Source organism: Mirounga leonina, unplaced genomic scaffold (assembly GCF_011800145.1).
Source record: "Mirounga leonina isolate KUSES-001 unplaced genomic scaffold, KU_Mleo_1.0 Mir_151, whole genome shotgun sequence".
Lineage (NCBI taxonomy): Eukaryota > Metazoa > Chordata > Mammalia > Carnivora > Phocidae > Mirounga > Mirounga leonina.
The window spans coordinates 46,384,556-46,456,644 of record NW_023270377.1 but is presented as its reverse complement, the minus strand read 5'-3'; the positions used below and the strand labels follow the sequence as shown (position 1 = coordinate 46,456,644).

General features: G+C 36.9%; 1 protein-coding gene and 1 pseudogene across 2 annotated transcripts; both read left to right on the top strand.

Annotated features, from left to right (window-relative positions):
- The window catches only part of LOC118012670, an 18,664-nt pseudogene extending 5,399 nt beyond the window's left edge, over window positions 1-13,265 (top strand).
- A 35,789-nt stretch (window positions 13,266-49,054) lies between these two features.
- Window positions 49,055-70,289, top strand: ZC3H15 (zinc finger CCCH-type containing 15). 2 transcript variants are annotated; one of them, XM_035007577.1, is made up of 10 exons: window positions 49,055-49,631; window positions 56,521-56,622; window positions 61,504-61,615; window positions 62,637-62,789; window positions 63,211-63,302; window positions 64,683-64,865; window positions 66,209-66,355; window positions 66,521-66,622; window positions 67,365-67,488; window positions 69,471-70,289. In XM_035007577.1, the coding sequence occupies exons 1-10, from the start codon at window positions 49,557-49,559 to the stop codon at window positions 69,659-69,661; spliced, it is 1,281 nt and encodes a 426-aa protein (XP_034863468.1). In that variant the 5' UTR covers window positions 49,055-49,556; the 3' UTR covers window positions 69,662-70,289. The 2 variants fall into 2 exon arrangements, with proteins under 2 accessions (XP_034863468.1, XP_034863467.1); XM_035007576.1 differs by lacking the exon at window positions 49,055-49,631 and adding an exon at window positions 49,976-50,164.
- Window positions 70,290-72,089: the final 1,800 nt, after the last annotated feature.

The following is a 72,089-nucleotide window of genomic DNA, read 5'->3' as shown; positions in this document are numbered from 1 at the left end:
CGATGCGGGGCTCAATCCCAGGACCCTGAGATCATGACCTGAGCAGAAGGCAGACACGTAATGACTGAGCCACCCAGGCGCCCCGCTCTGTTCCATTTAAAACCTATCCATTGACGTAGAACATAGACCGCGTCACTAGAGTCTAACTGATTGCTTCTACCTTCTCTTTTGTATTTTACGTATCATTATTAAGATAAAGGAATGATAGAAAAATGAAGGGGGTGGAGAACTGTTGGGTATATAACAAAGTCAAATTCTGAGAAAACAAAGGGGAATTAATGTTTCCTATTTGAGTTCAAACACCAGATTAATTATTAGAATAAGATAAAGAACAATTTGCCACATTGCTTGGAAATTTGTTTATGAGGGCATATCGAATACAACTCTAGGTGCAAGCCTAAAAATAATGGTTTCCTCATAGTTAAAAAGTTTTTTTTTTAAGATTTTATTTATTTATTTGACAGAGAGAGACACAACGAGAGAGAGAGAAAGCACAAGCAGGGGGAGAAGGAGAGGGAGAAGCAGCCTTCCCGCAGAGCAGGGAGCCCGGTGCGGGGCTCGATCCCAGGACCCTGGGATCATGACCTGAGCCGAAGGCAGATGCTTAACGACTGACTAATCCAGGTGCCCCAAAAAGTTTTCTAATAATCAAGAAACTATATCAGATCATTTTAACACAAAATGATTCATTCTTTTTTTCATATTTTTTATTTAAATTAAATTAACATATAACGTATTATTGGTTTCAGATGTCTCAGAGGTCAGTGATTCATCAGTCTTATATAATACCCAGTGCTCATTATATCACATGCTCTCCTTAATGTCCATCACCCAGCTACCCTATCCCCCCACCCCTCTCCCCTCCAGCAACCCTCATCATTCTTATCCAGGTGAATCTCATTTCATAAACAGCTCTTTCACTCATTTGATCAGCAGTCAACAAATATTTACTCAACTCCTTACTATGTGCTACACACAATACGAGATGCAAATAATGAAGCTGGGAACAATACAGACAAAATCCCTGCCCTCTTAGAGCTTTTTTTAGTAAGAAAGATGCCTGAAACGAATATTACACTATATGTTAACTGACTGGAATTTAAATTAAAAAACTTAAAAAAAAAAAAAGCGGTGCCTGGGTGGCTCAGTCGTTAAGCGTCTGCCTTCAGCTCAGGTCATGATCCCAGGGTCCTGGGATCGAGTCCCACATCGGGCTCCCTGCTCCGCAGGAAGCCTGCTTCTCCCTCTCCCACTCCCCCTGCTTCTGTTCCCTCTCTTGCTGTCTCTCTTTCTCTGTTGAAAAATAAATTAAAAAATCTTTAAAAAAAAAAAAGGAAGACAGGAGAAAAGTAAACAGATAAATAACATAATCTTAGGTAGTGATAAGTTTTTCAAAGAAAAATAAAACAGAAATAGAATGGAGAATTATGTTTAAAAGCTTTTAGTTTTAGGGTTAACAAGAAAGGTTTTCTAAAAAGATGACATTTGAGCAGAGACCTGAATGATGTAGGGGAGTAAGCCTCAAGAATATCTCAGGGAAACACATTTCGGGGAGGGGGAGCAGAAAGTGCAAAGGCCCTGAGGTGGGAGTGTGCCTGGCATTTTCAAAAACAGGAAGGAGATCAATATGGCTAGTATAATGAGTCAAGAGAAAGAGTAGCAAACGGTACAGATCAAAGAGGTAGCCAAGAGAAAATAACATAAATTCTATCAACTATAAGAATTATAATTGAAGTATTGAGGTAAGGGAACACTGGGGAAGAAACTGATGTAGATGAAGAATTTCTGTTTGAAGCATAAAATATCTATTTAAGATTCACATGGAGATTTTGAAAAAGACAGTTTGATAAATGAGTCTAGAACTCATGGGAAAGACTGGAGATAAAAATATGAGTCAGCACATTGATGGAAATCAAAGTCATTGGACTGGATAAGATGACCTGGCGAATGGGTGTAACTTGAGAAGGAATGAGGGGCAATAGAGAAGTTAAGAAAAGGAAATAAAAGCAAGGTAAGTGAGAAGATGTAGCCAGTGAGGTGTGGGTTAAAACCAGCCAAGAACAGTACCCTAAGTCAAAAGAAGAGAGGGTTCAAGCTTGATACGGGGACTAGTTGTTGCCAAATGATGCTAATAAAGTCAGGTAAAATGAGAATTAAGATTTGGCCATCAACTTGGGCAATTTGAAAGTTATTAATGACCTTTACAAGAGTGACTGTAGGGGAAGAGAGAAAATGAAAGTCCTACTGGAGTGTGTTCAGGAGAAAGTTGAGGTAAAGAAGTAGAAAGAGGCAATAGAGATGGCCCTTCTTGAAAGGACTAAGAAAAATGGAGATAATAAATGGGTTAAGATAAAGAAGATAAGAAAACTAAGACTGGTACCTGGAGGGGAATGTGAGGTCAGGGTTATTTTTAAAGACAGCAATGTGTTGGTAATTGGTGGTAAAGGTCCAGCAGGGAAAAGGAAATTGTTAATAAAGAGCCAAGGGGATAATTGTAGAGCCAAAATCTTTTAACAGGGTGGAATCCAGTATACTCATGGAAGTGTTGTCACAAATAAAAGCAGAGAGAGTGGGCCCTTTGTAACAAGTGGTGGGCAGGGTATGTGGTTACAGACACAGGTAGGCCCTAAATTTGCTGGTATAGCTATATACTTATTTTCTGAGTGCTAGTGTATTTATTAATACTCCTCTGTCAAGTCTGCCCATTTAGTTCCATGCAAATCAACCTGAGGGTATGGGCTCTATTTAACCCTCTACAGTCAATTGATTCTTTTTTTTTTTTTTAAGATTTTTTATTTATTTGAGAGAGAGAATGAGAGAGAGAGAGCACATGAGAGGGGGGAGGGTCAGAGGGAGAAGCAGACTCCCTGCTGACAGGGAGCCGGATGTGGGACTCGATCCTGGGACTCCAGGGTCATGACCTGAGCCGAAGGCAGTCGTTTAACCAACTGAGCCACCCAGGTGCCCTAGTCAATTGATTATTTCTGTTCTGTGGCTACAAACTACATCTAAGAGAGATGCCCTTCTGCAAAGGCAAACCAGAGCTCTCATGATGGAACCCTGTAAAAGAAGTAAATAGGTTTGTGAGAATCTGTCACTATCAATCTCCATATACCTCCATCTTTGGATAATGATAGCATGTTTTTTGTAGGCTCGAGCACAGCCACTCCCCAAATCAGAGAAAATTTTGTTTAGTCAACACTATGTTAAAAGTTTCTTCCCCAGGGGTGCTTGGGTGGCTCAGTCAGTTAAGCGTCTGCCTTCAGCTCAGGTCATGATCCCAGGGTTCTGGGATCGAGTCCCGCATTGGGATCCCTGCTCAGCGGGGAGTCTGCTTTTCCCTCTCCCTCTGCCTGTCTCTCCCCCTGCTTGTGTGCTCTCTCTCTCACGTTCTGTCTCAAATAAATAAATAAAATATTTATAAAAAAAGAAGTTTCTTCCCCAGTAATAAATGAGGTTTAGAAATAGGTCAGTGGTCCCTCTCCATACTCAGATGGACGTGCAGGAGATAGGAGGAGAAAGCAGAGTAAGGAGCAGCAGAGAGGTGTGGAAAGGAAAGATTTCAAACCCTGGTTATTAAAGTAAGCATCAAACAACAACCTCACTATCTGCTCCTCAGACCAGGTCTCTGATTCTCCACGCCTGAAATAGTTGAGTCCTGATCCCTCTGGCCAGGTAACAGAGGACATGGACCTCCTACCTAGTTCCTTCTACCCCCTTGGCCAGGCACTATCGTCCCGATCCACACTATGAAATTACACACGAGGAAACAGTTGTCTAGAAACATTAATCCTGTCTGATTTCCACATTGAATATAATCCTGGCCTACATTAATCAAAATTTTTTCTTCCTTCCTGCCTCAGGCAGCCCCTCTGCCTAAGTTATTTGAAGTACTAGCTCCTTCCAGAGGGTGCTACCCTATCCATCTTGGTTTATTCCTTTCTTCCTCATAGTCATCCACTCTTAGTGTCCTATCTTTATTCTTCTAAATCTTTAGATCTTTATTCCTTTCTAAACTCATTCCTTATTTCCTATGCCCAGTTTGTCTCAGACTATGACAATCATTTCTGTTGAAAATAAATAGGTCGATGTCTTTGATGATTAGTTCTCTACCTACCTTACTTAGAACAGTCCATTCACTGTTTTTCCTTCTGCCGTACTGAATAACTCATGAGTTGCCTAAACCTGTCGTGTTATTTCATAATCCTTTGCCTCTTCAGAAGACTCCCTCTCTCCCTAGTATGGCATCCCCTAATCTCTTCATACATCTGTTACAGGATTACAGGGTTCTTGTCTCACGGAGTCGAAGAATGAATCTTGTGTACACAAAAGGGTGAAATGAAGTGAAAGTTTATTAGGTGAAAGTGAGAGCAGAAAGGAAAGGAGAAGCTCTCTAGAGTGAGAGGGGTCCCAAGTGGGTTGCCACTGAGGGCTTTTAGTGGCAGTCTTTTATTGGGAACTGACTGGGAAGCTTGTGGCCATGAAATTCTTGTGCCAGCTTGGTTTGAGCATGGACTATTGATAACACCCTTAATGACTTAATTCCTTGAGGTTTAGCCATTTTCTATGATTATACTATAGCCACCAGAGAAAAATATTCCCAACCATTGGAGGCCAGGTGGTCTGCTTCCTTATCTCTTATTCACTTTGGCTTAGGCTTCTGCCTGCCAGGAATAGTTTCAGAGCCCAGCCAGCAGTCCCCTCTCTCTCCCTGCCTATGCCTTAACCCTTTCCTTACTCACTTCTAAATAAAACTCAAGTCTCACCTCTTCTAGGACCCCATCTCTGAATATCCAGACCTGTGGTTCTCAAACTTGGCTGCACATTAGAATCACTTGGAAGCTCTAAAAATAAAACTGGGGCCTGAGACCCACCCTCAGAGATTCTGATTTAATTGGTTGGGGATGTCACCTGGGCATAGGGATTTTTAGCACCTCCCTGGGTGATTCTAATGTGCAGCTGAAGTTGAGAATTCCCACCCCAGATGACATGAATGCCCTCCCACTGCAACTCCATGTCACGTTACACATCATTATCAGAACTTCTCCCCTTGTACATTTAGTTGTCTGTGGACCATATTTTATTAGACTTTGCATCCCCAGTGCCTGTCCCAAAAAACAGAAGAATTGGGGCACCTGGGTGGCTCAGTCGTTAAGCGTCTGCCTTTGGCCCAGGTCATGATCCCAGAGTCCTGGGATAGAGCCCCGCATCGGGCTCCCTGCTCCGTGGGAAGCTGCTTCTCCCTCTCCAGCTCCCCCTGCTTGTGTTCCCTCTCTCGCTGTTTCTCTTTATGTCAAATAAATAAATAAAATCGTTAACGAAAAAAAAAACCAGAAGAATGTTCAATACACAGGTTTTGAGCAAATGAAGGAATAACATTATTTCATGTTTATATATGGAAGTTATTACTTTTCAATGAGGTAAAAAAACCTGAAGTATCTTGGGGGGAAAAATCACATAAATGGAGAATAAAGGAAAAAGTACAGCTGGAAGTGGCTGCATGATGTGCGAGCCATGTTGGGAAAACTTAGAATGATTCCTGAGCTACACCAAAAAAAAAAAAAAATCAGCAGGTCTTTTAAAAAAATAACAAAATGAAATAACTGACAATCACACTTTTTCCCCAGTGTCCTAAAAGTGTCAACAGAAATGAATCTCTAGAACTGCTCTTGTACCTGCTGTTTCATAACTCTGATGATTAGATAACATGTCAGCACGTTTTTTTTCATTTTTTTTTTTTAAGTAAGCTCTGAGCCCAACGTGGGGCTTTAACTCACAACCCAAAATCAAGAGTTGTATGCTCTACCCACTGAGCCAGCCAGGCGCCCCAATATGTCAGTACTTATAAACTAACCTACCTATTTGATCCCAAATCATAAAGTTGTTTTTAAGTTGGAGGAATCTAGTGCCCTTTACATTACTGAGGCATCTGGATTCTCCTCACTTTATTATCCATACTCTATCTTCTTATTTGAAGGTTAGCATAAGAAGATAAAAGGCGGGGGGGGGGTGAACAAGTACAGTAAAATAAGCATGAAAATAAATCCTGGGAAGGCGCCTGGGTGGCTCAGTCGTTAAGCCTCTGCCTTCAGCTCAGGTCATGATCCCAGGGTCCTGGGATCGAGTCCCACATCGGGCTCCCTGCTCGGCAAGAAGCCTGCTTCTCCCTCCCCCATTGCCCCTGCTTGTGTTCCTGCTCTCACTATCTCTCTCTCTCTGTCAAATAAATAAATAAAATCTTAAAAAAAAAAAAAAAGAAAGAAAAGAAATCCTGGGAAGCACTAGGAGACTAGATGTAATGCCAAACATAGTTTTATTGGAACATGCTCCAATTATGATATGTCTAATCTTGAGTAAATATTAGCTATAAATTCAATGATCAGATTATTAGGTAATATAAGCCAATTTTGCAAAACAAGTGAACAAAACCTGAATTTTAGTTTCATGCTTAGGTATATGTTATGATAACATTTACTTTTTCTTAAATTTGTAATGATAATTGCAATAAAAATCAAAGTATTTGGAACACATTATTTTCAAATTAAAGGGAAAGAAAACATTTTTAAGAAAAGTTGTCCCTGTCGTTGAAGTTACAAGCTCCAAAGCTGATGGTAAGAATTCAACAGAATTCTATCAGTTTTCAGAGGATCTGGAATTGAAACCGTTGAATCCTAAGATGTCTATGATTCCTGACTTAGATATAGACATGTTACAAAATAGGCTATGCTGGACACAATACTATTTACAGAAGGGAAGTATGCTACCGTTCTGAAGCTAAAGAACAAAGTGGATCATTTTTATCTATTTAGGGGGAAGTTGATTTGTTTTGCCCTTTTCTGTTTTGATATAATCAGCTATTATTTTTGTTACTGCTGCTTTTTCTTTGGCCTCTGAAAGTAGTAGATGAGCACGAGTATCTGAGTTTGTATTATTGTAGCTGATGCTCTGGTAGGCAAATTCCACATTCCACTCATAACTCAGGAGAGGGAAATTGTCTTGCTTAATAATAAATCCTTAGGATGAATGCTTGAAATCACAGACAACAAACGAATATTTACAAGAACTATTCAGGTAGTATAAAGGAAGGAAGCCAGCCATTAAAACAGCAGGAAATGCTGGGAGCTAAAGAGAATTGCAAATGTCATGTTCCTTGTAAAGGCATTCAGATTATCATCATCATCATCATGCTGCCCACCATTTGGCCCCTACTTTAAATTCAATATTTTACATAATGGTTTCCCTAAAATAAGGAATTTTAACAATAAAATTTGTCAAGAAATCACACACAATAAACTTTTGTTTATAGATACTTCTTAGTCCTAAACCAACTACATCCATTAGCAAAATTGCATGGCTGAAATAACTTGGCACAAAATTACACAAAAGATTTTTCTTCTTGCAACATATTTTCTTAGATTTACCTGTTACATAATAGAGTTTGCAACTAGGAGGAAAGAATAAAGAAAATGTAAATATAGACATGAATATTTACTTAGTACCTAATATTTCTAGAATCTATACCAGGATTATTTCATATATTTGTTCATTTAATCCTCACAGTAGATTATAACCCAGGCACACTTGATGGAACTGAAAACAAAGATATTAAGGGACTTACTCAAGATTACAGTAATACACAACAGAGTTAGGACTGGAACTCTTATTTTTCTGTCTTAATTCAGTCTCTTTCCACAGTATCATTAAAAAAAAAACAAAACAAAACCTTATCCTTAATAAACCATTATCATGGGGGCGCCTGGGTGGCTCAGTCGTCTGCCTTTGGTTCAGGTCATGATCTCAGGGTCCTGGATTCGAGCCCCGCATCCAGCTCCCTGCTCTGCGGGGAATTTGCTTCTCCCTCTCCCACTCCCCCTGCTTGTGTTCCCTCTCTCACTGTGTCTCTCTCTGTCAAATAAATAAATAAAATCTTTAAAAATAAATAAAATAAAATAAACCATTATCATGATGACATTAATGTTTATTGAAAAAGGTATATAGGTGTATTTTGAGCTTCTTTGTCCAAAATAGTCTTCACTGAGATTGCTTTACTTGGTAATTTCTCTATGGAAACACTAAACAGTGAATTTTTTTACAATGTATCAGTGAAGTCTATCTTTCAACTACATTGACATAAAGCAAACCATCTTTTATTAAAAAATCTAAAATAATTTTGCTGATGGAAATATCATAATTATGCTCTCTTGTAGAAAATAGCTAAGAGTAACATTTGGCATCACAGAACACTCTGTCATGTGAAATTTGTCTTAAAATGTTATTCTGGACAAGAGGTATTTGTCATTCTCCTCCAAATATCAAACATAGAAATAATTCTCAAATCAATTAAATGCTGCTAACTTAAAAAAATAGTGCAATAAATTGCCAATTTAGAATCAGATCTCAACATCATCACAATTATGCCTGAAAGCATCTGGACAACACAAATTTCAATGTGGCCAAAAGCCTATTAATATTTTTGTGGTAGGATTGCCTGACCTCAATCATTCAGTTAGATTTGTGTGTAACTACTGAGAGGTGCCTCTAGAATATGAGATCTAGTTCACACTTGAAAATGAATGTTTTTTAAAATATGTTTCATCATTTCTCTCTTTGATTCAGTCTGAGAGGTATTTTGAAGTGGGAATTTATAAGCGTCTAGAGAGAGAATACATATATGTTTATATAATTGTTAAATGCAGGTGTGGAAAATGACCTCCACATATCCTCAAATAGATGATACATGCATGTTAGGAAAACAAGAGAAAAGAGTGAACACTTTAGCGCTTGTTTCCTAGGTTCTCACCACTATTGTCATCAGGGAGAAATGTATAAGTATTTAAAATACAGGCATTAAGGCAAACATACACATTTTAAAAACCTAGAATGACACCTTCACCCTACCCTTTGCTGAAGGAAGTTGGCTTTTGTACCAATCAAATTTTTAGCACAGAGATATAATGGAAAGAGCAGCATCGAAAAATCAGAGCAGCATGTACTTTCCCCCATAGACACTCCTGTTATTGGTATGGTACTTAAAATGAACCTCTTCCCCATGTCCTCTGTTCTCTGGGGTTAACCAGCTTTGTGCAATGCCAGCAGCCAATCCTCCTGCTGTCTGAAGTCCAGACAGTATCTAACTCTGCACCTTTCTCACTTGCTAGAAGTTACAGTGGCGATTACTAGGCATGTGCAAATAAGTCAGTGCAAAGAAGACTCACTGCTAATGTGAGCATCAATCCCTGTCTTTGTGCAAGAACTATAAAACCGACTCACACAAAGTAACACATTGGCATCTCCATGATAAATATGTGGGATCCAGGCTCCAGGATGGCCCCCAGGGAAGCTCATCCTTAGAATTCTCACCCCTGTGTATTCCCCTGTCACAATGGATAGGACTGGACCATGCTATCAATAGAATGCTGTAGAAATCACAAAGTGCAACTTCTGAGTCCTGGTCACAAAGCCTTCTTTCTCTTGGATCCCTCACTCTGGGAAAGGTGGTCACCGTGCACTGGGGAAACTCAAATAGTCCCATGGAGATGTCTTTAGGGTAAGGAACTAAATAAAGCCTCCTGCCAATTTCCAGCACCAATTTATCAGCCATGTGAGTGGACCATCTAGGGAGAGGATCCTCCAGCCCTAGTCAAGCCTTCAAATGACTGCTGGCATGTGACTGCAACCTCATAAAGAAAAACCCAAGCCAGAACCAACCAGCTAGACTGCTTTAGAATTCCTGCCCCATAGAAAGTGTGTGAGATAATAAATGTTTGTTGTCATTTTAAGCCACCATATTTAGAGCCAATTGTTTGTGCAGCAATAGGTAACTAATAACAAAGTGTTATAGATTCTTAGGTCACAGCCAAAACAGCAGAACTTTAACCTCTGATTTTTCTCTATTGGCCGCACTGTGGGAATTAACCATCATTTGACAGTGAGTAGACAGAACAGAAAGGTATGTTTATGAAGTCTCTATTAGATATGGTATCGTTGTTTACAAAATATTTTATCTATTTTTTTAAGCAATAAATCCCTTTGCAATTAGGGACAAGTAGTTTGCATTGTTACTTTGACTCTGAGGAGCTGAGGGCAGGCCACCCCAAGATGGGCCTCTTTGGCATGAAGATTATTCTGAGCTGAAGGCAGTGGAGACCCTACCACTTCAAGAGAAATTTTGCCCCTTCCTTAAATACATAGAAGAATCTAAATTAGGGGTCTTTCCCAGAATGAGAGCTATTAGCCTAAATAAATTTTATTTGAGTGACCCATCTGTATGGCAGGGCAAGCATCTAATTACCAAACATCTGCTTTTCTGCTTATTGTCCTGTGAATTGCATTCCTTTTTTCTGAAGTCTCAGACCCCTACCCCCCCCCTTAGTTCAGGGTGACACATATACTTCATTTTGCCTAACTATCTTTAGAATTTCCATGTCTGCGTTGATTCCCCACATAGATTATTAAATTTTATTTTCTCCTGATAATCTGTCTCATGTCGATTTGATTCTCAGTCCAGCTAGAAGGACCCTTGAAGGAGACAGAAATTCTTGCCCCCTTTCAACTTTTTGTACACCGATGACTAAAATCTATTCCACATGGATTGGGAATGGAGTAGTGCGCAGGAGAAGAAAAATTTCAGTTTAAAGATTTTACTTACCAAATGTTCTGCACTTATAAATAATCTTTTTCGTACAGATAAGCCCTACCTATGCTAGGTTGAAGGCTTTAAAAATAGTTTTTAACATTTTAGTTACCAAGTTTATCTCAGATAAATACATGAATTGGCATAGATAATCCTGATGTTGAAAAGTAACTTAAATATTTTCAGAACTACTGAAACTGATAGGTTAAGGTAGCAAATGTTTGATCATGCTACCCTTAAGAAACTCTAGCTAACTTGATTTATGAGCCTGTTTTGCAGAAGTGGTACTGACCACCGATGAGACTAGCTAAAACTGGAGTAAACCAGGAGGAATTCTTGCAGTTGTGCAGAAGGGATAAGGGTGAAGGAAAGTAGCCTCTATGAGGACACACCCTGAGATCCTCCTGTGCATTTCTCAAGTTGGCAGGCCATTCATTTTTTATACATAGGAGGGATGTACAAGCGTGTCACTAGGTGGCGCCTGCGAGAAGCAGTGATACCTTCCCTTCCCCTTACCTCACCTTTTTCCAACCACCAGTCACCTACATCCACGCTCAAGACACCCCCCACCCCGTAAATTCCTATAAATTCTCAGCTTTCCCTTTCCTTGGGGATGCGGATTTGAAAATTTTTTTTCCCATCTCTGTGCTTGGTGCCCTGCATTAAAACCCTTTTTCTCTGCCACAAAAACTGGTGACAGTGTTCAGGCTTTGCTGCACATCCGACAACAGGATGTTTGGTCAGTTACACTATCATGGGTGGGTCACTTTTGAGCATCCAGGAGCCCCAGCTTGCATAAATCTGTGTAAACCCTTATTTCACTAGTTTATTTTTTCAATAAAATAATTAAGAATGTAACTTAGAGGGACACCTGGGTGGCTGAGTAAGTTAAGCAGCTGGCTCTTGATTTCGGCTTGGGTCATGGTCTCAGAGTCCTGGTATCCAGCCCAGGGTGCGCTCCCTGCTCAGCAGAGGTCTGCTTGAGGATTCTCTCTCCCTCGCCTGCTTGCCCATGTGCGTGCTCTCTCTCTCTCAAATGAATAAATAAATCTTAAAAAAAAAAAAAAAAAGAGGGGCACCTGGGGGGCCCAGTTGGTTAAGTGTGGGACTCTTCGTTTTGGCCTCAGGTCATGATCTCAGGGTCCTGGGATCCAGGCCTGCACTGGGCTTCCCGCCGAGCTTGGAGTCTGCTTGAGATTCTCTCTCCCTCTCCCTCTGCCCCTTCTGCTCTTGCTCTCTCTCTCTCTCTCAAATAAATAAATAAATCTTTAAAAAAAAATGTAGTTTAGAACTTCTACAGTATATTTTTACAAAAGTCTGAAATAGTTTTCTTTTTCCTGCCTCTCCCCTAAATGTCCCTTAAGCTATTGTCTGATTTCTCTCCTGCCATCCTCCTTTTTCTCATTCCTCAACCTACTGTAGTATGGTTTGTACCAATCATGCTATAGATACTATTCTAAAAAGTCACCAAAATCTTCTAACTCCCAGGTACAACAATCTCTCTTTGTATGCCCTTCTGTAAGCAGAAAGAGTTAGGGGTCCCCAGAAAAAGAAAGATGAGACATATCTTTCTTGACAGAAGTCATTTTAGGCTCCCGGACATCTTGTGATCTATGCTATTTTCCCAAAGCACATTTCTTGCAGAACTTCCTGGGATTTGTTGAAATTGCAGAACTGACCTTGGTAGATAATGATTTTAAGGAAACAAACAAAAACAACAACAGCAAAAATGTAAGAACAAACAGCCACTGTCAGGTCAGGAGATAGCCTAATCCTATCAGTGACAATAAATCAGGGGTAAAACTCCCATTGCTAGTTCAAAAGTAAAGATTGGACTAACATTCTTGAGTTATCTTTGCCAGCTCTAAACACCTTTGGGCACTCACATACTGGACCAACTAAGCCAAAGAATTAAAGATGCTGGCTCTTGCCAGCCCTGGTGACTTTGACCTGGACTCGGTCACTTTAAGGCGACTTTTGCCCCTCTTCACCCGTGTGTTTCATGGGGAGCAGGAGGCGCCTGGCTGTCCTGTGAAGATGCCTCAGCACCCCTGTCCTGTTTGCCCCGCCAGCGGGCGTTTTCAGCCTTCACTCAGGGGGACAGTTGGTGTGAGCGTGAAGTGGACGACGAGGACGGATGCAACCAAGTGTCCCCCAGCCTATGGGAGGAATTCTCAGCCAGGGTGTCATCAGAGCCTAGGAAGGGCTCATTACTCCAGTGGGACAGGGACGGGTCTCCAGTTCTGCTCAATCAGCACAACGGCATTTTCTGGGCAGTTGCAGGTGGCCAAGTCCAGGAGGTGGCCTGTCCATGGCCTCTCAATTCCCTGTTCGCTGCTGTTCGCCATCCTCCTCGCCTTCCTCCTCGCCATCGCTTACCTGATCATAAAAGAGTTCACATGCTGAGAATTTGAAGAATAAAGACAACATAGATACTGGGCTACTAGGATTCTGGACTCTACTTGCAATATCTCTATCTGCAGGATTCTCTTGCTGTCGATTTTCTTGGAAAGTGACTTATTTTGACTCTTTTGAGCCAGGAATATTTCCTCCTACTTCTCTTTCATCTGTCAGATTCAAGAAACTGACCAGACATTCTTTCCACATGGGCTATATAGCATGGCAATTTTGAATGACATTTTAGTTGCTCTTAACTGGAGCATGGTGCCTCATGTAAACCCACACCGAAGCAAAAATTTTGGCAAAACTTAGTCATGATTGCTCTGTAATAAGAGGGAAGAACATCATTTGCCTATTCAGAAGACCAAGAAACCTGCTATTCTTTGTGTGGTTCAGATATGTGTCATATCATTGTCATTATGGAGGACTTTCTGTTTATTTTTGTTTTGTTTTGTTTCAGAGGATCTTTTTAAGCATCATTCTAGAGCTTAAGCATGGAAAATATCTGAATATTAAGTTTCAAATAATTCCCTAAAACTGTAAGATATTTACCTCATCTTTTTACTTTTGTGTGTGTTGTCCTTATAAGTTATAGAAAGCATTTTAATGGAAATCAAACACAAAAATTTGAATACAGGGCAATGCCTACCTTTCCATGTGTAATACTACACTTCTGCTAAGAAATATTAGTAGTACTATTCAACTGTAATAGAAATACTTATTTATTCATGATATTAGGAAAACAAACAATGCATATTACTTTGACATTTTATAGAAGCTACTTTTAAATCAGAATAGTTTTCAATAATTATTAAAATCAATAGAAGGTACATCATATATTTTTATTTTATTTTATTTTTTTAAGTAGGATCCATGCCCAGCATGGAACCCAATGTGGGGCCTGAACCCACAACCCTGAGATCAAGACCTGAGCTGAGATCAAGAGTCAGACTGCTTAACTGACTGAGCCACCCAGTCACCCCAATGTGCATTTATATTTTTTAATGGGGTATAACTCTTTATGTGGTTTCTTTTTACATATTTTCCTACTATATATTAAATTCGTATGTTTTTAAAATGGCTACATCTAGACAATGTAAATGTTATTTTTCAGCTTGTGCAAACTTAATGCCTACCATTTTAAGTAAGTATGTTGTCTTTTACAAAAAGCAAAAAAAAAAAAAAACCCAAAGACAAAAACAAAAAAACATACACTGACTTGAGTTTTAAAATTAAGTAAACCTATTTTAGTAAAAGAAGATTTAAAAGAAAGTAGATTATTTAAGCAGTTAAAATATTGAGAAGTTTGAATTGTTCATTATTTGTGTTTCCAAAGTTGCAAATATTTGTCTTGGTGTATATATGGTTACTCCAACAGAACTGATGTTATTTTGTTTTTAATAAATATAGATCTGAAATTTTTATATTTAGAAATGCTTGAACTACTCTGTTTTTAATCTCAAAAATTTAGTTACCAAAATAGAAAAGATATTTTGATATAGTGTATATATGTATACTTTTTTAACATATAGTTTCATAATTTTCCTATTTAAACGTTCTTCTAGAATTGTGGTGTTAATTTTCTTTTTCATAGTAACTAAGCTTAATTGTTCCCACTTCCTTTCTATATACCTGTTTAGAAAGTCGCTTCAATTTTAAGAAGATGGACCATTTAAAATGCTGTTTTCCCTGGCCATGGAAAAACTTATATTAAGAAAGCATTGTGTAGCTAAACTCCTAATTCAGGCTAAATGGGAAATGAGTATGTACAGCCTCATTACTGTTACCTGCTAAGTATTGTTACTGAGTAAATGATTTAATGATATTTCTAAAAAAAAAAAAAAAAAGACTTTTGCCCCAGTGCTATGCTGAATTCCCCACTCTGCAAACTCCTTCTTGAATATCATGCACCATTAGCTTTAAACTTCCCCAGTTTTATTGTTCAAGGAGACACTGCTTTAGGAAATATCCCTGGTGTTCTCCTTTACTTATTGCAGGTAAAACCTTTCCTTTTCCTCTTCTTTGGCTTGCCTATGTCTTTTGGCTTGCCATCCACCAAGTGGTGAACCCAGTTTCAGGTAACACTTGATTTAACTCTCTGAAGTACGTTGTGATATTGTTGGGTGCTCCTCTACTAAATTTCATGACATCAGTCTTTCTTTATTCACTACTTCTCTTGGATGACTTTCCATCTCTTTTGCTGACACCTTGTGCTAACCTCTCAAATACCTGTTTTCTTTTTTTTTTTTTTTTTAAGATTTTATTTATTTATTTGAGAGAGAGAGCACGAGCAGAGGGAAGAGACAGAGGGAGAGGGAGAAACAGACTCCCTGGTGAGCAGGGAGCCGGATGTGGGACTCGATCCCAAGACCCTGAGATCATGGCCTGAGCCGAAGGCAGATGCTTAATCAACTGAGCCACCCAGGCGTCCCTCAAAAACCTGTTTTCTTAAGATGTCAATTCTCAGCCTTCTTTTTTTTATATTACAACTTCTCCCAGGGCAACACGATTTTCTTCCTGATTTTGATTAAGACCAATATCAATACGATTTTCAAACCTCTATCATCAGCCCAAACTTTTAAGCCTCAGAACTGTTTCCTCTAGGCCACTAAAATTCCCACCCAAATGCCTTGCAAACAAAATCTATTTCAGTATGATCATGACTTTCCCCCCAACCTGCTCCTCTTCCACATGTCCTCTTCAGTTGGTAGTACCACTCTCCATTCTGTCTCATTCTGTCATCTCCCCACCCACACTGAGTTGAGCAGTTAGTCTCAAGGTCCAGTTCACTCTATTTTCAAACTGTCTCTTAAGCTTCCCTCATTTCCCTGTCATTTCTTGTCCCACCATCTTCCCTATATTATTGAAATCTTCTCGGGGTGCCTGGGTGGCTGTCATTAAGCGTCTGCCTTCTGCTCAGGTCATGATCCCAGGGTCCTGGGATCGAGCCCCGCATTGGGCTCCCTGCTCAGCGGGAAGCCTGCTTCTCCCTCTTCCACTCCCCCTGCTTGTGTTCCCTCTCTCACTGTGTCTCTCTCTGTCAAATAAATAAATAAAATCTTAAAAAAAAAAAAAGAAATCTTCTCTGATCTATCCTACTTTCAGAGTTACCTAAGAAAAATATAAATTGTTCCTGTTACTCTCCTTTTAAAAATCTCTACTAATTGTTGGGACACCTGGGTGGCTTATGCGGTTAAGCATCTGACTCTTAATTTCAGCTCAGGTCAAGATCTCACAGTCTTGAGACCCAGCCCTGCCTTACGCTTCATGCTCAGCAGAGAGTCTGCCTGAGGTTCTCTCCTTCTTCCTCTGCCCCTCCCCCTGCTCTCTCTTTCTCTCTCTCTCTCTCTCAAATAAATAAATAAATAAATCTTTTAAAAAAAAAAACTCTAATGATTGTCAATAGCCTATAAGATATAATTTAAAAATCTTCACTTACAAAACTCATTGCCACTTACTCATAGCTTAGCTTTTCAGGGCCATCCCCCAACACTCCCCAAAACATTCCTGAAAATCACTCATGTCAAACTATTTCCTCTTTTCCAAACACACCTTGCATTCCACACCTTTTACCTTTGTTTACTTTTTTCTCTGTCCCAAACCTTCTGTGCCACATATCTCTCCCTGGAAAGATCACTTTTTTTTTTTTTAATATTTAAGATAAACATTGTCTCTTTTCTGGAGTCTTCACACATGCTTTCCCTAGTAATTACTTGTTCACTCATCTGTCTTCCCTCAGTACATTAAGTTTACAGTAGTAGAGTATTAAAATATAACGTATTACATTGTGTTGTAGTTCATTGGGTGTGTTTTTACTTCGTAGGGAAAAGAATCTTGTCCTAGTCATCTTTTATTCCCAGCACTGCAGCATGCTAAATCAGGAATTTAATCTAGATTTATTAAATAAATGGACTAACGAATTAATGGAAGTTTGAATATACTATCTTTCCTCTCTCATTTTTTTCCCTCAACATTGTATTGGTCATAAGCTCCTATTTATTTTACTTTCACGTTGTCTCCTCAACCCATTCTTCCTTCTTTCCTCCATTTTCATTGCTTTGGTGGAACACCTAGATGCAAAGAGACATAAAACTGTTTAATCAAATGATGTAAAAAGAGGCTTCCAAATTTTTTAATTCTATATGGGACTTAAGGCAGGGAAGAAAAGGGTTAATGCCTTAACACTGACACTTGGGTTGGATTCCATATGTGACTGTCAAAACTAAATGAACAATAAAATGATCATTGGAATTGCAAGATAATATTTTTGTGGCCCATAGAATGTTCTGGATTATCTAATTACTGAATATGCAATTATAATTCATGTTGAGTTATTCTAATATATTTAAGTCTCATCATTTCCCTTAGTTGACTTCACTACCATCTCTTTAGGAACCATCAAATGACGTCTTTTTGACCATACTTCAAGTCAAATCACTGCTACTTTAGCCAACTTCTTAATGTTTAATAGCTCATCGTAACTCTTTGCGTTGTGTCTATATGTTGTAAGCATATATACTTTGTGTATGTGCTTAACACTATTAAGTACATTCATGTGATGATAAAAATAATACCATAAAAACTTAAGTAGGGGCAAATCTTAGAGAACTCTACCCACTTATTTTTGAAAATATAGAATTTTATTTTTTAAGATTTTATTTATTTGACACAGAAAGAGAGAGTATAAGTAGGGGGAGTGGCAGGTAGAGAGAGAGGGAGAAGCAGACTCCCTGCTGAGCAAGGAGCCCAATGTGGCTCTCCATTCCAGGACCCTGGGATCATGACCTGATCTGAAAGCAGACGCTTAACCAACTGAGCCACCCAGGCATCCCAAAATTACAGAATTTTAAATGATGTATAGGAAGCATCTGATTTCATGGCTTCAAATGATGGAATTAAATTTCTGTACCAAGTAGGAGACTTTCTGCCATGTTTACGCAAGTGCAAACTGTAATCCAGCTGGTCTATCTGCTACAACCAAATTAGTGGATTCATTAAATAAGTGCCTGCTGTCATTGGTATTAAACACAACACAAGAAAAAAAAACAGCAATTATGTAAAGCAGACTCAAAAGAGACTTTTAGCCAAAATACCCACACTCATTTCCAAAGTTTTGGAAAGGAGAAAATTGTTTACTTTTATTAATTACCAAATTAAAGAGAAATTATTTAACTTATTCAAATGGTCAGCAAACAAAAAATAAAATATTAATCACCCAGAACCATATCAGTTTGTTCAACCTAAAAGTTCATTTGATTTTTTAAACTTCTATGTATATAGTATTTATCTGTTTATATACTATTATATTGTACATTCTAATCTACAGTTCTGCACTGTAGTAATTAGAAGGTAAGAATGGTCACATTTCCATATAATATACTCCTATTTTTGTGTGGAATTCTAGGTTAAAATTCTATCTAAGATTTCTGTTTCCAACCATGACTGAGTTACCAGTACTAGATTAACTATCCTGGTTTAAACAACTATAAAGTTGGATAAAATAGATGAAGCATCAGATGATACATTTTTGGTGACAGGTAGCAAAGAACAGTAATCTATGAGACAAAAGGAACCCACTGTGATGAGTAGTTCAATTCCCCAGACTTCGGTCTGGAGGCACTTTCCAAACCACTGCACAAAGACATGGAGCCCAGGCATAGCACAGCAGTCTCCTTTTTGTAGAAATTAACAAAACTATAAAAATTGTATGAAAGTGAAAAGGATGCACAAGAGCCAAAATGATCTTGAAAAATAAGAACAAAGTTGAAAGATTCACATTATCTGATTTCAGAACTTACTACAAAAGTTACAGTAATCAGGGCACTGTAGTGGTGGCTCAAGGGTAGACAAACAGACCAATGGAATAGAATAGAGTCTAGAAATAGACACTCGGTTATATGGTCAATTGATTTTTACACACATCAAAGTAGTTCAATGGAGAAAGAGAAGTACTTTCAACAAAAGGTATTGGAACAATCGGATATTCATATGGAAAAAAACCTAACTTCAAATGTGTCTCTCACAGTTCTCAAAAAGTATTTCAAGAAGGATGATAGATCTAAACACAAAAGCTATTATAGGGTTTTAGGAATTCTTCATAAATTCTAATAAAAATCCGTTTTTTAAATATAAGTACTGCAAATATTTTCTCAAATCTATGAATGCCTATTCACTTCACTTTTACATCACTTTCTCTTTTTTTTTAAGATTTTATTTATTTATTTGTCAGAGAGAGAGAGAGAGAGAGCACACAAGCAGGGGGAGCAGCAGACAGAGGGAGAAGCAGGCTCCCAAGGAGCAGGGAGCCCAATGTGGGACTCGATCCCAGGACCCTGGGATCATGACCTGAGCTGAAGGCAGACGCTTAACCAACTGAGCCACCCAGGCGTCCCTTACATCACTTTCTTAATGGTATCTTTGATAAGCAGAAGTTTTCAATTTTTATGAAGTCTAATTTATTATCTTATCTTTTTATGATTTGTGCTTTCCATGTCTTATCTAAGAAATATTTGACTCCAAGTTTGCAAATATATTCTCTATGTTTTCTTTACTATGTAGAGGTTCAAATGCAAAAGGTTGTGTGTCATGACTACTCAGGTGTCTTCCTCGGTGGGTATTTTTTAAAATAAAGGATTTAGCACAAGTTCCTGAAAACATTAACTCACACTTCTAGACCAGATCATTGTTGGCAGTGCACAAAGGAGAGTTACAAATGTCAATTTTCTCTTTATTTTTTTTAAAGATTTTAAAAAATCTGGAGGGGAGAAAGAGGCAAAGGGAGAGGGAATGAATCCCAAGCAGACTCAGTGCTGAGAGCAGAACCCAACACAGGGCTCAATCCCAGGACCCTGAGATCATGACCTAAGCTGAAATCAAGTCGGACACTTAACTGACTGAGCCACCTTCTCTTACTTTAAATATGATGTCTTAGGGGCACCCAGATGGCTCATGGGTTAAGTGTATGACTTGATTTCAGTTCAGGTCATGATCTCAGGATCATGAGATCGAGCCCTGCATGCTCAGCGTGGAGCCTGCTTAGGATTTTCTCTCTCCCTCCTTCTCTGCCCCTCCCCACCTACTTGCTCTCTCTCTCTAAAAAATAAAATTAATCAAATCTTTTAAAAGTTTTAAATATGATGTCTTAAAATTTGATCCTGAAAGAAAAATAAACTACATGGTATCTTGCTAAATTTTCTTGTATATCATAACAACAAACACTATAGAGCATTAAAATAAAACTAAACTGGTTCAGTTGGTAGAGCATGTGACTCTTGATTTTGGGTTCATGAGTTCAAGCCCCATGCTGGGTGGAGAACTTGCTTAAAAAAATTTTTAAAAAACTAAAAAAAAAAATTTTTTTTTGACCCACATGACACTCTTGAAAAAGAAAATTTGTGTCAAGACTCAATAAAACTGCCCCACCTTGTGTTAAGGCTCAATAGAACTTTTCTACCAATACATATGGTATTTTCAATTGGGCACCATGCCGAAATTATGATAGATCCATGTCATCTGTTTCTGAAGTGCCCTTTATCTAATTACTGAAATTACACACACACAAAAAAATGCCCAAATCTATTCAGTTACACAAACTAAACCTTGTATGAATTTCAAGGGAAGTATGATATGCTATAGGTGGGACTGACACAACAAGAAAGAGAACTTGAGTATACAGCAAGATATTGCCTTACAAAGCAATAGGTAGAACACTGAGTGCTGGCCTGGCCACCTCCCCAGATGTAACCCCTCCTTCACAGTTTCTTATCTACATTCTTACACTTTAGGTATTACATTGATCATTAAACTAAGGGCACATCTCCATGAAGAACTGGAAATTTGAAGGAACAATATCAATTCATATATATCCATCTGGTGATATATAACCCTTGTATTCTTGATTGCTGATTCAGCAGAAAATCAAAGAGTAAGCCAAAGTAGATTCACCATGTGTACCAATAGATGAACTTGGACCAGCCTTTGAAATCTGACATAGTAAATGCCCAGACTTGTGCTAGGTTTTAGGAATACAAAGATGAATGAGACACAACTTAAGCCCTCAAATAGCTTAAGCTATTGAAATAGCTCTCAAATATTATGAATGAAGCCAATTTTACTGAGACATGACCCACAGCCAATCTTCCTGACTCTTGATTTACAAACAAATTTGGGAAGCATTATGTATTAACTTTCTTCAGTAAGAGAGCTATAAATGAATTATTTTAAATTAGAATCTATCTGTGCTGCATACTCTTGGACTATACGAGCAGTTCACAGTTGATAAATCATTGATAAAATGGCATCAAAAATAGTGGTTTTTTTTAACCTAAAATTGAGAATAGCAGCAAATTAGGAATCACAATACCACAAGGAGTAAAAACCTAAAAACTACATTTCCCAGACATCTTGGCAAGCAATTTTCTGTTTTAAATTCTATCAAAGAGAGACACTCAAAATGTGGAAGATTGAAGAGAAAGAGAAGCATTGTTCTCCTCCAGAAGCAATGCGTACAACATGTGTTTCTCAGACCATGACTGCAAATAGCTTGTGCTGGAGGTGATCCAGAAGCAGGAGTGGGAAAATCAAACAGGGAAGGGGAAAAGCCAATAAAAGGACACTGACATGTGGATTACAACATAGTCAACTAGGGCTCAGTCCTGCTGGAGACCCTCTGAGAGACTACGTAGAACAGATTTCAGGGAGAAAATTGAGGAGCAACCAATAAAAAGTAGAAAGAAAACTGGAAAAGAATGGTGTCAAAGAAGCCAAGGAAGAAAACAATTTCAAAACTGACCATAGGATCAAATCGAGCAGATTTGGCAAGAAAGATAAGTTCCTAAAGTGTCTTTGAAATGGGCATTGTTGGGGTCATTGATAATTGAAGCAAAGGCATTTTCAGTGGTATGACTGGGACAAAGCTTGACTGAAGCAGGTTGAAATTTAGAAATTTAGCTGTGAAAGTGAGCAGAGAGTAAGGGAGGCTGCTAGAAAAAAATATATAAATGTAAATGTCTGTATTATGAATTCTATAATAAATTCTTATATTATTCATTTATGTATACTCAAGTTCACAAAAACACTATAAATATAAATACAAATATTAAGATTTTTATATTCAACATTTCATATAGGTTTTTAGGACTTTGTTATTCATAGTGAAATGGGATAATTTTCTCTTGATTTATTAGTTTATCTGAGTAGTCATTTTAAATGTACCACTTTTCCTCATATTTAATAACATTAAATAAAAAATTGATCTCCTTTATATACTCCAATCATTTGGTTTCTATGTTTTTTCCATGCTGAAAGTGACAAAGCTTTTAATACTTTAGAGTTGCCTACTAAAAGCTCAGAAATGCTTGTACTAATTGAGAATTTGTCAGTATGTTACCCTTGGATGCATGTGGATAAGTCACACTGGTATTAGGAGAATCACAAAAATGCAATGCAATAAGGCTTTACAGTCTTTTATTTTTTAACACAATTCATGGCTTCATGGCATACCCTACCTCTTAAAATGTGAATTTAGTAAATCCTATTCTAAAGCAGCTTCTTTTTTCCTATATTAGAATTTACATCTGTGGTACTATCAAAATAATTCTATAGGTCTGTATTCAACCAACAGTGCAACCAACAGTTTAGCCTATGCTAAACATTAGAGATAGGAGCATCAAGAAGACATGCCTTGGAGTAAGTTTTTTCAAATCACAGCTTGAGATCAATTAGAATTTCATTAAATAAATATATTGGATTGCACCAATAGTTGCTAAAGAAATGGAATGGAATGGAAAATATCAGAGTACATTTCCCTTAGCAAATATACTGTTTCATGAAATTTAATTTCAGTATTATAGATTAACTCTAACAAAAGGTATTTCTTACGATAGTTGAAAGCAAAAAGATTTGAAAGCTATTGTTATAGACTATTTCATAATCCAGGGTGATGGCTGAGGGAAGAGGGGGCTGTTTGATGATAAACATGTAAAGAGAGCATTTCAATGTAATAATATAAGTGCTACAGTAAAATGATATTCAGGGTTGTATGGAAACTGGAGAAAGGCATTTATTTAACCCAACCTGTAAGGTAACAGATCTTTTTAAGAAGAAAATAAATGCAAGTGTCTACCAATTATACTATTCAACATAAGGTTATTTGTTAAATAAAGTTTGAAATGTGTTACATAAAAATAATTTGAAGTACTACTCTTAGAAATATTCTTATGCCTTATAAAATGCTGTACAATACTGCTTAGGTATTAAGACCTCACAAGCTACAATAACATGTCTTTTAATGGAATTAAGAAAAAAAGTTATATAACTTTTATCCACAAATTTTTGAAGTTTATTTTGAAGTTATAAAATATGTATTAAAACAAATATGCTGTTATTCACATTTGGATACATTTCAAATCGATTTTTAGCTTTATATTAAAGAAAAAGAAGCACAGATCAAGAATGCAACATACATATTTAAAACAGCCTCTAAGGAGTAGAGTGTTTCAGGTTTCAATAACCACTTACACAGTAATGGTTCCAGACCTGTATCTTCCAGTATTGAGCATCTCCTTCTGAATTCCCACAAATACCTCAAATTCAACATTATCAAAATGAATTTTTTATTTCAAAAATAAGATTCTCTTTGGGGTGCCTGGCTGGCTCAGTTGGTGGAGCATGGCGCTCTTGATCTTGGAGCCATGAGTTTGAGCCCCACATCATGTGTAGAGCTTACTTTAAAAAAAAGAAAATACTAATTAAATTCTCTATATACCTGACCTGGTTAATGGCATTGCCATCTAAGTAGTTACTTGAGCCAGGAACCAGGTAGTTATCTTAGATTCCTTCCTTTCCATCATATATCATTTCCAATTAGTTAATGAAACCAGTGGGTTTTCCATACTTAATTTACCCCTCCCTTTTCTTTCACCTTCCACTGCTTTAATTAATTCATCTCTTACAAAAAGTTTAATAGCCTTCATACCTCCCATCCTGGCCTCCTCAAATCCAACCTCTTTTTTGATGTCAGAGTGATGTTTCAATAAAAGAAATCAAATGATGTTTTTCCTCTACTTAAAATTCTACAATTTATAGTTAAAATAACCTCTTAAAACAAATACATAAACAAAATCTTCACTGTATTGATCCTTTTCTTGCTTTATAAAAAATACTTCTTATCTGCCATAAAAATGGGTTAATTCTAATTATGAATTTAACAAAAAAGGTATATGTTATTCAAAAGAACCTCAACTATTGGTTCTGACATACTTTCTAAATAACATATTAGTATTTCATGTGCTTAGTTTTTAATACTGCTGAAACAATCATAATTTATTCTTTTAAGATTTTATTTATTTATTTATTTGAGAGAGAGAGAGCACGAGAGGGCGGAGAGTCAGAGGGAGAAGCAGACTCCTCGCTGAGCAGGGAACCCGATGTGAGGCTTGATCCCGGGACTCTGGGATCATGACCTGAGCCAAAGGCAGACGCCTAACCGACTGAGTTCCACCCCTATAATTTATTCTTTAATCCTACTTCTCTCTAGGTAATTTTAGGTAAATATTCTGACAGAAACCACTGCTCTGTAGGCAGGAGTTATAAAAAGGAAAGAGACTGTTAAATCTCAGATCTGTACCTCTGAAACAAATAATGCAATATATGTTAAGAAAAAAAAAAAGAAGAAGAAGGTAGCAGGAGGGGAAGAATGAAGCGGGGGAAATCGGAGGGGTAGACGAACCATGAGAGACGATGGACTCTGAAAAACAGAGGGTTCTAGAGGAGAGGGGGGTGGGAGGATGGGTTAGCCTGGTGGTGGGTATTGAGGAGGGCACATTCTGCATGGAGCACTGGGTGTTATGCACAAACAGTGAATCATGGAACACTACATCTAAAACTAATGATGTAATATATGGGGATTAACATAAGAATAAAAAAAAAAGGAAAGAGAAATCTATTCAGTTTGCCTTGTTAAATATTCTGAGGACTCTCTTTAAAGCCCACTTAAACAACGAGATATCCACATTTAGAATTTCAGCAGTTTTTATTCTTTTAATGATTGCTTCAGTGTTGATGTTATTAAAATAAAGAAAAAAACATTAAAATTACCATGACAAAGTAGCAACATAATTTATTTCATAAAAGAAGTTGGCTGCCATCTCTTGGACTATCTGAGCATTGTGCTTTCAAAAAGAACAAACAAATTAGGCCTTCAGCCTTCACATTGCTAAAATTTCTTCAAGAAAGAAATCAGACAAGTTATAATATTGTTTTTTATGTACTTGATTATTTTACTAAAAAACTGGCTTATAAAACATTTATGTATGTGGTTAAATTTTCCTGGATGTGTTCAAAGAGGCTTATCCAAACAGAAGGAAAAAAAGTATACATTATCCTAACCTTAAACTTTATGTTTTTATTTAAAATATTACTTGAGGGGCACCTGAGGCGGGGGGAGCAGTGGATTAAGTGTCAGATTCTTGATTTCGGCTGAGGTCCTGATCTCAGTGTGGTGAGATCAAGCCTTGCATCAGGCTCTGTGCTCAGTGTGGAGTCTGCTTGAGATTCTCTCTCCTTCTCCCTCTGCCCCTCCCACTCGTGCTTTTTCTCTCTAAAATAAATAAATAAATAAATAAAAATATTACTTGAACAACTCCACTTAGTGACTCTTCTATCTTGTCATATAGTCATGGCTACAACACTGGTCACTTTTATCCTTAATATGTTGGTTAGTAAGATGCCAAGGCTGATTTAATTCTTTTGAAGCTAGTTGATAATGTGAATCAAGAGATGAATAATTATTGCTTCTCTCGATATATGTATAATTAAATCAGTTTTTTTTTATTTTATGGACATCGTACAGCTAAGACTAATAGGACAAAGAGAAAGCTTAATTATTAGTATAAAACTACAGTACAAGTAAATAAATTCATTTTATGGAAGTTAATGATAAAAACTCACAGTTTAATCTTCTTAACACTCGTGATTGCTTATCATCTTCATGATTGTGCATTCATGATTGCATCCATTTATATTTTTAATTTTTTAATATTAATAACATTAATATTAATTATGGTTTTCTAAAAGTTAAAGAGAAAGTATTTGTGATGCCTCAATCTCTAAATACATAGTTTTACTTCAAAAATGTTGAAAGAACAAGACTCAAAAAATTAAAACAACAGAATATAAAAACAAAGCCATTTATCTCTCATTCAAAAAGGAATCTTATAACAACCTACAAATAACTAAATTAAAATTCTTAAGTGATTCTGCTTTTCAAAGTAATAAGTGTTAATAAACTCAAACGTCATAATCCTTTTGGGCTCACTCTGTGTGTGAAAAGTAGAAATCTTTGTTGGCAATTAGTAAATTGCAGTAATGGTATGAAAATAAAAGAGCATTTTGTGACTCTTTAAAACCTTGGTTTTCTATTTTAATGTGTTCTATTAACTTGAGAAAGTAAAAAGAACATCATTTAATTGCTTCTGAGGTTGTGAAAATTGCTAGGGCATTTGAAATGAATTAACTTTAAAGTAATTGTTATTATCTTGTTAAGGATTGCAGGTGCATGTAATTCATAATTATTAACTCTTTCACCAGTCAGATCATCTAGGATGAGATTATAGAAAAAGTAAGGAATGGTGGGTCTGATGTACAAATAATTTGAATTTGGACTAATTGCACAAGTAGTAAAATCCATATTGCTTGATTTCTTAACTATCTAGGCAAAAACCTCAAGTGAATTACAAATATAAAGGAAGCAAAAACATGTTAATATAAATAGAATTCCAACAATTGTCACCAAGACAGAAGAAATTTGTTGGTACCTCTGGCTTAGAGTTGTAAACTCCTTATGACACCTGGTGGATATTGTTGAAAAGGCAAGTAACAGCCTAATGCTTCCAAGAGGGCAACCACTAGTCAGTCTCCTGTGGCTGTTAAGCACTTGAAATGTGTCTAGCCCAAATTGAGATGTGATGTTCAAAGACTTAATATGAAAAAAATATATAATATCTCACTAATAATGTTCTAAGTTGATTACATGTTGATAATATTCTGGATATATTGTTTAAATAATATTATTAAATTAATTCTCTTGTTTCTATTTACTTTTTCTTTATGTGGCTATTAAAAGTTTTAAAGTTACATATGTGGTTCACATTTATGGCTTGGATTATAATTGTTAGTACTATGATAGCATCTAAGCCTTAGATATTACTATAAGGGTATTACAAAATTTCTTAGCTCATTTGTGAAAATAGAAAAAGATTTGTAATTTAATATTGATAGGTGTGAGGCAGAATTATTTTTATTTTTATTATTTTTTTATTTAAATTCAATTAGCCAACATATAGTACATCATTAGTTTTTGATATAGTGTTCAATGATTCATTAGTTGCGTATAACACCCACTGCTCACCACATCAGAATTTTAAGATGACTGCCAATCATCCACATCCTTGTATAATCCCCTCCCCCTTGAGTGTAGGGCCTGCGAAAATGATGAGATAGCATGCTTTTGATTAAGGCACAGTATATGGCAAAAATGAAAGGATTTTGCAGATGTAATTAAGGTCCTTAATTAGTTGACCTTGAGTCACTCAAAAGGGCTATTATTCTGGGTGGGCCTGCCCTTATCAGAAGAACCCTTAAAAGAGACTCAAAGTAGCAGCAGACACTATCCTATTGGCTTAGAAGCAAACTGGCATGTTTGGAGAGAGCCACGTGGCAGGGGATGGCGGGAGTCCCTAGGGGCCGGGGGTCTCAGATCTTCAGCTGTAAGAAAGAGTTCTGCCAACAACCAGTGAGCCTAGAAGAGGACCCAAACCTCAGATGAGTTGAAGCTCCATCTGACAGCTTCATTGCAGCCTTCTGAGACTCTGAGACAGAGAACCCCAACTAAGCTGTTCCTGGACTCCTGACCCACAGACACTGCAAGATCGTAAATATTGTTTTAACTACAAAGTTTGTGATAATTTATTATGCAACACTAGAAAACTAATATACTATACCTCGAGCCACTTTTTTACTTTACTTTTTGTGTTATGATCATATGAATAACAGCAATATTAGTAATAATAGCTTTTTTCTTTTTTCACTGAAGACGTATTCATCATAAGAGGTCAAAACCCGCAAGAAAAACCATAACTTTACTATAGCACACACTAAACTGTAACTTTATTGTCGCGTGCATTTTATCATAGCATATAAGTGGAAATAGAAATAAATACAAGAAAATTACATAAAGTCTAATATAAACCTCTCAACAGAGCTGTGCTACTGTGTAAATTATAGTAGCCCCAACATAGAGGTGTTTTAAATTTCAAGCAGGGACACATTCTTTTTTCTTTTCTCTTTTGGCACTTAAGGTCACTAGACTGCTAATGTTAAAGAGACAAGTGTGTGCTGGTAAAGAGAAATCCAGGGTATGCGGAGAGGTAAAACCAATCCTAAGGAGCTCATACCTAAACTGGGACCTCTAAACAGAGATTTTTTTAACGATCTGGAAGTTCATCTAGTATCAGAGACCTTTCACTCTGCTGCTTTGAATTCCTCAAATTTATAGCATCATCTTGACCCCATTTTCTCAAGCTGCAGATTAGCTCAAAGAAGAGTGGTGCACAAAGACCTCTGCCCTGTAGCCTTGCGAATGATTCTGTCACTCCAGCTTCTCCAATCAGCTTACTATTCATCAAACTCACCATAAGTTTTCTATGTTCTCAAGCCTTTGCGCACACATTTTGCTTTTCCTGGAATGAATTTACCATTGCTTCCATGACTGGAAAAGCTCAGCTCTCCTGAGAACCTTTCCCATCATCTTGAGTTGACTTCCTGAATAGCTTCTGTTTTTTTCCAGTTAGTTTGTTTTATTCCTGGAGGCCAACTAGCAGAACAAGTATGTCAACATTGGGTGGCAATTTTGTGATTTATTAGCTACACTGATTTCATCAGAGTCAGTGAGTGAAGATACAAGTTTGCAAAAAACTTCTCGAGTACATAGGTTTAGATACATATACTTATACAAAAAATAAAAACTCCTCTCTTTGTTTCCTTCCTTTACCACTTCCCCTGAGATTGCATTGGACCCACTCCCACACCTTTCTTCCATTTGCATGTTACTAAAATACAGGGAGTTCTCTCTCCCTTTCTTGTTATATCTCCCTCATGTCTGCTGGTATCAGGCCAATGGGTCTGTTTTCTCACTATCCTTGTATTTTGGCTTCTGATTTTTATAAGAGATTTTCTTTCTTAAATTACTTTTTACTATGTCAACACATTTCCAAATACAGTAACACCTACTTTTATATCATATTACATTTCTTGTCACCCTAAGATAGAGTTAATTGTTCTTGGCACTATAGTTTCAGAATACTTTGTAGACTTCTGTTACAGAATTACCATATGGTATAGTAACCGCCTCAGGTCTATATCGTAGGGGCCAATGGCAGGCTGCCCCAAGTTGCGCCACTTTGGCACAAAGACTATTTTGATTTAAAAAACAATCACAACCCAGCATATCCAGGAAAAGCTCTTTATCTCCCCTTCAACAGCCTTAATCTCTAAAAAGCAACAAAACAAAATAAAATACACTATGTAACTTAGCTTAATTAAAGCATTTAAGACAAACATCTCTAATAGTAAACTTCTTATCCCTCTGCAATAAGCAGATGTTTTAGATGGCTGACCCAATGGGGACGGGGGAAGGAGAGGACTGGGCATGAGGAGGTTACAACAGTTTGTGTCTACTGCCTCTCCAGCACCCACAGTGACTTAACATTTGTCATTAGCTAAGATTTCAGAGCCAGGACTTCTTCAATGAGTATTCAAAAAATCGAATGAGTATTCAAAAAAAAAAAAATTCCTGTGGTGAAGCTGATGTTGTAGATTTGTAGAAAAAGAAGAAAGTGAGAGGAGGTAAAAAGAATATAGTTCATGAGGGAAAAAAAAAGACTAGAAAATACGCTCCTTTCCATACTGAAGGTCATGAGTACCCTTGAAGTGTTTTGGTTAGCTTCACTTCTCATTATTGGCGATATTTACTTTGATAATTATGGTGTAGAAAGGTTTTTAAAACTGAACATTTTTTGACTCCTGTATTTATCTGAGTTATTATCTCTGTATGAGCTTAGCTATTGTTTGAGCCTGTCTCAACCAAGTTTATTGGCAATTGAAGTCTATTTGCCAACAACTTAAGGAGCACTCATTTTAAACTGAAGTACACCCCAATCCTTATATGCAATCCTGCCTCATGGTTCATAAAGCCTAATCAATAGAATCATTCAAATCCAAGGTTAACTCTTAACTTGGAACCAAGCTCATTCCTATTGATTAAACTTTTTTTGCCTTATTATAAAAAACAAAAGGACCTTGGGAGGACTGTAGGAAGAAAGGCACCATAAACAATCTATGACCCTTCGAAATACCAGTTAATTCATATAATTTTTACTTCCATCTTCATTCTAATATACTAAGGTATCTTCTTATATATTAAGAATTATTTTTCCTGATTGATGAAAGGCTTTTCAAATCCCAACTGCTATTAGTATTTTCTAAAAATATTGTGGGAATGAGAAGAATGGGACTAAAGCAGATTTACCACACGTGAAACAGTCACAGAGTTCTCTTTAAAATTGGAGAAGAAAAAAGTGTGTTTGTTGGTTCTTGTTTCTAAGAACTAATCTGTTTTTAAGGACTTCTAATTTACACTAGACTTGTAATTGGCTCTAGAAAAGTACTTGATGTTTTTATTTTCTCTGTTTTTTCTTTAAGGTCATTTCAATAACCTTTTTATTTTGTCTATGATGACAAAAGCAAATATACAGGTAATTTTAAGGATAAAAGATTTATGGAGCAAAACTAAAGTTTCCCAGAGGAGAAGGAATTTTGGCTCAAGATGGTGACAGGACTGCAACTATTGCTTGAGTTTACGGCCTGCCCATCTGCCCTACAAATTTCAGGAATGCTAGCTCCCAGACTCACATGAGCCAATTCCTTATGATAAATAAATACACACACACACAAACTCACACACACATTCTTTGGAGAACACTCACTGATATAATAGGTATATACTGTATTTCCAACTCTAGACACATTCGCAAGAAATGTCAAATTCCATTAATTCTTATAAATCAAATTAATTTCATCTCCAACTTCTCATCCCATGGACCAGCAGGAAATTCTTCGTAGGTCCTTAAGAGTTCACAAGCATGCTCTGATCTTTCTTTGGTGTGTTCCCCTGTGATGTCTTCCAAGGCCACTTGTTCCTGAAGGCAGACAACTCTGCTCATTCCATGTCAAACCTGAGCCCTAGAATCTTTGTCAAAGCTGGGAGTCCCATTGTTGTGGACCAGGTCTCTCTAGGAGCACCACACAGTGAATCTATTCAGATGTATTGCCAGTTCCTGAGGGTACTGTCATGTACTAGACTGTGGATCATCACTATTCTTGAGGTTCATGAACCTCCATTCCTAGTGTTGGGGAATTTCTCTTCCTTTATTCACTTCCCTCAAAGGGATTCAACTTCTTCTCTGTGCTAACTGTTCTGTTCTTTGGAAGCTCAGCTCTCTCCATAAAACAAAGAAAACAAGCTTTTTGCAAGTAATATCTGCTTTCTATCAAGTAATACAAATTCTTCTCAAGATGAAGAAGAACAAAGACCAAACTATCTGCTCCTAATGGAGGAGAGATACAAATATAAGAGGAGAAAACTCAAATTAATGTAATAAAAAATCATCATATTCATTGATATGTTGGTAAATACCTACCAGTCAGTTCTCTGGGGGGGGGGGGGGGGAATGAGGGGAAAAGGGGGGAAAAAATCCTGATTTGTAGGAATTGCCTATTTCCATATTGTAAATATTCCCATTGTGGTTGATTTCAAGCTAATCATGTGACATGACTGAATACAGTGAGAAAGAGATGCACACTAGCACATAATCATGTAGTGTTGCCACCATACAGATATAATAGACATCATCTCAAGAATGTGGAGAATGCTGAATATTTATCACTTATTTATTGCTTTAAAAATATTTATTATTCATTTGTAATGCAATTGATTTACTTATAAGCTTGTATAATTTAATTTCTTAAAAATTGCTGTGTTGAACAACTGTCATGCATAATTCTTAAAAATTTACCAATTTACTTTTATGAATTAATAATAGCTGTAAAAAATGGCAAAGGTCAAAGAGCTGGCTGTAGCTCACCACTGATCCTACTGCATGGTAAAAACCCCAAGCCTGACATTGATGGGAACTCTATGTAATGAAAATTGACTCAGCCTCTACAAACAAGGGCAACAGACCCAAAGTTCCTTTTCTCTCTTCAGGATAGAGAGAAACATTATCTGTTCAACTTAGGACTCCAAGTTTTCTATCATCTGTCTTATTGCTTACCACGTACAACAGCAATTTTCAAATTTGTTGGTCTCATGACCACTTTGTGCTCTTAAAAATGATTGAATCATGGAACACTACATCAAAAACTAATGATGTAATGTATGGTGATTAACATAACATAATAAAAAAAATGATTGAGAAACCAAAGAGCTTTTGTTTATGAAGGCCAATCTCTGAATATTTACCGTACTAGAAATTAATACTAAGAAGTTTCTTTAATACATATTCATTCATTTTAAAGATTTTATTTATTTATTTATTTATTTGAGAGAGAGAGATTGAGAGCAGGGAGGGGCCAAGGGAGAAGGAGAGACAGTATCAAGCAGACTCCGCACTGAGGGTGGAGTCTGACACAGGGCTCAGTCTCACAACCCTGAGATCACAGCCTGACCTGAAATCAAGAGTAGGTCGATCAACCTACTGAGCCACCCGCAGGCCCCATATTCATTCATTTTAAAGTAACAATAGGAGCGCCTAGGTGGCTCAGTAGGTTTAGCAGCTGACTCTTGGTTTCAGCTCAGGTCATGATCTCAGGGTCCTGGGATTGAGCTCCTCCCACCCCCCCGTCGGGCACCACACTCAGCGGGGAATCTGCTTGTGGATTCTCTCTCTTCCTATTCCTCTGCCCCTCCCCCCATGCTTGCTCTCTCTCTCTCTCTCTCTCTCTCCTCAAATAAATAAATCTTTTTAAATAAATAAAATAAGGTAACAATAAACCTCTTACATGTTAACAAAAATAACATTTTTATGAAAAATAACAATATTTTCCAGAATAAAAAACTTAATGAAAGAGTACTATTTTTGCAAATTCCTTTAATATCTATTAATAGAAGATGCTTGGATATTCATACTTGCTTCTTGATTAAAACGTATGATGAAAATCTAGTCTCACACAGATATGCTGTTAGAAAAGAGAAGAAACTTCAATATTTTTAAAAATCATTGTGAAAAACATTATTTGATAATATACCATGACTCAACAAATGGTAGTTTTTGTTTGTTTGTTTGTTTTTTTAAATAAAAAGATCTTTACTGAAATAGAATTGACATATAATACCCTATTAGTTTCAGATGTTCATCATAGCAATTTGGTATTTTTGTACATTACAAAATGATCCCCACGGTAAGTCTAGTTACCATCTGTCATTATACAAAGTTATTACAATGTTATGGGCTATATTCCCTATGCTGATCTCACTGATATGAGGAATTCTTAAACTCAGGAAACAGACTGAGGGTTGCTGGAGTGGTATGGGGTGGGAGGGATGGGGTGGCTGGGTGATAGACACTAGAACAAATGGTAGTTTTTTAAAAAGGTTAGTTGCAATGTGGAATCTAAAACTATGTCAATTTTCCTACTTTGTTACATTAAAATGACACATCTTGCACTTTTAATGGGTATTTTACCCACATGTAATTTGTTAATTCATGTACTGGTCTTTTGAAATATATCAGTTTAATTAGTTATGTAGATTTTCCAAATCTTTATTTTTTTTCAAGTTTGTATTTAAATTCCAGTTAGTTAATATACAGTGTAATATTAGTTTCAGGTGTAGAATTTAGTGATTCATCACTACATACAACAGCCAGTGCTTATCACAAGTGCCCTCCTTAATGCCCATCACATATTTAGCCCATCCCCCACTCACCTCCCCTATAGCAACCCTCCATTTATTCCCTATAGTAAGAATTTCTTATGCTTTGCTTCCCTCTCTGTTTTTATCTTATATTATTTTTTCTTCCCTTCCTCTATGTTCATCTGTTTTGTTTCTTAAATTCCGAATAGGAGTGGAATCATATGGTATTCTGTCTTTCTCTGACTGACTTATTTTGCTTAGCATAATACATTCTAGATCCATCCACATCATGCACATGGCAAGACTTCATTCTTTTTATGGCTGAGTAATATTCCATTGTGTGTGTGTGTATATATGTATATATATATATACACACATACACAATGTATATATATATTGTGTATATGTGTATATATATATATATATATAATGGAATATTCATTCTTTTTACAGCTGAGTAATATTCCATCGTGTGTGTGTGTATATGTGTGTATATATGCATACACATATACCACCTCTTCTTTATCCATTCAGCAGTTGATGGACATTTGGGCTCTTTCCATAATTTGGCTATTGATAATGCTGCAATAAACATCAAATTAGTATTTTTGTATCCTTTGGATAAATACCTAGTAGTGCAATTGCTAGGTCAGAGGGTAGTTCTGTTTTTAACTTTTTGAGGAACCTCCACACTGTTTTCTAGAATGGATGTACCAGTTTGCATTCCCACCAATAATGTAAGAGGGTTCCCCTTTCTCTGAATCTTCACCAACATCTGTTGTTTCCTATGTTGTTCATTTTAGCCATTCTGACAAGTGTGAGGTGATATCTCATTTAGTTTTGATTTGTATTTCCCTGTTGATGAGTGATGTTGAGCATCTTTTCATGTGTCTGTTAGCCATCTCAGTGTCTTTGGAAAAATGGCTATGCATGTCTTCTGCCCATTTTTTAACTGGGTTATTTGGGTTTTGGGTGTTGAGTTTGACAAGTTCTTTATAGATTTTGGATACTGACCCTTTATAAGATACATCATTTGCAAATATCTTCTCCCATTCCAAAGGTTACCTTTTAGTTTTGTTGATTGTTTCCTTCACCATGTTTTTTATCTTGGTGAAGTCCCAATAATTTATTTTTGCTTTTTGTTTCCCTTGCCTCAGAAGACATATCTAGAAAGAAGCTGCTACAGCCCATAACAAAGAGGTGAATGTCTAGGGTTTTGATGGTTTCCTATCTTACAGTCAGGTTTTTCACCCATTTTGAATTTATTTTTGTGTATGGTGTAAGAAAGGGCCCAATTTCATTCTTTTGCATTTTGTTGTCTGGTTTTCCCAACACCATTTATTGAAGAGACTGTTTTTTTTCCGTTGGATATTCTTTCCTGTTTTGTCAAAGATAAGTTGACCATATAGTTGTGGATCATTTCTGGGCTCTCTATTCTGTTCCATTGATCTATGTGTCTGTTTTTATGCCAGTGCCATACTGTCTTGATGATGACACCTTTGTAATAAAACTTGACGTCTGGAATTGTGATCACTTCAGCTTTGCTTTTCAAGATTGTTTTGGCTATTCCAGGTCTCGTGTTGTTCCATACAAATTTAGGATTGCTTGTTCTAGCTCTGTGAAACATGCTGGTAGTATTTTGATAGGGATTGTATTAAGTGTGTAGATTGCTTTAGGTAGTATAGACATTTTAACAATATTTGTTCTTCCAATCCAAGAGCATGGTATGTTTTTCCAATTCTTTGTGTCATCTTCAGTTTTTTTATCAGTGTTTTATAGTTTTCAGAGTGCAAATCTTTTACTTCTTTGTTAGGTTTATTCCTAGGTATCTTGTGGGTTTTAGTGAATTGTAAATGGTATCCATTTCTTGATTTCTCTTTCTGCTGCTTCATTATTGGTGTATAGAAATCGAACATATTTCTGTATGTTGATTTTGTACCCTCTGACTTTACTAAATTCGTGTATCAGTTCTAACAATTTTTTTGGTGGAGTCTTCCAGGTTTTCTACATAGACTATTATGTCTTCTGCAAATAGTGAAAGTTTGACTTCTTTCTTGCTGATTTGGATGTATTTTATATCTTTTTGTTGTCTGATTGCTGAGGCTAGGACTTCCAGGACTATGTTAAATAATGATGGTGAGAAAGGACATCCCTGTCTTGTTCATGACCTTAGAGGAAAAACTCTCAGGTTTTCCCCAATGAGGATGATATTAGCTGTGGGCCTTTTCTATATGGCCTTTATGGAGGTATATTCCCTCTAACCCCTACTTTGCTGAGGGTTTTTATCAAGAATGTATGCTGTATCTTGTCAAATGCTTTTTCTGCATCTTTTGAGAGGGTTATATGGTTCTTACCTTTCTTTTATTGATGTGGTGTATCATGTTGATTAATTTGCAAATATTGAACCACCTTGCAACCCAGGAATAGATCCCGTGTGATCGTGGTGAATGATTATTTTAATGTACTGTTGGATTTGATTTGCTGGTATTTTGTTGAGAATTTTTGCATCCATATTCATCAGGGATCTTGGCCTGTAGTTCTCATTTTTAGTGGGGTCTTGTCCAGTTTTGGAATCAAGGAAATGTTGGCCTTATAGAATGACTTTGGAAGTTTTCCTTCCTTTCCTATTTTTTGGAGCAGTTTGAGAAGAATAGGTACAAACCCTCCTTAAAAGTTTGGTAGAATTCCCCTGTGAAGCCATCTAGCCCTGGACATCTGTTTGTTGGGAGATTTTTGATTACTGATTCTCTTTGTTGATTATGGGTCTGTTCAAGTTTTCTATTTCTTCCTGTTTCAGTTTTGGTAATTTATGTTTCTAGGAATTTATCTATTTCTCCCCGATTGCCCAATTTGTTGGCATATAATTTTTCATAATATTCTCTTATAATTGTATTTCTGTGATGTTGGTTGTGATCTCTCCTCTCTCATTCATGATTTTATTTATTTGGGTCCATTCTCTTTTCTTTTTAATGAGTCTGGCTAAGGGTTTGTAAATTTTTTAATTTTTTCAAAGAACCAGCTCCTGGTTTCATTGATCTGTTTTTGTTTGTTTGTGTATTTCCATATCATCTGTTTCTGCTCTAATCTTTATTTTTTCCCTTCTTCTGCTGGCTTTAGGTTTCATTTGTTGCTCTCTTACTACTCCTTTAGGTGGAAGGTTAGGTTGTATATTTGAGATTTTTCTTATTCATTATTTCTTTCAATATTAAGGGATTTACTATCTGAAATCAGAAAAATTGACTATCAAGCTAATGCAGTACACAAAACAAGTATTTTGTAAAAAAACCTAAACTTTATTAACAGGAAATTATGTAATTTCCTAAGTTAATGTAAAACCACAAAATGAAAATTTGACTTATAATTTAATCATTTTTAAAAACCAATTTCACCAAGATAAATAAAGCACAGTGGTTCTCAATAAATACTGGCTGAACTGAAAACTGAACACCAGTAAAATCCGTGCTGCCTAATTACTTAAAAGCCTAGACTTTGAAGAAGAAAGTTCCTGGCTCTTTGACTTAAATAAGTGACTCTAGACAACTGATGTGTTTTACATAAGCCTAAATTTTCTTGAAAACTGGAGGTTATTATAACTCTATCTTTAAAAACAGATTTTTTTTATTAGCTCATATCAGGTAACATAAGTGAAAGCATTCTGCAAATGGTTAAGCCACTACACAATACTTATGCCTATTCAAGCAAAGCTATCAGACCACAAGCACTAAGACTAATTTTCAGATTACAGCAACTTAAAAACCTATTTTCTATTTAACTGACAAAAAAAGTGCATTTTGATTTTTAGCCTTGACATATGGCAATGAAACATGAATTACACATTGGATTCACATGTAAATGTCAGAAAATTTCTGTATTTTTTATATGAAAGTTATTCCATTTGGAGGATCCGTTGCATTTTCATAGGAAATTAATAACTTGATCAAAGCCATGAAATAAAGTTTGCTGCATTTATTGTGCCTTCTTTCACATATGGCTTTTTCAGATCTGTGCGCAATGCCTACCTTTGCCTCACAATGCAGAAAGGAGACCATTTACTGAAGGAGAGTGCTTGCTCTGTATATCTTTGAGTTTTGTTTGCACTTGACATTTGAATTAATATGTCCCAATTCTCCCTCCAATTTACTTGAGAGCTTATTGTAGTTGGTTAAAAAAAAAACAAAAACGCAGATAAGTCAGACAATACATGTGATCTACTAAGCCATTAATCCTCAGTAACAGGTAGGAGTCAGAAAGCTGCACAGACAACTGGGCTGTAGCCTTCAATAAGACAACCGATAGTGAATCAGCATGTCACTTCCTATATCCTACTCTGTAGGCCACAATGAAGTAGCCAGTATTTTCTTCTTCTTCTTTTTTTTTTTTTTTTTAAGATTTTATTTATTTGACAGAGAGACACAGCGAGAGAGGGAACACAAGCAGGGGGAGTGGGAGAGGGAGAAGCAGGCTTCCCGCTGAGCAGGGAGCCCGATGTGGGGCTCGATCCCAGGACCCTGGGATCATGACCTGAGCTGAAGGCAGATACTTAACGACGGAGCCACCCAGGTGACCCTGGTATTTTCTTCTTCTAATGGAAGTTACATAACGCACTCCATTTAAAGAAAAATCCTTACCTCACAAGAACATACAGGAAAGAATATATTTTAAACACATTAAAAATACCAATTTGCATGATTTTCTCCAGCAGTATTCAATAGTATGCGCTGGAGGGAAAAGGTCCATTGTGGAAAGAGATCAAAGAAGGAGAGACTGATCTGGAATGGGTGAAGAATGCTTCCCAGTGAGGTCATAAGTTACCTGCCTATCCACTCTGCTCTCCTTACTTTTAGTCAATGGTTTTTCTTTTAAGTGGACTACTGGAAAAAAACCTCACTTGTTTTTACCTTTACCTCCAAATACCTTTATTTGTACCCACTCATACTCCTTTTCCTCTTATTTCATAGAGACTGGTATTTTCCCAACCTTTTCCAAAGAAAGCATTTCTTCCTATGTTTTCCATGCATTCTTATTCAGCCTCCTTGATTTTGACTAATTCACTCATAATTGCTATATCTAGTGGCACCTGGGTGGCTTAGTGGGTTAAGCATCTCACTTCATCTCAGGTCATGAGTTCAGGGTCATAGGATCAAGCCCCATGTCGGGCTCCCTGCTCAGTTGAGAGTCTGCTAGTCCCTCTCCTTCAGTCCTTCCCTGTGCTTGTGCTCGCTCGCTCTCTCTCAAATAAAGTCTTTAAAAAATAAACTTAAAATAATTGCTACATCTAGCCTGTCTTCGATCTCTCAATCTATAAACACATTCAAGCTTCCCCACTACTTTGGACAGATCTTTCCTTATTTTTGTCATTCCCTTAATCAACTTTTTTCCCTTTTATTTCCAGTATCCTTAAGATTTCATTTATATTTATTATTCCCACTTTCTACTAGATTTTTCTATGTGGCTTTCATTACCATAAACTCTAACAAAATGAATCTCATTTAGATCACCAATGCCCTCCTAACCAGAACCAAAGTTTTTTTCCAAGTGTGGTACTTCACCTATTGCATTCGACACAACTCCTCCTCCTAAAAACTCTCCTGTCCTGGTTTTTTCAACACTTCCTTTCCTTGTTTTCCTCCTACCTCTCTGACACTCCTTGTCTTTTTTTCTTCAATGTCTTTGTATAGATAACTATCTATTCCTGTGTAACAAATCACCTTAAAACTTAGAGGTTCAAAACAACAAATATTAACTCAAAGCGTCTGTTGGTCAGGAATTCAGGAGCAACTTGGGGTGGGGGGACAGGGGCATTCTGGCTCAGGGTCTCTGATGAGGTGCAGTTAAGACATTGACTGGAGCTATAGTCATCTAAAGGCTTGAATGGGGCTTGAGGATCCTCTTTCATGATGCTTCATCCATGTGGCTGTTGGCAGAAGTCCTCAGTTCCTCTCCAGCTTTTTATAGATGTCTCAGTTCCTCACTGGCTGTTTGCTAGAAGCCTCAATTCCTCACTATATGGGTCTTTCTGTAGGTTGCCTGAGTGTCTTCATGACGTGGCAGATGACTTCCCCCAGATCACGCAAAGAGATAGACAGACAGACAGACAGACAGAAAAGCTGCAATACCTTTTATACCTTAGTATTTAAAGTTGTATACTAACACTTTTACTTTAATTCTATTTGTTGGAAGTAAGCCACTAAGCTCAGCCCAACACTCAAGAAGAGAGGAATTAGATTCTACCTCTTGAAAAGTATCCATTTATGGACATATTTTTATATTACCACAGACTTCTACATTGCATTCCTTGAATGTTACTGGTCCTTAGAGGTCTTACCTCAGTCCTCTTACCTTCTCACTTTATTCGCTCTTCCTCGGTGATCTCAGCTACTCCCATGGTTCCAAATGCCATCTCTATTGTTGGATATATTCTTCTATATTGAATCTCAAATCATTATTTGAGATTCTCTATTCTAGTTCTGACGTCTCTTCCAAAACTCATATTTGCATTGTCAATTGCCCCTCATATGTCACCAGAAAGCCAACTTGTCTTAACCAAAACCAAATTGTTTTGCTCTCTCTTTGCTCTCAATTCAGCTCTTTCTTCTAAATCTTCAACCCCATTATCCAAGATAGAAAACATGAAATTATCCTCAATTCCTACCTCTCCTCACCTCTCATCACCTTTGATATAGGTTTATCCTCATTGTTTATACCTCCTAAATCACTCTCAATTTATTTCCTCTCTTCATCATCACTATCTCTGTAAAGCTGCCATCATTTCTAAGACTACTACAGCAGCCTAATAATTGATCTCTATGTCTAGTCTCTCTAATTTATCTTTTGTCAGATTTATCTTGGCTAAAATATATATCTGAGATCATATATCTCTATAAAAACCTTGAACGGCTCACTAACAACTTCAGTTTAAAGTCAAAGTCCTTTAAAATGATATATAAGGCTCTTTAAAATCTGATCCTAAAATGTTTTTAACTTCATCTCTTGTCACTGTCCTGACACATCTTCATCAAATCACTGGCATTCCCCAAAAATGCCACGTACTTTCACATAGTCATATGTTTGCACATGCTCTCTTCAGTCTGAAATACCCACTACTCTCCACTCTGCTTGTAAACTCCTATATTCGGAGTTCAAACAGCACCTCCTTTAAGCTCCTCTCTCTGACTTCCGTAGGTGAGAAGTCATTTTTATCACACCATCACATCTTGCATATACTGTTGACATATCTTTGTCACCCATATGTCGTGGATGTTTTTAGGACTGCTTCTATTTCAGATGTTCTGTCTTTATTTCCTCCTAAGAACATGAATAAATTTGTCAGACTATGTTTCCCAATTTTTAATTCAGAAAATGTGATTGCTAGTGACACTACTTGTCCCCTCCAGGAATTCCAAAGTAACCTATTTCAGGAAGACACTTTCTCTTGCAGAATTTTTGGAACATAGTTAAATTTTATGTTGTTAACACTCATCATTAGAGAAGACAAAGAGTCATTTCAAGACCAGAGCACAAGTAAATATTTTAGTAACGTTTACACCCTTCTCCACATTGCCCATTCCCCGTCCCCCACCACCCCCAACACACCATTACAAATCCACATTTCATAATAAGCAGCTGTTTCATCAGGAGAACTGGAAGAAAGGAAGCCTACAAATGTGTCTCTACACCTAATTAAAGATGTTTATCCTCAGAAATCTCACCTATTAATTTTGTCCTTTCTTGTGGAATCTTGGCATTTAGTGACATACAGTACGTCCCCATAATTACTGGAAAATTCCCCAGATGGAAGTGGATGCTCAAAACATCTTGGCCCAGAGGTTTTTATTAAATTCATTTTCCATAGATAAGATAAATACAAAAACTAAATATACTTTTGCAGAGCAAATGGGAAGGAACTCTTAGCTCTCACCTTAGTTCTTAGCCATCATTTACTTTAAAAAAAAAAACAAAACCATTCATTGAGTTACTTCTAAGACACAGATTGTGTTAGGTTTTATTAATGCAGTGGTAAACAAGAGACTTAGGATCCCTACTCGCATGAAGTCTACATTCTGGGGCAAGAGACACCCAGTTAAGAAATAAAGAAACAGGGGCACCTGGGTGGCTTAGTCGTTAAGCGTCTGCCTTCAGCTCAGGTCATGATCCCAGGGTCCTGGGATCGAGCCCCGCATCAGGCTCCCTGCTCGGCAGGAAGCCTGCTTCTTCCTCTCCCACTCCCCCTGCTTGTGTTCCCTCTCTCGCTGTCTCTCTCTCTCTCTCTCTGTCAAATAAATAAATAAAATCTTTAATAAAAAAAAGAAATAAAGAAACAAAAGCACAAAGTAATTACAGATTGTGGTAAATGCTATTAAAGAAATGATGAGTGATTAGATGGAGATTAAATGGGAGTGGGGGATGGAAGCCCTTTAGATATAATGGTCACAGGTAGGTATTTGGAGGAATTGGCATTTGAGCTGAGACCTCTGAGATGAAAATGGGCCAGTCTTGTGGAGATCTGGCAGAAGAATATACCCCAAAGAGGGAACAAGGGCAACCATACCCTAAATACGGTACCCTAATCACAAAATGCAGGTTACCAGCAGATGGCAGTATCCATATATACAAGGAAAGAAATAGAGGCAACACAGTTTGAAATATCTACAAGCATCAAATCTTTATGTCTTACATTGGATGCCCAGTACAATTCATCCTAATTCTAAATGAGTAGCCAAGTTTAGTCAAAATTACCCTCTTGACAACTTCTTACCTGAAAGGTTCTTCTCACTAAACATCCCTGTCACAGTTGCCTCTTCTCACTTTCCTCCCTGAGCTGCTTTTCCTGTATTTGCCTTTTAAATGTTGTTCCCTATATTCCTATTGTTTTTGCTCTGTATAATACCCCTTAAAGTTGTCCATTCCCATTGACACCCATATGTTCCAAAGTCTCTCCTGAGTTTCCAATATGCCATATGTCAAATACCCATATGTTATTGAATTTCTCCATATGAATGTCCTGCTAGCACCCTAAATTCAACAGAGTCAAAACTGGATACATTACCCCTGCCCTGCTCACACACTCTGTACATTACCCATGTAATCCACCTAACACCATCACTGATCATTTGGCCATGCTTGACACATGGAAATCCTCTCCTCATTTTCTGACTTGTTCTCCCTCAGCTCCCACACCTAGTCATCCAATCTCCCACTTCTACATTCCTAATATTTCTTGGAGTAAGTTCCTTTAGAAATTAATGAGTCAACACTAAATTATTTACTTCTTTATACTATGACCTGGATTATATAGTAATATAAACTAATTTTACGCTTTTTTTTAAACTAATTTTATGCTTACCATATGTCATGCACTCCGATGCATTATGTCATTTCATCCTTCCAATTGCTTCATAATCTATGAACAGTATAATTATTTCTCTTTTACATATAAGGAAACTGAAGCTTAGAGGTGCTCAGGAATTTGCCTAAAATCACTTACAGAAGTGGAAGGGATGAGATTTAACCCATATATTTCTGACTCTAAAATCTGATCTTCTAAACACTGTATCATAGGAAAGAAGTAGAAGTTAGCTTTCTTAACAGAAAAATCAAGCATTTAACTTGATAGTTCTTTCCAGGAACAAACTTAAAAACCACTTCAAAGATTTTAGCATTCTGGGATAACTGGCACTAAATCCAGATACATGGTGACATGGTGTTTGATTAATTAAATCAGTTATTCTAAAATGTGCTCAGGTAGCAAACATCTGGAAGTTGTGGTGTTATTTGGGCAATAACAAAAATATATATACATTTAATTTCACAAAAACCTAGATATGTTTCAAGCAGAAAATAAGACTACATTTTATATAATATCCTCAGATTATTTGAAATGTATATAAAACGTGAAGTCACATGAAGTATTTTATCCTTTGCTGCTTATTTCCTCTTTGTTCATTTGTTTGATGATCTGCTGCTAACTAAAAATGTTAGCAATATACTTTTTTTTTTAGATTTTATTTTTTTATTTGGCAGAGAGACACAGTGAGAGAGGGAACACAAACAGGAGGAGTGGGAGAGGGAGAAGCAGGCTTCCCACAGAGCAGGGACCCCAATGCGGGGCTCGATCCCAGGACCCTGGGATCATGACCTGAGCTGAAGGCAGACGCTTAACAACTGAGCCACCCAGGTGCCCCAATATACTAACTTTTAAAGAACACATATGAGGAAAAAGATTGAAATTGAGAATATGAGTTTTTTGCAATAGCTCAAGCAAGAGATCTGACCTGGAAATAAAGTAATGAGTTAGGAAGGGCATAATTTGAAAAATACTTAAAAGGTAGAGTAATTAGGGGGCACCTGGTGGCACAGTCTGTTGAGCAGCCCACTCTTGGTTTTGGCTCAGGTCATGATCTCAGGGTCATGGGATCAAGCCCCGCATCAGGCTCCTCTGCTCAGTGTGGAGTCTGCTTGAGGATTTCTCTCCCTCTTCCTGTGCCCCTCCTGCCCCCCTCCCTGCTCGCTCTCTCTAGCTCTCTTTCTCTAAAATAATCTCTTTAAAAAAAAAAAAGAGGTGGAGTAATTAGGACTTGACTGGATTTGGAAGCTGAAGGAGGACTGGAAGATGACTCATCAGAGTTTCTATTTATGGTACCTAGATGAAAGGTAGACAGTTTCTGTTATTTACATGAGGCTATTTATGAAAAACTCAAAGAGTGTGGAGTCTAGTATGTGGGGTACAGAGGGGATAGGAAAAGTTGGCCTAAAATGGAGAGTATAAACTGAAATAACCAGATAAAATGTAGACATTATTGGGCTGAGGAAAGAAAAGAATCATTAGTATTGAATTCAAAGGGGCATAGGAAACCATCAGAAAACTATTACTAGGGAAATGACATGATTGATGGGAAATGGTTTTAACTTCAATGAAGCAAAAAATATTTGGAAATTGTACATCTTGATATCTTGACAAATGCCATAATAACTATTATCAGAATGGCACCAAGAAATATTTCAAATAGCAACAGATAAGTCACCCATGTAAGTCACCCATTTAAGAAAATTTTATGTCAGTGTAGGTTGAAGTGAAGGTTTATGGAATTGAAACTCAAACTGACAAGTTAAAAGAGATTTTACATGCTCTATTGAAACATTGGCAAATCTTTTTTAATAGTTTATTATTTTGGAGAGAAAAAAATGTCTTAAAGGAGACTGCCTACATGTCAGAAGCATTTTGAAGAATCCAATATTTATATTTAAATCAAAATACTTTCTAATACGTACTGCCTCAACTCATAAAATGAATCAGTGACTTCTATGACCAGATTGGTTTTGTCTTTACGACAAGAATTTATTTAGATAAGCTAGCAGTCTTGCCTCTGCTCACCGTAATAGCAACATCCACAGCAGAGATTTGTCCTTTATCAGTCAGGGCTGTAGTAGTTTGCTAGAGCTGCCATAACAGAATATCACAGATGGGTGGCTTAATCAACAGAAACTTATATTTGTATGATTCTGGAGGCTAGCAATCCAAGATCAAGGTGTTAGCTTCTTCTAGGGCCTCTCTCCTTGGCTTACAGAAGGCTGCTTTCCTGCTCTATCCTCATGTGATGTTTTCTTTTAGTGCAAGCATTTCTAATGTCTCTGTGTGTGTCCAAATTTCATCATCTTATAAGAATACCAGTTAGATTTGTTTAGAGTCAACCCTAATCACCTCATTTTAACTTAATCAGCTCCTGAAAAGCCCTATCTCCAAATATAGTCACATTCTCACATTTGCAGGTACTGAGATTAATGCTTTAATACATGAATAAAGGGGGGGGGGCACATTTCATCCCACTACAGAGCCCTTATTGCAAACCACTAAAATCAAGCCCAACTTAAGTAAAAAGTGAATTTATTGGAAATATTGCTCACAGAATTTAAGGAACCCTGGAAATCTTAATAAATCAGAATCTTGGGGAGCCTAGAAAATCAGGCTAGGAAAACAAAAGCAGCAAGAGATAATAGCAAAGAACGTAATTAAAGTCTAGAGCAGATGCTGCCACTGGTCTACCACCACTGGACTTGTAATCCCTGTAATGCCCTTAAGAACCCCAGAATTCTTCCTGAGTCTTGTCTCATTCCTTTGAGAACAAAAGCCTTAGGTGTAGGTGGGTACAGAACAGAGGAATCTGCCTGCCCTGCCCCAAATTATGTATCCAGGATCTGATTGTGTGGGATAAGGGAAAAGGAGAAACTTGCCCCCATTTACCTTGTAAAGTGGGAATTTTAACATAATGGGTAATTTCTCTCTCTCTCTCTCTCTCTCTCTCTCTCTCACACACACACACACACACACACACACACAGGGAGGACCTTAGTTTGCTTTGTTTTTGGTCTTGGATCTCTACCCCTTGGATCTTGGATCTCTACCCCTTTCTCTTTCTTCCCCCCATTTTTATTGATACTTAAGTAACATATAACACTATAAGTTTAAGGTATACAACATGATTTGATATATGTATATATTGCAAAATGATTACTATGATAAAGTTAGTTAACACATCCATCATGTCACATAGTTTCTTTTGTATGTGTGAAAGAACTTTTAAGATCTATTCTCTTAGCAATTTTCAAGTATATAATACAGTATCATTAACTATGGTCAGGAAGGACCTTTAGATGTTGGGTAACAATGACAACAAGCACAACAACAACCACAACAACAACTACTTCCATACCAACTCTCCTACATCCTAGTGACTCAGGCTCGAAAAACATATTCTGATGTCTTCTAAAGATGTAAAGTTTTGGGAATAGTATCCAAGGCAGTAAATTCACAGCGTGTGCATCAAATCAGCCAGGCAGGTTTGGCTTCTTTTTTTTTTTTTTTTTTTTTTTTAGCTCTTTAATGGTGGGCATTTACTTCAGGCTTGGCCCTGGTCCCATTATTCCCTAATGTATTTCACTCATCTTCACACCCAAATTTATATCCCTGCCTTCTGGGTATTTGAATTGGTAACCCCTGGACTACAACTTTCAACTTTGTTTTGTGGGAGTTTAGTTTGAATTATGAAGAAGTAGAGTAGAAGGTATATAATTCCTCCCCCTGTTGCCATTTTCTATCAGAGATTGCAAACTAGCAATTACCTTATTTCAGAAAACAGTAAATTCAGTGAGTCAGATTTCTAATCGATGAAGAAATGACTATGAGAGGGAGAGGGCTATCAGAGAAGACACCATGTTTAGAAATGTTTATTTTTCACCTGAGGCCAGGGAGAATCTTCTTTCACTACATAAATCACAACTTCAGGGCAGAAACAAAAGCAAATGTGAAAGGCAGAAGGTAGTTAAAAATTAGGAACCTGGCGATACTATTATAATTTATGAAATTCTAGATTCTGCGTATTTTCCCCATATTTGTTACTTATTACTCATCAGATTCATAAGAATGATTGCCAGTAAAATTCTTCAAAAAACAAAGGACCCAAAGTGTATTTTTGAAAGCACTAAAAAGAAACAATTAAGGCAACTACATTCCATCCCTCTTAAAGGAGAGGATCCCCAAAGAATCAAATTTATGATAAAACTGAGTAAAGGGGGAAGCAGGCTGGGTCCCTCTGTGCTCTAACAAGAACAACTGCAAAAATAACAAAAGATTAACAAGGAAGTAAATAAGTAAGTAAAAGACAGGGTAGTCCATCAACCTGGGACAGGAGTCCAGACAAAGAAGGTTTCATGAGTGTGTATACAGACAGTCCCTGACTTATGAAGGTTTGACTTATAATTTCTTGACTTTCCAATGATACAAAGGTAATATGCATTCGGTAGAAAGCATACTTCAAATTTTTTCCCAGGCTATTGGTATGTGATAAGATACTCTCTCCTGATGCTGGGCAGAAGCAGCAACCACAGCTCCTAGTCAGCCACATGATCACGAGGGTAAACAACCAAGAGACCCATAACCATTCTTTACCCATACTGCTATTCTGCTTTTTGCTCTCAGTACAACATTCAATAAATTGCATAAGCTATTCAACACTTCATTACAAAACAGTCTTTACATTAGATGATTTTGCCCAACTGTAAGCTAATGTGAGTGTTCTGAGCATGTTTAAGGTAGGCTAGGCTAAGCTATGATGCTCAGTAGATTAAATATATTAATTGCATTTCGACTTAATGATATTTTCAACTTATCAGGACATAACCCTATCATAAGTTCAGGAAGATCTGTATATACAAACACACACCAGCACACACACCCATACTTGGGATTCCTTGGCATTATCTCTTATGTAAAAAGCTACTACTCAAATAATCAATTGCACTAATTAAAGGGACTCTTAGTTCTCTCCTTATGCAAATTAGTGAAAAATATTTAAAACTTTTATCTATAAAGATGACTCTAGGCCCTATAATGCTTCCTAGCAGAAACAGTTTAAATAACAATCATGGAACAAAAATAACAGCAAAGCATTACATTTTTTAAAAAAATAGTACTTTGGTTTGTAGAAATATTAACAGGTGCCAACCATTCATTCACATTCTTTTATAAGCAGGACCATTATTGTAATATTAGTGACAGGAATTTAGACTTTTGTAATATTAGTGATAGGAATGTAGATAGGAATGAGACTGCCAAAGTTGAAATCCCTGGCTCAGCCTTTAACATAACCTTGGGCATGTTTCTTTCTCTCTGTGCTTCATCTATAAAATGCAAATAGTAACAATTCCTACCTCAAAGTCCTTGTGATAACTAAATGAAATAATGTGTGTAATGTGCTAAGTAGTTTTCAGACTTTCAAGAACGTTATGAAAGTTGCTGAGTTGTACTCTCCACCCCCAAATTAGGTTTGGTTAATTTCACATTATAAATGGGTTTTTAGGAATCATCCAGACACTTTAAGTATTGTACATCATAAGAGTTCAAGTTCCCCCTTCTCTGGGCAGCCACCCCTGGCGTCCTTCAAATGAAACTTTTTCCATGTCTTAATAAAGCTTCGCAGGAACCCGAAGCATGCTGTTTTCACCAGCCCTGTTCCATCCGTGCATGAGAAGAAAGTTAACTGAGTACCGTGACCCTCCAAGCAGCCCTGAGTTGCGGCGGCTGCTCGAGATCATTCAGGATGGGGATGGTAAGTGCAAACATTAACCGAGCACGCAGGACAAAAGAATCGCCCATTCTCAGCAAAAAAAAAAAACCGTGAAGGGTGGTCCAAAGCGCAACGGGCGCCAACCAACTCGCCTCATTGATCCTGAGGCCTGACACAACCTAGAAAGGACCTGGTGGATGAGCGACATCACAAGCGATGCCAAGTCATTTTCCCACGTCCCTACCCTGCCCCCTCCTGGTCGGCCGCCGCAGAAGCGCACGCGCAGCTCCGCTTCCGGGCGCCGCTCCTCGCTACCCACAATGCTCTGCGGCACCGACCTGTCGCAAAGGCCGCGTTTCGGCGGTGAGTGACTGCCTCGCTTTCCGTGCCGTGCGGCGGCGACGGAGGCCCGTGTCCTCTTCTTCCTGCCGCAGGGCCAGATACCCTGACGGTGTCCAGCTGCGCTGAAGTCTGGCCGGTGCCACCTGTCTCCGCAATGCCCCCCAAGAAACAGGCTCAGGCCGGGGGCAGCAAAAAGGCGGAGCAGAAAAAGAAGGAGAAGATTATTGAAGTGAGTACCCACTCCCTCCCCCACTCATGCTGCGAGCCCTCAGGGAAGCAGCCTCCTGGTTCCCCGCTCCGCGGCTCCTGCTCGCGTCTTCCGGGACGACGTGTCCACCTCTGGCTCTGTGGCCCGCTGCCCTTTCCCCAGCCCCGTGATGACGCTCCCTGCCTCTCATTGCTATAGTGACGCTGCTGGCGCCCCCGTGCCCAGCTTTTGCTTCCCCGCCCACACGCCCGCCTTCACCCACCCAGGTGGGAAAGGGCACCCCGCTCCCCTGCCGGCTTCAGGGTTTTGACCTTCGCTGGTACTTAAAATTGAAGACATTTCTAGATGGGTGTTTTTAAAAAGTACGCTGAATGGGCTCAGGCCAGATTCTTTCTGGGGGGTCGGCTCGTGACGAGCCTTTGTGTTCCATTTTTACCCATCGCTTAGGAGGAGGAGTTCTTTCGAGTCAACAAATTACCACTTCGTGGGTTTTTCGATCCATTACAAGTTCCATAGAGAGTGGAGATTTCTTTAAGGTCGCAGCTCACCGTTTTGTACGTAGCTCTTGATAAATATACATTGTGAATTACATCGACTCTGCTTTGAAAGAGATTGTTTCAGTGTCACTAGCTGTGTTAAGTGCCGTACCCGAATTTGGTATATATTCATTTAGTGCATTGAGCCTATAGCTCTTCATGGCCGAGGAACACTATTGACGTTCTTGAATGTGTTATATTTGCCTTCCAATGACTGCATCAGTGAGTTTCCTAAGAAAGTGAACCATCATCAGTGACTTTTAAACAGTTCTTCGTTTTCTTTGGATGTAATTGGAAAAAGCCATGACGGTTTTCCTGCTTCTGGTATACCTGAATAATGGACAGCCTTTGTGGAATTGTCGCTTTTTATTAGAACTCGACCAAAATGCATGTTGGGTGTTTTGAAATGAGTTTATTTATAAATGATTACTGGTTTTGTTTTTCACAGATTTTATTTATTTGTCAGAGAGAGAGAGCGAGGACACAAGCAGGGGGAGCGGCAGACAGAGGGAGAAGCAGGCTCCTCGCTGAGCAAGGAGATGAGGGGCTCGATCCCAGGATCCTGGGATCATGACCTGAAACGAAGGCAGACGCTTAACTGACTGAGCCACCCAGGCATACCTAAATGATTACTGTTTTTAGTATTTGATATTTACAGCCTTGAAAAACAGCAATGAAAGCCCTCAGGGCTTCATAGTATAAACCTAATGGGAACTTGTCTTTGTCGATTTTTACATAATTTTTAAAGTCTGCTGGTTTAATATGCTTATAAAGAATTCTAGTAATGTTTGCCAAGTTCCAACTCTGAAGCAGAATCTGTATTCTTTTTTTCCTTTTCTTAATTTTCTTTTCTTTCCTTCCTTCCTCCCTCCCTCCCTCCTTCCCTCCCTCCCTCCTTGGAGCCCAGCTTGCGGCTTGACCTCATGACCCTGAAATCAAGGCCTGAGCTGAGGTCAAGAGTCCTATGCTTAACTGACTGAGGCAGTCAGGTCCCCGCTCCCAAGAACCTGTATTCTTATTGCCAATTTGTACTATTTAAAACTGTGATGAAGCAGCATAGCCAGAACTTTAAAAGCAAATTACTGTCTTCTTCACATGTGTGTCTACTGTCACCTTTTTGAACAATCTGGACTACTGGCACTTAAGTAGATCTCTGGGAATGGTGATCTCATAGCATTCAGTGCTATGTAAACCAGAGATTTACATTTTAGGGATCACATTTTACTTGTCAGTTTCCTTTACTAAGATTGAATTAACATGATACCAAGTGAAATTTCCTTATAGACATGAAATTAAATGTTATCTGACAAAATATATCTCCTGTATTATTGAACTTTATATGCAGTTATTTTATTTTTTAATTGGTAGGAGTATGACTTTTGTTTTAAGGTATTGTACATGAAAGTCATTGATAGTGTTTATCAACTAAAAGTGTAGGTATATAATGGCTTCATTCATCTTGTACACAGTTATTCTTAAGGTAAAGAGAAAGCAATCTTAGATTCATTAATGAAGACGTAGCCTAAGAAAAATGCGAAATAAGACAGCTGCATTCTTTAACTGACTAAAAATACCCTAACAGTGGTGATATTAGCCTGCCCCCCCCCCATTTATTATATATGATGGGCATCTGTTTTTTTTTTTTAAATGGTAGTAAGGTTTTGTAGACTCAAGTGTCTTGCATGGATATTTGCTCGCAGAGGAACAACAATACTATGAATTTAATGTTAAGTTTTATCATTTGGGTGAAATGAGATTTGTAGAGAAAATTCTGTTACTCAGCCTGGTTAGGAAACAATATATTCCTCTTTGTTAAATATTGTAGGTGGCTTTTTTTTTTTTTTTTACTTCCCCAAAACCCTAGCATGTCTTGATGGCTAGTGAGTGCATGGGGTTAAGATGAAAATTGATTGAGGAGCTGGGAGCAAAGACTGATGTACTTCTTATCAGCAAAATGGAGCTAATTCCTATATTACAGAGCTGTGGGTTAAATGAGATGACATATATAAGATACTTGACATATATATAGTTAATAAATGGCAGCTGCTATTATTTATTATAAAAAAAAGAACTAGTTAGTGGAAATAACCAGACTGATCTGTGCTGTCAGTATAGGGTTTACTTTCTGTCACTTGAAGTAATTTCCTTCTGTTGCCTACATTTTTTCTTTCCCTCTTTAAACCTTCCAAAATTTATTAATTGATTTGGATTAATAGGTATTTTCTTTCTGAAATGAGTATATTAAAAGATGTTATAGTTCTGTTAGACATTTATGCAATTGTCCCAAGTGGCATATACCATTTGCTTTCTTATAGCTTACATTTAATAAACTGAAGTCAACTTTGAGAAATAGATTTGATTATGGAAAGAGAAACAATCCTTGGATTGTAGGACGTGCAAATAAAGGATGTCCAGCTAAGGACTTGTAGCAGCAAGGAAATGGTAATAAGACACCTATAGAGGTGGAATTCAGATGTGTAAAGGATGGAGAAAGAGAGATGATTGGTTGCCAATGAAAAACTTTAGTTAAGGTCAATTGTTGATTACTTGAAGTTAGATTAACCAGCTGTAGAACATCCATTGCATGAGTGGAGAACAAAAATACATTAGATAGTGCATGTGGTGGACGAGGGAAGGCAGACACAACTAACGAAATAAAACAGTGCTTAGCTTCTGCTTACCCTAGTTTCCCAAAAGGTAGTCTCTGGTTGTCCTGGAGTACTATTCAGTATTGACCTGCTCTCCCAATCCCTCCTCCCCCTTTTTTTTCTCAGACATCTTATTTAAGGAGTGGAGGCTGGCTGTAAAAAGAAGCATGATTACTTAATGGGATGGGAAGGGAAAGAAACGGTCAGTTTTGTTGTTGTTTTTTGTTTTTCTTTTCTTTTTAAAGATTTTATTTATTTATTTGAGAGAGAGAGCATGAGCAGGGGGAAGAGACAGAGGGAGAGGGAGAAACAGACTCCCTGGTGAGCAGGGAGCCTGATGCGGGACTCGATCCCAAGACCCTGAGATCATGACCTGAGCCGAAGGCAGACACCCAACCGACTGAGCCACCCAGGCGTCCCGAAAGGGTCAGTTTTATGTGAAGTCTGAAGTTCACTGAATGTTAGGGCTCTTGGAGCTTCAGGGAACCATCCTTTAAAAAAAACAAAAAAAAACAAAACATGTTTTCTAAACTCCTTTGTATTCAGTTTCCCAAATCTGAAACATACACACACACATTATTCCTTCCTTATAACCTAATCTTTGGGACCTTATTGATCCAATGAGGACTACTATTTCCCAGTTTTATTTTAAGCACGATATGGGTTTGATTGTAACCTCCAGTCTTCCTGTCTCATATCTCCCCACCCCCAAATCCAGGTTAATCTTCACGTAAGTGTTTGTCCTAAATTCAAGAAAAAGGGGAGAAAGCCCTTTTGAAGTATTCCAAATTGTAAAACATCCTATTTTCAACAGCTGTTGTTGGTATCCCAGATCAACAATGTGGTTTTCAGAAAGCTTTTTGTGTACAACCTGCACAGTAACCTAACTAGGTTTCTGTGGAAAGTAGTTTTTCCTGGTGGAAAGAACAAAGACTTTGCTTGGAGTCAAATAACCTTGGTTCAAATATCATCTCTGTCACTTAATAGTTAACATTTAGTGATCCAGACATAATTGTCAGTTTGTTGGAGAAAGGAGAGAAGACAAGCCATGTACTAGTGATAAATTTATGCAGCTTCTTTAATTCTCTCAGTGAGATAAGTATCATCACCCTTTATATAATTGAGGAAACAGGCACAGAGGTTAAATAACTTGCCCAAGGTTACTAAACTGGCCATTGGCAGAACCACTATTCAGACCCAGGAAGTGTGGCTGTAGACCCCTTATTGTTAACCAGTGTGCTCTGCTACATCTTTGTAGTAACTCTTTTAACTTTCACAACGATCCTGAAAGGTTAGAGTGATCCCCACTTTACAAATAAGAAAACCGGCAGAGAAGGTAATTTGCTCAGTTTTGTTTGAGCTTAGAACTTTGGCGGTCTGACTCCAGAGCTTGTACTCTTAAATCATTACACTATACAGTCTGACTTCAGAAGAATTGTTGAACAGTTCTCAGCTTCAATGTAACATTTAGAGAGTGAGATAATATATCATAGGATTGTTAAGAGGATTCAATAAAATATATATTGAGTTTAGGTTTCACGAATGCTGAATAGATGTGTCCCCTGTCTCTGTGGAAAAAATAATTTCTGAGCTCTAACCTAATTAGAGACTTTAAAAACAATTCATTCATTATCTCTTTTAGGCTGGTTAATTATGTGCTAAAGCAGTGTAATTAAACCTGAAAAACTGTTTTTCTTCTGGGATCTGGAGCTTATATACCTCTATCAGAAGCTGTTGTCATGAGTACTTTTTTTCTTGCTAGCCAAGTCCCCTTAGAGCACTTTTTTCTTTCCTAAATCTTCATGTCAGTATCTACCTTGCTATTTGGCCTTGTTTTTTCATATTTGCTTATTCTCTGTGGTTAACCTATGGGGCATGGTTTGAACCCTGGTTACACTCTTCTCTGGCAAGGCTTATGTAGATGCTGTTGCACTTTGATCTTGATATTTTTATCTAGGATTTTCCATCTCTCCCGCCTCCCATGAGAATGCACTTTTTGTAAAAGGAAAGTGGCATTTCACACCCAGTTGCTGCATGGGCTCATTTCTCTTCATATATCACATTATACTTGACCATCCTTTCTTCTTACTGAATTGAATGTTAAACTCTCTTACCTATAAAAACAAGGGACACCAGCCATAAAAAACTCAAGTTCAACATGTATGTACATCCTACTTTTTTTACATGTGTAGATTATAGAAAATTCATGTAGAATTTTAAAATATGGTATATTAAAACCGGATAGAAATTTAAATAGGAGAAAGTGAAATTTTGGTATATGAATGGACATAGATGTGATGAATGAATAAAAAGGTACTACCCAGTGAGAACCATCTAGAACTAAAACTGTCTTCAATTTTGCAAGTGTTAAGAAAATTGAAAGATCCATTTTATTGATTTTGAGATTCTGTAAAGTTATGTCATGTTGGATGTTTTCAAATACTAATATCAATACTGTTTTTCATTTCCAACGGGTCCACATAGGTATTCTGTAGCTATAAAACTTTCTTCCTATTACCTTGTCCCTTTCCCTCAGAAATAATACCAAAATTAAGGCTTTAAAATAGTCAGTTTATTTCAGACTAAATTCTTTTCAGAGGTCTCAGGTTCCTTTCGAAAGTATAGACCTTTTTGCCTCTTTTTCCTTTCTCAGACCCACCCATAAACAAGAGAATGAGAAAGATGCAAACTCCCATTTTAAAATTAAACATCTAGGGGCAGCTAGTTGGCTCAGTTGGTAGAGCATGCAACTTTTTTTTTTTTTTTTTTTGATTATTTGTCAGAGAGAGAGCGAGTGCACAATCAGGGGGAACAGCAGGCAGAGGGAGAAGTAGGCTCCCTGCTGAGCAAGGCCTGATGTGGGACTCGATCCCAGGACCCTGGTATCATGACCTGAGCCGAAGGCAGATGCTTAACCAGCTGAGTCACCCAGGTGCCCCAAGCATGCAGCTCTTGATCATGAGGTCATGAGTTCAACCCCCATATTGGGCATGGAGCTTACTAAAAAAAAATAAATTTTTAAAAAGGATAAAATTAAACATCTATTTGAACCTCAATCTACAAAGATTGATAGTGTATGGATAAATTGGTAACTGGCTTAGTAGAACAACAGAGCCCAACTGACTGAGCCACCCAGGCACCCTTAAATAAATCTTTAAAGAAATTTTTTAATTGTTTTGAGAAGATAATTCTCTTACAAAAAAACAGTGCAGTACTGTATCTTATGCAGTATTCCCCAAAATGTGTTTGATAGTACATAATCCCTTAGGGTACTCTAAGAAGAGTGCATTCTGAAGTAAAAAAAGATTTAGAATTGCTATAATACTCCATCCCTTCTAGTAAAGACTCTAAGATATCTTATGCTTAAAAATTAAAAACAATGTTAGCCAAGCATTTACCTAAACTTACTTGACTGTAGGTCATCTTGTCCTGTATTACAACTTTGCACATCCTGTAGAATTTATATTCTGAAACACACTTTGGAAAAAGCATCATAGAGTAACAGGTTTAGTAACAATAGTTGTAAGTATGTATTTAATTGTAAAGGATCTGGGTCATATGTTGGCTTGACTTGATGTTTTAGTGTTTTGCATGTTTACATAGCATAAGAAAGAATAGTTTTCTTACCAGTAAGTAAATAAAGAGTGATTTTTAGATATGACTGAAAAAAATAGATAAGAAATTAATATAAATTGCTAAGATATTTCTATACTCTTTTTCATTCAGGACAAAACTTTTGGTCTAAAGAATAAGAAAGGAGCAAAGCAACAGAAGTTTATTAAGGCTGTCACTCATCAGGTTAAGTTTGGTCAGCAAAATCCACGTCAGGTAAATAACTTAAAATTTCTGCATTTTCTTCATACGGATGTAATAAGGCATCTGTTACAGATAGAAGTATTTGGTATGGTAATTGTATTTCAAAATGGAATCCTACTCTAAAACTTTTCTGCATCTTGCTTTTGTTACTCAGCATTATGTCTTAGATAGTCCTCCAAGCCATTTTGATATAGCTCTAGTTTATTCTGATGGCTTCATACTATCTACAATGTGGATGTACTATATCCATCCATTTCAGTATAAGTGATCACTTCATTTCTAGCTTTCTGACATTAGAACAATTCTACAAGAAATGTCCTTGTACATGGGTTCTTAACAGGCATTTTTGCTTTTATCTCTGGCATAAATTGTGACACATTTCTAGATCAAGGGAAACGGATTTCTTTTTTATTTATTTGTTTTTTGAAGAGAGAGTGTGTGAGAGCGCCAGTTGGGAGGGGAGGGGAGAATCCAATTAGCTCGGAGCTAATGCAGGGCTCGATCTCCTGACTCTGAGATCATTACCTGAGTGGAAATGAAGAGTCTGATGCTTAACCAACTGATCCACCCAGGAGCCCCAGATCTCTAATTGTAATAAATTAGTTTCTGTAGAGATTGTAATCCTTCACATTTTCATTTGCAGTGCATGAGTTATAGGTACTAAAGTTCTTTTTAATGTTTTTCAATCTGGTAAGTATAATTTGAGATCTCATTTTTTACTTTGTTTCCCTCACTACGAGTGAGTTTGAATATCTTTTGGGGTTTTGTTTTGTTTTGTTTTGTTTTGAGTATCTTTTCATATGGTTGTTGGCTGTCTGGGTTTATACTTCTCTGACTTGTGTATTCATATCCTTTGCTTTTCTGGTTGTCTTTTTCTTGTCAGTTTATGAGAGACACCTTTGTGTGCATTACAGATAATTTGTGATGTTTCTGTTTTATTTGCTGTACAATTTTTATTTCTTGTATTGTCAGATTTGTCTAGGTTTTTTTAAATATAGTTAAAAAGTCTCCTGTACCACTAGATTATGTGTGTTTTTCCTAGATTTCTATTTTATTTTTACAGTCTATAATTTGTCATAAATTTATATGTCACTAAGTTAATTTTCTTTCACATGAATAGCCACTTATACCAGCATCATTTATCCCACCGAATTGAAATATCACTGTTGACATATAGTAGTCTCAAATATGTTAGGATCTATTCCTGGATTCTCTTTTCTGTTCTATTTATTGTCTGTCCCTAAACCAGTATCCCATTGATTTTGATTATAGTGGCCTAGTAACGTATTTTGTTAGCTATTAAGGGAAGTTCTTTCCCTCAAATGTTACTTCTTTTATATTTTTCTTGGCTCTTCTTAGGTATTTATCCTTCCATATGAATTTTGAAATTATTTTACCCATTGGCAATGCGTTCAAAAAAGTTAGCTCCTTTTCTTCATGTTCTTTAGATCTTTCACTTTCTTGAGTTTAAGATTTTACATACATGTATCTTTATTTTAAAAAGTACTTTTTTTGCCACTCTGTCCTTTTCCTTAACTTTTGGAAATACTTTTTTTCATATGAGAATATCAGAATATATATTTGTGACCCCAATCTGAAACAAACTTCTCTCATACATATTGTCTACAGATTAGTGCCTCCAACATTTTTCTTTCCTTACACCCAGCTTGATTCTGGAGCCAAAAACTATTGATCTTCCATTTAGTAGCCTGGTTTAATAAAAATATATGCTTGGAGTCATCTTATTTGTTACATGAACTTAAATTATTTAGTGACGCTTATCTATACAATGGAAAGACAATTACCCTTATAAGGTACCTGTGGTGGTTAAATGAGAAGATAATGTGAATCTTCTTGTGAATATAGGTGTGTGAAAAGAATTCACTTTTCTTCCCTTACTCCTTTTTTCAATTCTGTTCTCCTCTCCCTATTTTTTCTTCTAGTGGGAAGTATATTGACTGGTAATTTTATATTTCATAGACCCGAGAAAGCCATAAAATTGGTGGTGGTGGTTAGGATTGATGGTATATTCAGTATTACAATTTTTGATCATTTCTTGGGTACTTGGGCTTTTATCTGCAAAATGAGCAGCAGTCCTGCTGTTAGAGCCAGGCAATAGGTACCCCACTCTAGGCCCTGTGTTGTAGAGGATGACCCTACTCTATGTCTCCTGCAGACATAGCTCTCCCACAGGCAAGGAGTCAGTGAGGTTAAGGGAATTTATACCATCCCTCTCCATAATACTTCAGGGCCTGCAAGGGTCATGTTACCTATATTTATCTTAGGGTATACTGTACTGTCAATATGCCTGAAGTAGGGACGCCTGGGTGGCTCAGTTGGTTAAGCAACTGCCTTTGGCTCAGGTCATGATCCTGGAGTCCCCGGATCGAGTCCCGCATCGGGCTCCCTGCTCAGCAGGGAGTCTGCTTCTCCCTCTGACCCTCCCCCCTCTCATGCTCGCTCTCTCTCAAACAAATAAATAAAAACATTAAAAAATATATATATATGCCTGAAGTAGTCAAAGGAAGGTTGTGTGTCCACTTCAACAGCATATATACAAAAAAAGAAGGGTGTGTGCTCAGACTGTGGACAGATCTGAATCCATACTATATCCTTCCCCACACTTTACACCTTCATGCACACACATGGTGGGATGAAACTCAGGGTGGGAAGAGGAGCCAGGAGTTGACTCTTGTTTTACTGCTGTGCTCCAGTGTGGAACTGCATGGATCCTGAGCATTTTAAATTTGAACCCGTCCTTCCAGGTTATAAGGTATATTTGTTAAGTAGGGGTACAAACCATATTTTATTTAGTTAGCATAAGTTTGATTTCTCACTTACAAGTATTTACAGAAATGGTTTATGGGCTTCCGTTGTATCCTTGCTCTGGGCCCATAAATGTTTGAGATGAGCCTAATGAGCAAAGGATATTTTTATTATAGATAAAATGACTTAAATTTTTCTTTTTAAAAGATGTTTTCCCATTTTTCCATTTAAATACATTTACCATATGATCAAAATCAGGATTTGGGATGTCTTTAACCTTATAGCATTTGGCCATTCCCTTCCTAAAATTTCCCCTTCCTTAAGTACTTTTTTTGTGCTGGATTTCTACTTGTATCTTTGATATTTCTTGGACCCTTTTATGGGCTTTTTTTTTTTTTTTTAAAGATTTTATTTATTTGAGAGAGAGAATGAGAGAGAAAGAACACATGAGAGGGGATAGGGTCAGAGGGCGAAGCAGACTCCCCGCCAAGCAGGGAGCCCGATGCGGGACTCAATCCAGGGACTCCAGGATCATGACCTGAGCCGAAGGCAGTTGCTTAACCAACTGAGCCACCCAGGCGCCCCCTTTTATGGGCTTTTTAAGGTTGTGTTGGCTCATTTAATATTGGTATTCTTCAAGGAACTGTCTTCTGTTTTTCACTTTTTTTTTTAATCACTTCTTTATGCTGTTCTTGAGTAATCTCATACACACTCAAAGTTTTAATCAATTATTATCTGTAAGCTATTTTTAAAATCTTTATTTTAAAGCAGACTGTCTCTCCAGGTATCAAGATCCCTGTCCACTTGCCTTCTAAATAGCTCTATTCAGATGCTCTGTAAGCATCTCGTACTCAGTACGTCTAAAACTGAGCTCATCTCCACCTTCTACCCTGAAACCTGTTACTCCTGTATACCCTGTCTTATTTAACAGCACTAACCATACATGGGATGATGCTAGACCCCACCCTGTCTTTTATACTTTATGTCTAGTCAGTCACTTGGTACTATCAGTTCTACCTCTTTAAGAGCTGTTCCGCACTCCTTTTCTTCATCCTTGCTACTAATGCCTATTTTAAGCTCTTGTGTTTTCTTGCCTACAGCAATTGCATTAGCCTCTTAATTTTCCTTGCTATTCTTGGGCTCCTTCTAGTCCATTTTTCATATAGTTGCCATTGTGATCTTTATAAAATACAATCTGATTGTGTCATTGACTTACTTTAAGCCATGGAGTTTTACCTGTCACCTACTGATACAGTCCAAACTTTTCATTGATGTTTCTCATACCTTGTTCCTTCTTGTACCTGTATCTTTGCATTGGCTGGCTCTTTTTCTTACCCATCAGAAAAATTCATCCATAAAGTATTAGCTCAGTCTAATTTTCATAGGCATTCCTTGTTTCCAGAGAACCATGTATTATATTATAGTTATTGACATGTCTGTCTTCCCACTAGATTCTGAGCTTCTTTAAATAAGCATCTTTATCTTTTCATCTTTGTATTCCCTGTCCTGTAACATAGGACCTGACATATAAATGTTTGGATGAATCCTCTAATCATATTAGGTATGTAAATCGTGTGCCTGGAACTATGTCATATGTCATATTTGTTTTGTTTAATCTCCCACATTGACCTAGCTCAGTGTTTCTCCACAAGGGTAATAGGTATTTTGGGTGGTATAGTTCTTTATTGTGTGGGACTGCGCATTTCCGGATGTTTGCATTTCTGATCTTCAAAAGGCACCCTCATGTTTCTGGGGAGTGGGTGGTTGTCGTAAGAAGAAAATCCCAGGTGAGAACCATTTACTAAAAGTGCTGGGCATGTAGCAAATGCTTAATAAATGCTTATTGCTATAAGCTTTTGAGTATGCTTTTTACTTGGCATGGTACCATTTATGAATTTTTTTAAGTCAGCTGATAGAAGATTTCGCAGTTTCATTTAATAGTTTAACCACACCATTTAATATGTATTGAAAGGCCATTGTAACACTGATACTAAGAGGTACGGACTATATACACATAAATGTGCAAACGTTTTTGTTATGTCAGTGATGTTATATGTACTATTGTATAATGAGAACAATGTTATTATATGAAACCAAATTTACATATTATACCTGGGAATATTATAGGTAGCACAAAGTGAAGCTGAAAAGAAATTGAAGAAAGATGACAAGAAGAAAGAATTGCAAGAATTAAATGAGCTGTTCAAACCTGTAGTTGCTGCTCAAAAAATAAGTAAAGGTAAACTTTAAATGTCAGAAGTATTATTTTTATCAAATGTAATTCATGTTTAAAAACCTTTTAATTTGTTTTATGAATACACAGAAGCACAAACAGACCCATAAATACAGAGAATAAACTGATGGTTTGCCAGAGGGGAGGGAGTTGGGGGCCTGGGATGGGCAAATGGATGAAAGGGAGTGGGAAATACAGGCTTCCAGTTATGGAATGAATAAGTCGTGAGGATAAAAAAAGGTACAGCATAGGGAGTATAGTCCATGGTATTGTAATCACAATGCATGGTGACAGACAGCAGCTACACTTGTGGTGAGCACAGAATAACACATAGACATGTAGAATCACTATGTTGTACACCTGAAACTAATGTAACATTGTGTGTCAACTACACTTCAATTTAAAAAATCTCAATTTGTTTTGATGTATATTTTCTTCATATTATAAGCCAGTGTGTCTGCTATGGAAATGATAATCCCTTAGTCAAAATTAAACTATATCAATGACTTACTTATGGTTCCTCTATGTATGTGCTCAGCTATGATTGTATAGCTATAACTCCAGCCACTAGCGCCCCACTTGGCAAAATTAAGGATTTAGACAGTCTACTAGTTGATTTTATAATATCTCTTCTTTGGTGATAGCCAAGACAAACCTATGGTTCTATAAATTGTAAGTTCCAAACTCTTGGCAGTATATCTCCATGTATATTTATATTTCTCTTTTGCCTCTGCCTCATTGACTTAAACTAGACAAGTTACTATGGAATAACCTATGGGTTTGTCCCTGGAAATAAGAGTAAGGATGGAAGGAATAATGGTAAGAATAAAAGAAATAAAAATAGATATAAAATGCTGTAGAAGGAACTTTAAAGAAATGTCTTAACAATCACCTGTAAGTGGTATTTTTCTTTCACATCAGTGAATGGAAAATAACAAGTTCACCAGTGGTAATTATATCTCAGATAGAAGCTCTCCTTTGTGATCTGGCAGATTGTAATACGAATACCATGTGCCATTTGACATAGGTGCAGATCCCAAATCCGTGGTGTGTGCATTCTTTAAGCAAGGACAGTGTACTAAAGGAGATAAGTGTAAGTTCTCTCATGACTTGACTCTGGAGAGAAAGTGTGAAAAGCGAAGTGTTTACATTGATGCAAGAGATGAAGAACTTGAAAAAGGTATTTTTTTAAGACATTTTCTTAAAAATATCTTTTGGTTGTTACTAAGATATTTAGTACTTGAAGAATATTTTGGTGTTAGGAAGAAGGCTGTGTTTGTAAAAAAAAAAAATTCTTTTTCATAAAATCTGAATTGACACCATTATGTCCTTTGATTAAGTAAATGAGGATGTATAAAAGCCAGTTACTTATTTTGGATTTGTCTCACCCTTTCTTCCAGTACTACCTTCTCATTTCCCTAACCTACATGGGATTTTGGTGAATAATTTCATAACACATCCTATCTTTGGTGTCATTTAAGGAAAATGTGTTAGGTCATAAGTCTTATGATACAGCTTTCCTATCTAAGGAGATACGCAATATGTTTTGGGAACAGTAGATAAAATTACAGTATTTAGTTTTCGTATCTCTTTTTATTTAGATACTATGGATAATTGGGATGAGAAAAAACTGGAAGAAGTAGTGAACAAGAAGCACGGTGAGGCGGAAAAGAAAAAACCAAAAACTCAAATAGTATGTCCTTTTCTTGAATTGAGTTGCTGTGATATTTATCATTAGGGAGAATTATGTGGCAAGGTATTTGCTGCTATTTTTTACTGGATTATTAAACTATTGGAGCTTTTCATAAAGTGCATCAAGCTTTGTTTTGGAATTTGCAAGTATAAGTTACACAAAATTAGATTCCTATTCAAAAGTAGACTTTGAAAAGCCTTTGATTTTACTTTCTCTCAAGTATGGATGAACACAATCACATATTCAGACAAGAATTCTTTATTTTTTTGTGCAAAGTAAAAGGAGGGAGAATTGATAAACACCTACTCTGTTTTAGTGATGGGGAGATTTTAAATCAAGAAGGTGAAAATATTGTCACATTATAAATTGCAGAATGAGTTTTGGATAGGCAGTGGCTCTAGTATTCCAGGAAATGTACTTTTAAAAATTTGTACCTTATTTCTCAAACCCAGCATTCATGTCCACATATTTACCTGTAGCGCAGTTAGAGTGAAAAACCTTGGTGTGCTAGAAAATTTTTATTTATTTTTATTTATTTATTTATTTATTTATTTATAAAGATTTTATTTATTTATTTGACAGAGAGAGACACAGCAAGAGAGGGAACACAAGCAGGGGGAACAGGAGAGGGAGAAGCAGGCTTCCCACGGAGCAGGGAGCCCGATGCGGGGCTCGATCCCAGGACCCTGGGATCATGACCTGAGCCAAAGGCAGACGCTTAACTGACTGAGCCACTCAGGCGCCCCACTAGAAAATTTTTAAACACTAATTTTACTTAGATCTGTTGTATATTTTTCAGGAAAAAAATAGTTTATTAATTTTTACTTCTTATTTTTAAAGTTTATTACCTGAGGCTTCAATACAATTTTATTTTGCACCAAGTCATTATCCTTTGTGTTCCTTTTGTACCTTGCTTTCTTTCTCCCTTCTTAGATGTGAGAAATTGCCTATAATTTCAGGTAATTCAAATAGTATTTGTATCATTATTGCATGTGATGAGTTTTTAAGGAAAGATCAAAACAAAATCATTGGTTTTAGTTTTTTATAACCATATTCATATTTTTTCACTTATTTAAAAATCAGGGTTGGATTGCATTTACAAAGGCTAAAAAAGGCTAAAACTGAGGCATGTCCTTTTGTGTAATTCAGAATTTGGAACAATGTTGAAAATAGAAATTTTATATAGATCTTCTCTAAAGGGAATTTATCATCATATTATATATTTTAAGATTATATGTACATTTCTGCACAAAGGGTGGTCTGAAAAGTGAATAGCCTAAGGATGTGAATAAGAATGTACTTGTTCCATACACTTAAGCATTTACCTTGGAAATGGACTACACTGAGCCACTACTTGTGAATAATATTGTCTCTATACAGGTGTGCAAGCATTTTCTTGAAGCTATTGAAAACAACAAATACGGCTGGTTTTGGGTATGCCCTGGAGGTGGTGATATTTGCATGTATCGTCATGCACTTCCTCCTGGATTTGTATTGAAAAAAGATAAAAAAAAAGAAGAGAAAGAAGATGAAATTTCATTAGAAGATCTAATTGAAAGAGAGGTAACTATAATTTTTTTCTACTGTAAAACTAAAGCAGTATTTATTGTGAAATTATAATATTTACCACTTGGGGGCAATAGCATGTTATTATGAAAGGGGGAAAAAATGTGACCTTTTCCCAAAGTTGCCTTTTTCTTTAGTTATTCATGTACGTCTAGAATGTAAACCTAACCATAATCACTAGCCCATCGTGACATTAATTTTAGGATTATGAAACAATTTCTTATGCCACTGGTTTATCAAACTCTTTCTATAAGATTGATATACTAACATGTTCATTAAAATCATATTCAGATTGATTGAACTTGAAGTTTAGGTGTTCTTTCTGTTGTCTTATTTTTTAGCCATTTTACTAATCAGTAATATGTACTGAAGGAGATAATTCCTACAGTTTTCCATTTGTATGTTTTATCATCATCCCTGGGCTCAAAACCCTCACTCTGTTGATAGAGGAGAATATGTCTCATTGAGGAGAATCTTCTGCTCCTCATTTCTGGTTCAGCACAAAAGGCGTTTGCTCCATGAGATAGTAGATGGGGCTCCTGGGAGTGACAAGAAAATGTTGAAATTATTGGAAATACTAGGTTTAGGGTTGTATATTTCAAATTATATCCATTTTGCCTTCTTTGGATTGTCTAAATATGTTGTGTAAATGTCTAAGGTTGGGATTATATACATTTGCTCATTTTTAAATGGCTGTATTGTTTAGTGTCTCATAGGAGGCACTATGCTATAATAGAAAATAGAGACTTTGGAGTCAGGTATATTTGGGATTGTTTGTATCCTGCTTCTACCACATATTAGCTGTTAACCTTGATAAATTTCCCATCTCTTTCTGTTTGCTTATTTGTGGAGATCAGTGTGTTAGCGTATGTGTAGACAGCATTTAATACTGAATACCTGGCAGATGTTCAGCAAGTATTATTTCTCCATACATTTATTACTTGATTATTGGCTCTGAGGAGCAGATGGTGTTTTGCCAGTTTTTTTCCTCATTTCCTGAGGAACACCAGTGAAACTTGGATATTGTTATGGTGCTTTTCGTATTTTTTGTTTTCAGCAATTGACTTCTGTTAAAACTATTTCTCTTTATGATAGGTTTTAGTCACCTTCAGTTTTGAAAAGAAATCCAGCTCAGAATAACATATTTTACTGTGTTTAGAAATGTTTGTATCTCTGAATACTCATTCTGCTCATTGCTATATAAAATGAAAATAAATCTGTTTATTCTGAATTTGATGTCTTAACAGTTATAGGCAAGGACTTAATTGCATTAAGAGAAAACTATTAAATGTTGTTATAGGTGATTTGGGGGAAAAAACCCAACTCTTTTGTCTTTACAGCGTTCGGCCCTAGGTCCAAATGTTACCAAAATCACTCTAGAATCTTTTCTTGCATGGAAGAAAAGAAAAAGACAAGAAAAGATTGATAAACTTGAGCAAGATATGGAAAAAAGGAAAGCGGACTTCAAGGCAGGAAAAGCATTAGTGGTACGTCCCAAACTCACCTGAAGAGATTCTTTATTCTTTCTTTCATTTTATAATTTCTGTGTCCTGCAAGAATTTATTGTAATTTAATCATGTTTATGTCTGAAATCAGTGACCAAGAAATATTTTAATTTTACCCTGAGTTGATATATTTGTGTATCTGAATAGATTAGTGGTCGTGAGGTGTTTGAATTTCGTCCTGAACTGGTTGATGATGATGATGAGGAAGCAGATGATACCCGTTACACCCAGGGAACAGGTGGTGATGAGGTAAGAAGCAGCTTTGGCACCTCATTCCCTCACATTGATGGAGAGAAACAATAGAGAGTAACAACAGAGTAGCATGATTAAGGGTACCAACTCTGGGGCCTTGGTTCAAATCCTGACTGTAACCTGGGAAATCACCTACACTGTAGGTCTCTACCCTCATCTGTAATAAAGATATAGTGATAATCCCTACATGCAGGCCACTTGTGAGAATTAAATGAGTTAATAAAGTTACAGTTCTTTATAAAGAAAGTAGAACAGTGATTGGGGTAGAGTTAAATGCTTATATGTATTAGCTAAAAAGTATGTGTTTTATTCTCCCTTTAAAAGGAAAACGATTTTTAAAAATATTTTATACTGAAAAAATAGGACAGAGACTAAAAAAATACAGAGTAGGGGAAAAAAGTACAGAGTAGGGAGCAGGAGACAACAGCAGAATCACTTAGTTACAGGCAAACATAGCTGATTATTCATTTTTTCTATAGTATAAAATTCCAGCCTCTGTCTTTGACTTGAAAATAAAAACGTCATATTCTTTATGTCAGAGGAAGAAACTTGAAATATGGCATTGCTATTTTTTTCCCCCAAGAAGTTTAGGAAAAGGAGTGAATTTTGGCAGTTGTCAGTTACTGTTTTCATTTGGCATTAGTAATAATTTTGTTTCACTTAGATAAATGTCAGAGGTAAAGGTAAGTTATGAAAACTGTTCTCATAGGTAACAACTTTCTTTTCTATATTTTTAAAGGTTGATGATTCAGTGAGTGTAAATGACATAGATTTAAGCCTGTATATCCCAAGAGATGTAGATGAGACAGGTATTACTGTAGCCAGTCTTGAAAGATTCAGCACATATACTTCAGAAAAGGATGGTAAGTATGCTAACCTTTGTGTGATTCTAAAAACTAGAAAGCTGTCTAAAGAGGGAGGGGGGACAGTTAGACCAGACTGGCAAACTTTGAGGTCTGCAGGTACAGATAGGTAACATAAATATGTGTGGCTTGGCTGTATATAGAAGTAGTGAGTCATGGAATCTGTAGAATGGGTGGCTAGGTGGATATGGAAGCCATTAACTGAAAGTAGAAGGGGACAAAAATGAATTTGGAGATGCAGTTAATCAGTTTGGAACCTCATGATTTTGAGATATTTTAATTATCAAAAGTGGCATTGTCTAGGATACTGTGTAGACATTCACAGGAGGAAAACTTTTGAAAGTCATTTTCATTGGTAGCTCAGAGTGAATGAACTCACCCAAGCACAATACTTATCACGAGAACACTGTAGAATACACTGCAAACATCAGAGTAGTCAAAAGAGAGAAAGCTTGGGAAAGACACTGAGAAGGACAAACAAAAATAAAGAAGAGTTTCAGAAAAATTAAGTAGGATGAGAGCTGCAAATAATTCTTTAGTTGCAATAAGAAAGGAGTTGTAGGAATTAGGGAGCCAGTTTTCATCAGGACTGCAATGGTAAGAGGAATGAGGAGAAAAATAAGTCACTCTTACAAACTTTGTTTGAGGGGGAGACATGGTCATGGGAAGGGCTTGTACGCCAGGGAAGAAAGATCTGGGAGAAGAAAAAAAATGGAAGATGAAAGGGTATTAGTTATAGAAACAAGATCTGGGGGCGCCTAGGTGGCTCAGTTGGTTGGGCGACTGCTTTGGGCTTGGGTCATGATCCTGGAGTCCTTGGATCGAGTCCCTCATCGCATCGGGCTTCCTGCTCGGTAGGGAGTCTGCTTCTCCCTCTGACCCTCCTCCCTCTCATGCTCTCTGTCTCTCATTCTCTCCCTCTCTCTCTCTCAAATAAATAAATAAAATCTTTAAAAAAAAAAAAAGGAAACAAGATCTGGAAATACAAATAACGAGTTTAGTTAAGAGTGAGAATGGGGAAATGCTGGGGTGAGGCTTGTTGATAAAATTTATGTCTAATGGTGCCTTGACTGAAGAGTTTAAAGAGAAGTGAACGTTTGGCCTGGTTAGTATGAGATAAAAAGGTAGAATACTAATCAAGGCAAAGTTTGAGAGAGCAGAAACTAACCTTATTTTTACAATAAAGGAATGCAAGTTATAACATGAAAAACTGGCTTGCCCTCTTGAGATCTGAGTACTGTCAGACTATTGTCTTAATGCCAATCTGAAGACTGGATTTGCTCCTTTTAGAAGTAGGACTTTGGTGACAGTAGGCAAAATTGCAAGTACTTCAGAGTCTATAATCCCTCAAGACTTTTGTCATCAAAGGTATTTAAAATAGCTAAAATCTAAATTAGGCTATTAAAAATTGTCTGTGTGTAAGTATTAGTGTCTTTGAACATGAAAAGACAGCGTTTTTGTTTTCTCAATCTTTTCTAGCTTGTAAAGAAAAGTAGCTGCATAGCCCTAGGTTCTTTTTTCACAATTTGATGATAAGATGAAATGTTTTTGGATTCATATCTATTTGCAGCATTACTAGTGTGATTTAACTACTGTTCCCCAAATCAAAAGCTAAGTAGCTGCTAATAAACACTTTTTGATTCCATAATCATTTATTCAAAATACTATGTGGAAGTTGACTGTTTAAAAACCTAATTGCTAGGTCATGTAGGAAACAGAATTGAATAAGATAAATCTTGCTTTCAAATGTATAAACCGTTAAGCAATCAAATGTCTGTAGTGCAAGACATACTTGCACCTAGGTATAGGTATAGCTTAAGCTTTCTTAAGCTTAGAAAAAGATCAGTTCTTGTTGGAGTAACCTTAGGGAAGGAAGGCTTTCATGGAAAAAGGAAAAATGTAGTATCTGTGACTGTTAGTTGCTAATGGTGGAATAGTGTTTTCTGTTTCTCGGCCTTATTGATTTCAATGTTTATTTTTAGAAAACAAATTAAGTGAAGCTTCTGGAGGTAGGGCTGAAAATGGTGAAAGAAGTGATTTGGAAGAGGACAACGAAGGGGAGGGACAGGAAAATGGAGCCATCGATGCTGTTCCTGTTGATGAAAATCTTTTTACTGGGGAAGATTTGGATGAACTAGAAGAAGAATTAAACACACTTGATTTAGAAGAATGACACCAAACAAGTCTGAAAAAATTAAGCCAGCTCAGCATGAGTTGAAATTGACTACAGTAATTTTTTTCCACCTAGAATTCTTCAACAGGAGTTTATTTCCCATGCTGATTCTGGAGGGCTTCCTCTCCTCCAAAAAAGGAATATTCTCCCTACATCTTGTCTTCTGACTTTGGCTACATCTCATAGTAAGTTCAGAGTAGTTCATGATAAATTGAAAATATAATGGTCATTGCAGACAATGATTGTTGTAACTGTCCATTCAAGTAGGAAGTGTAACTGCTTTTCCAGCTTTTGATTTTCATTGGGCATGTATTATAAGAACAACATAAATTTAAATTTAAAGTACCCTTCATTTAATGCAGTTTTAATGAGTGATTTCATTTCCTTTGTATTTATATGTTTCAAAGACTGCCTAAACTAAAATATGAGCACTGTATTTCATAAAGGAAACTGCGTATGCAGATTCAGTATTGTATATCTTTGGACAATTAGATGGATATTTAAAAGGAATCTTCTTTAACCTGACAGAATCAGCTGCAATGCCCTGTGTTAAACTGTTTTAAATGTTTCCCTCTTCTTTTTTGCCAATAAAGTTGTAAATAAAGACCATCATACATTAAAATCCAAATATGGTCCTTTTTTCTTTAAGGTTTTATGTGAATATTTTCTTAGAATTTATAGCTTGAGGATTTTAACTAAATATTATCTCTTATAGTTACCACAGAAGGCACAGACATTTAAAGGATTCTCTTAACTGGTTACGGAGCTATGTAGAATACTGACAGTACTACTATGAATTTAGTAAACTATGAATTTGGCTTTAAAAAGAGGCTATAGGTAATGCTGTAGGAAAGAGTAATTCCCCAATTGATAGATATCAGCCTAATTAAATATCACTTACAGAACTAAATACTACTTAACCATCATTTGTGGAGATCCATAGTGGTAACCATAGTACATGCTACAGTTTGATTACTATGAAAGAGTGTAAACAAATCCACCAGAAAACTGAGCTGAGGGTCTTTGTCATTGAGTTCCCTGAAAAATTAGGGTGATACATTTTAAATGGACATAATTTATAAATGACAAATTTGTGCTAGCACCTTTTTGTCATTTTATTTTCAAATATTAGTACCGTGTTTCTTTTGTTATCTGCAAATACAAATGGATTTTAAAGCATTAGACTAAGATAATAGTATGAACAAGTCAGGTAAACTGGGCCCTAATTTCATTTCAACCTCAGGTAAATTGATTTTTAAATCTGAATCTTAGGGCGCCTGGGTGGCTCAGTCGTTAAGCGTCTGCCTTCGGCTCAGGTCATGATCCCAGGGTCCTGGGATCAAGTCCCGCATCGGGCTCCCTGCTCGGCGGGAAGCCTGCTTCTCGCTCTCCCACTCCCCCTGCTTGTGTTCCTGCTCTTGCTATCTCTCTCTCTGTCAAATAAATAAATAAAATCTAAAAAATAAATAAATAAATCTGAATCTTAGTTTCTTCATCTGCATATAGCAGTTAAAGTGCTTCACAGTTGTAAAACCTAAAAAAACATAATTGTAAATCTTGTCAAATGATAATATCAAAGTTGATAATGAAATCAACTTCCTATCTACTCATACTTGTACTGTAATTGACACTTTTCAAATGTAGAACATGAACCAAGTTTATTTCCCACATGCAATGAAAATATACTTACTTTGTATATTAAAAGTTTCAAAATTTTGATCTATGAAAGATTTGTTTCATTCTTTATAAAAAGTTTCAAATGTTACTAATTATATTTTATAATGAAACATTTTCAAAATAATCCAGAGTTTAAATCTTTCTAAAGCTATAACCCAAGCAATCTTTTTCTTTCTTTCTTTCTTTTTTTAATATTTTATTTATTTATTTGACAGAGAGAAAGCACAAGTAGGCAGAGAGGCAGGCAGAGGGAGAGGGAGAAGCAGACTCCCCACTGAGCAGGGAGCCCGACGTGGGGCTCGATCCCAGGATCCTGGGATCACGACCTGAGCCGAAGGCAGATGCTTAACCAACTGAGCCACCCAAGCGCCCCATCTTTTTCTTTTTCACTTTTGAAATCATCTAAAACTTTACCAAATAATTGTATTTACTTTAGACCCTACCATTAGTCCATTTACTTTAGACCCTAAGTTGTGTGTGTGTTTTTTAAATGTATATGGAAGGCCTATTTAAACAAAAGTATACCTAAGGCTTTTAGTTCTTTAGTTCTTTAATTTAATGTATTACTACCTTACAGCAAATATGTGATTTTGAAAACCCAAATTTTCTTCAATAAGTGAGTCAAAGGGAAATGCTACAGTGGAGGTAATTTTTGATACCTATAATTCTTTAAGATGGCCTTCACCTATCTTGTCCTTAGGTTTCTTCCATTATAAATACAATCAATATATGCTCAGAGAATGCAAAAGTA

What these genes read in the sequence shown, in the direction of transcription:
- ZC3H15 (XM_035007576.1), top strand. Translation starts at nt 49,982, where the DNA reads ATGGGCTCAGGCCAGATTCTTTCTGGGGGGTCGGCTCGTGACGAGCCT. An exon ending in AGATGAAGAACTTGAAAAAG is followed by an intron (nt 62,790 to 63,210) that starts GTATTTTTTTAA and finishes CTTTTTATTTAG; the next exon opens with ATACTATGGATAATTGGGAT. An exon ending in AAAAACCAAAAACTCAAATA is followed by an intron (nt 63,303 to 64,682) that starts GTATGTCCTTTT and finishes GTCTCTATACAG; the next exon opens with GTGTGCAAGCATTTTCTTGA.